Source organism: Candoia aspera, chromosome 3 (assembly GCF_035149785.1).
Source record: "Candoia aspera isolate rCanAsp1 chromosome 3, rCanAsp1.hap2, whole genome shotgun sequence".
In the NCBI taxonomy this organism is placed as follows: Eukaryota; Metazoa; Chordata; class Lepidosauria; order Squamata; family Boidae; genus Candoia; species Candoia aspera.
In genome coordinates this window covers 51,676,488-51,748,576 of record NC_086155.1, presented here as the reverse complement: position 1 = coordinate 51,748,576, position 72,089 = coordinate 51,676,488, and the positions used below count along the sequence as shown (strand labels likewise).

Genomic DNA, 72,089 nt, shown 5'->3' with positions numbered 1-72,089 from the left:
GCACTGATGTGTAGAAATTTTTTACTTTATTGATTTATATATCCACCTATCTCACAATTGTGCCTCTGGATGGCAAACATAGGATTGAAAAACCAACAGAATAAATTAAAAACAACTGCTGCATTCTGGACCAGCTGCAGTTTCCAGGTGATCTTCAAGGGTAACTCTGTGTAGAGTGTATTGCAGTAATCCATTGAGGAGATGATCAAGACATGAATGACTGTGAACCGTGCCTCACAATCCAGGGAAGAATATAATTGATGCATAAGACAAAGTAGTGCAGAGGTCTTCCTGACCATTACTGCCTCCTGTTCTTCAAACAGGAGCCATGAGTCCAGGAGAGCCCCCAAACTGTGCATGGGTTCTTTCCAGGGGTTGTATAACCCTCTCAAGAACTATAGGTAGAAAATCCCCAGATCCAGGAAGTCCAAAGCCATTCAGTCTTTTTAGGGTTCAGCTGAAACCTGTTCTTCCCTAGAGCCCAATGTTACAGAATCCCACAACCACAAGGCCACCCGAGAATCACAGCTGACCATAGCCATTCCACCACCACTACCCTGGAGTCCACCCCCCAAGATCAAAAGGCTCCATCCCTGCCATCACCCCCTCATCAAGGGGTGAATGATCTGATTTACTGGCCACTTCTGGACCAGAACTCAGTGACCTGGGTTTCAAGTTAACAACTCCCCTCAACCCAAACACACAAATACACACATACACCTTCAATTCCTGCCACCCACTTTCACTGAGCACTGAGTAGGGATGCAACCTTCCCCAACCTTCCTAGTTGGAAAACCTCTTACCACTCCCCTCCCCCCTCAGCTCTCATCCAGGGGGGACCCATGCAAATTGCTAGAGCCAGTTCCAGCTTCTTCCTCCAAGCCAAACACAATCCCATCAGTCCACAGATGAAAAGTCTGTCCATTATTACACTTCCAATAGAAGGGTTGAACTATGGAGTCCTTGGTGCTCTCTGAGCTTGGTTGTTTGATTGCAGACGTTTCATTACCCAACTAGGTAACATCATCAGTGATGATGATGACGTCGACGACGATGACAGCACTGATTATGTTACTTAGGTAATGAAATGTCTACAAGCAAACAAGCTCAGAGAGCACCAAGAACTCCACATTATTACATTGTCCTACTTTTAAGTTAAAGATGAAAAGTTTAGGAACTGATTCAACTGGATAATTCTCTGGGCTGATAGGCTTATTGGCAGAACTCATTGGCAAATTCAGTCATCTGGAAATGATACATTATGTGCTACTTACACAATAATTTGTGGGGAAAAATTAAGAAGTGTATGTTATCTGTACTGAGCATTTAGTACACTATGATATCAAGAAATAGCCTTTATAAAACACAGTTTAATGGCAAGCACTGTATCAGTTTTTCCAATGACTGAGACAGATTAAATACAGAAATTAACAAGAACTCTATCGCAGTAGTGACAAATAGTCTGAGAGGTAAGGAAGAATATAGATAAAAGGATATGGATTTGAGGAAAGGTAGAGGAACAGGGAAGAAAAACAAAATTTAAAAGTGCAGCTGAATAAATCTGAAAATCTCTTTCCTTTTCCCTCCAACCAAACATCTCTAAACACATTCTGTAAGAAGAGTAAGCCAAAACAGCAATACAGGCCTCCCCAACCACTCTGATAGCCAGAGTTTGTGATGTTACAAAATTCATTGGCTGGTTATATTGAGAGCTCACCACATGACATGCCCCCTCAGGCTTCATCATATATGGAAGAAAAGATAACAGTATTGTTTGAGAGCTTGTAAAGCCAGAAGCACCAGAAAGAACATTAAAAATCCAAATCACCTTCAACTGACTCAAGGGCCATTCCAAGGCACATGATTCAATTCAACACTTCAGGTTGTCTCATGAATTCACTTTGAGGCATCAAATTGAATCACCCTTTCAAGGCTTCACACAGTCTTAGAAAGGACATCTAGAAGTTCTGTGGCTTATAAAATTTACTGATGAGCAATAAAGTTGACTCAGAATGGATGAAAATATGTATGGTCATCTAGGGGAATCAGAGGGTTAACAAGGTTAACAGAAGCTGCACAATTTGAGGTTCTCACTGGGTGTCTTATGGTGCACAACTGGTCCAGAGGTTAACAAAGATGAGCCAGAAGTGAGTGGAACAACCAGTGTAGTGGAATCATTAGCTTTTACAATTGTAAGCCTCACCCAGGAAAGTAGCCTACTGGACAGAAAATAAATGGCTCCCATAGAATAGAAGAGAATATACTATGTAGCTCAGCTCAGGGTTGAACTGTGGAGTCCTTGGTGCTCTCTGAGCTTGGTTGTTTGCTTGCAGATGTTTCATTAATATATTAATTCATTAAAATAAATGTTTCTATCTAGCTACTCTCTCCATATCTACCTGTAGGAATCTATTGTACCAGAGTATATGTTTTCTTTTAAAACATAAGTTAGGTAAATATTTTCTGAGATGTTCTACCTTTCAAGATTCAGGGATATTTAATTATCCCTCAGTATCCATTCTCCTTAATCTTGTTTTTCCAACATATTCCCTTGGATTTATTTTCATGATAATGTGGTATTTTTCCAAACTGAGTTATTTATGGAACACAAAAATGGCAGCCCCCTATCACCAAAGGACCATCACACCCACAACAGGAGAAGCACTTCTACTTTGAACTTGGTGGCAGTGGTGAAAAAAAAGTGAATTAGGGGAGTTTTCCAACTAAACATTCTGAGTCAGAGAACATTTGGCTGGATTTATTAAGTGTTAGACAGATGAAAGATAAATAATGTCTGATCTTACTGTGCAGAGAGAAGGGAGGTGTAATTACGAAGAAATGCAGACTGCTCAAAGTGGAAGTCAAACTGTTAGGAGGAAATGGTATTCTGAGTGTTATAGAACAAACAGAAGGATTGCACTCAGAAGCTGCTTTTAGTGCAGTGACTGAGGGCTGATCCTAATGCCCTCTTAACCTGTGGCATGAAGATTCCCAACCAACCCTCTGTAGAGGACATGTCCTTGGGCCACAACCTTTCATCTCATCCCTAGCCCACAACAGAGGAGCTTACACTCAGCTTTAGCTGCTCTGGGTTTACAGTTGTGGGTTTTTATGTTTTCTCCAAACAAGCCTGCCATACAAACATTCTATGACTCATTATTGACAATGTTAGGGGACTGGGATCTGCTCAGTTCTGATTGGCTACTTTCAATTGCTCTGGCATGTTCCCTCCTCTCTGGTTGCTGGTCACTATCCTCTTTGGCCATTTTGGCTTGGGCTACAGGAAAGATCAGACACCAGGCTTCTGCAGAAGCTCCTGTCTACATAAATATGACCAATGCTTCATAAAATTTCCATCAGGCATGATAAGCTCCTTATATACATGGGAACACGTCTTTTAAAGACAGCAGTCTTTTGAAAGTGTAGTATTACTGTGCTTAAAAAACAGGACTAGAACTCTCTGCATGGAAGGTCAATTTTAAGTGAAAAAGAAAGTCAGGTTCTGCCAGCTGTGTGATCTGATTCTGTCCTATATGAGTGCCTTACGGCTTTTCAGCTTTTCTGCTACTTCTGCCAACAAGGGCTTTTGTGAGATTGTGCTTTCCATTGTTTTTATTACCTTGGAGGAGGGGTCAATGCTATTTGGCCTATCCCAATGTTATTTTGTGTTTCCATGAGATACTTCTGGGTACTGCAAGCCATGACTACTTATTGCTAGCATTGCTGTTCCCTTGTAGCACTTACAGATTTGGGATACTTGGGAGCCAGGGAGAAATTGACAAAAATTCTACTAAGTTTCCCCTTCTAGAATGAATGACCAGTTACAGGTGCAGAGGATGAACAGTTGAAAACCTGGTTTTGCCATTTTGCCTGGGGCAGGAAGGAAAGCAGTCACTCTTGGGGATGGCTAGCTCCCTAGAAGGACCCCATTTTACTTGAGGATTTATAGAGAACTTTTTGCCATCAGGTTTTTATTATATTCATTTCATTATGTATCTGCATTTATTGTATAATTTTATATTGTATTGTTTAATTATCGTAAACCACCCAGAGTCCCTCCTAGGGGGGAGATGGGCAGTTATAAATTTAATAAACAAACAAACAAACAAACACTGTAAAGGGCAGAAGAGAGTGCTCCAGATGATCCTTGCAGCCCCGCTGTGGTTCCTGTGACCTGAAATTTCAGCTATTTCCAGGTTTTTGGAAGACCAGTAAATCTGAGTCAGAAAATAGCTTGGCTGAGAGGGTTGTGGTGGGGGTCTGAGAATGGCCCTGGTAGAAAGTAGAAAGTTGCTTTCTCAAGGTGCCATGTGAGCTCCCTCGCATTTTTCCCACACCCATTCTTTGCAGATGGACTGTTTTGGATATAGATTTACCTGTTTTCCAGAAGACTGGAGTTCTGTTTTTAAAAATATTCTGAGGAATAGTTTATTGGTGCAGAGCAGTGACATGCCAACAACCTATCACTTGGGCAACTTGAAAAATGGCTAAAATATCTATCCCAGGTAGCCTGCCTATATTGCTTAAGCCCACCCACACATTACAGAGTGTGACTGGTAAAAGTTTTTCTCACCAGGTGGTGATGCTGGGTGGGAGGATAAACAAAGCCAGGGGAATCAACCAATCACTCTGGTTGCCCTTTGTTTGTTCTACAGTAGATCTGTAAGGACAGCACCACTCACAAGACTTGGTACAAAAGCAGATGATCTTGACCATTAGTGCAGTGCATATTTTGCCAGCATACTTTTCTGCCTGCTCAAGGACTAGAAGAATATACATTACTGTGGCTGTAAGGAAGAGGCCTGAATTGTTCAGCTGTCTAGCTGATTTCTGTTTATGGTGTCCATCATAAAGCCTAATGGGTTGTACCAGGAAATCCTGACCTAACACTCCCTAGAAGTCCTCAATTTTGTTTATGTATATAAAGAGAAGGGGCTTCCCCCTGAAAGCTCACTTTTTCTCCAATGCTTTTGGAGGTAACCATCTCAGCTGATGATAAATTCCCTCTATGTTCTTCTTTCCCCTTGAGTGTGCCAAGAGTGGTATAAACTTCAGTTCTTAGAACCTGGATCAAGGAATTGCAATAATCTTTCTTTGGTCTGCAGCAGTAATTGTTCCCTGGATTGTTATGCTGGAAGGAAAAAAAATGTTCACTAATCTGGAGCACTATCTAGCCCAAGTTTGCCCCATACGCTGAAGGTACTGAAAGAAGTAACACAGTGCCACCACTTGGTCTGAGGACACAGCCAGGAAAGAGCAAGAAAAGACCAAAAAACATACCTCAAGAACAGATCAAATTGAGTTCATATACAATGCATTAAAAAGTATACAAACACAACATCCAGATAAGACAGAGGTTTGCAGTAATATACACGGACCAAGAAGGGACAATAATAATAATTTTAAAATACTCACAACATTTTCAGATTTCAACTAATCTAAGTGGATGCATGTTCTTTCAAACTGAACTTTGAATCACTGAATTAACCCACATTGTCTTTGTGGGCTATGTAGGAGAATTCCCAGATGTTAAAAGCATTACCAGAGCTAAGTCTCACAATCACTTAAGGGGTTAATTCACCCCATACAAGTTTTCTGCATTTGTGGACAGAACATGCATATGGAAAATTGACTCTTTGCTCTAATTTGGACATGGGTTTTGCCCAGCTTGATGTGAGTATGATGGGAGTTTTTGCTTTTTGCATAGCATGCTAAACTAGGCTCAGGCTAAATAGTTAATGATCCAGCATGTTGAGGAAACCCAGTTATTATCTTGGACTGTGTGAATCATATTAAGCCATAATACAATGTATTTCTTTAGTACAAAATGTTATGTCAACGCAGTAATTCCATTATGTGGATATTGTTCTTCCTGCCATTTTCTTCTTCCGATCATGATGGATAGGTATGCAGATTGAATGGTGAACACTCTGAAACTAGTGCAGGAGTCAGTTCCATGTGCGTTGGGACTGACTTAGCATTGGCCTGAGGTGGAAAAGAAAGATCAAGGTCACATGCTTGTAAAAGCAACACAACAGATACACTTGCCCGGCTTGGATTTATGAATGGTAGGCGGATCCCACTTCCCCATTGTGACTCTGCCTCACGGAATATATTTGGGTCAATTTACAAGAAAAGGATGGTAGACATGAAGAGGACAGGAAGGAGGGGGATTCCAGTAAACAGCCTCTGGCCCTTCTCCCTTCTTAAAAATGGGAAGTCACTGAACTTCTCACCGGGGATTTCAGTTTCTGCTTCATGAGGAAAAAGATCCTTTTCTCTAACCTTTGCTTAATGTTAAGTCTTTGCAGCAGTTGCCAAACACTCACTCCTCTTCCTTATTCTGGCGCTGCCCTTTGTATCAGAGACATGAATTTTTCCCAGCTTCCTGGCAAGAAGAAAAGAACTTGGAATAAGACATTAAGAGATTAATATTTTTTCTGAAATCCGATCTCCCCGGCTACTCTGGACTTGGAGAACAAACAGGCCTTGGCCTAGACTGGAACAAGCAGCCTTGGCCACCAGTGCCCTTCCTGAGGTGGAACTCTCACTCCAGCTCATACTTCGCTTTCATCAGCATGTTGTGCTGACATTTGGGACTACCTGTGAAGCTGGGTAAGCCCCAGAATTATAGCTCAGGCTTCAGTTGCTACTTGAAAAAGGCCAGAGGAGCATTTGCAACTCCCATCATATCATGGCCAGTTGCCAAGTCTACTGATCAGTCTAGAAATGTGATGGAGAAGATGCTTGGACGCTGGAGTTCAGTCAGACATCAGGATGACTCAAGCCTTGCATTGGATGCATCATACATTCCTGCCCTTTCACCTACTGTTCACATTTGCTCATGATTCTAACAATCACATGAATCACCATGCCTAAGACTTGTTTTCCCATACACCTCCAAGTATATTTTAAAATAATAGATATCATCCATCTGTGAATTTGTTCAGTACTCTGACTGTACCTTCAAATGGAGGCTTGTTTCTGTGGAGTTGATAGGAATTTAAGCTCTAGAGCTTTTCTACTGTTTTTATTCTTTGCAGCGAAGCATTTCTTTTCTGCAGACTGGTGCAGATACCTTTTCTATAAAGCTAACAAATGAGGGATTATTTTGGCAATATCAGCTAAACACTAAATAGCCAAATAAACAATACAGCTTTAGGGACACCTACTTTCCAAAGGCTCATATCATAGCAAAAGAAGCAATATCCCCATCAGATATTAAATGAACATTTAAAGGCCTGTTTTTCTTAAGCAAAGCCAGAGAAATACAAGCCTCCAGACTCAGTAAAGCTTTTTAAAGGGCAATATTTATTCAGCTTTCCTCTGGATTCAGAAGCCATTTCTTTGAATCTCTTCCCTGTCCAGTGCTATAACTCAGGGCAATTTCAACAACAGATCTCACAGTGCCCTAAACAATCTTAGAAGTGGGCCTAAGCTTTGTTTTAAGTTTTATTTTGGTACATCATCAGCATACTGCTAACCTTTCCTTATTCATTTTTCAGACAACAAGGCTTCTGTGTAAGTCAGCATGTGACAAGAATCAAACCCTAATGTAAAGACCCAGAATGGCAATAAAAATAGAGACAGAGTGACCTTTGGCTGGGAAGCAATTTCTCAAGTTTATTAGCCTGATGAAAGCAGGAAGTCTATTACAAGGATCAGAGAACCTTTGGTAACTGGACTAATGACAGCATGGTCATGTGGCCTTGTTTTGTCCTGTTCTGTAACACAGATTGAAGCTTAATTGAAGAAACATTCTGCCCCCACATACCCAACCTGATGCCCTCTAGATGGACTTCCATATTTGCTAAAAAGTATGATCAGGAGTGCTGCCCTGGGATTATGGGAGTTGCAGCCCAACTCATCTGGAAAGCATTAAGTTGAAGAAGTCTGTTCTAAACTTTTTTGATGTGGGATGGGTGTTTCCCTGAGGCTTCTCTAGCTTTTAAAAAGTGTTAGGGTAACATACATTTGACTAATTTTGTAGGATAAGTCATTGGGGCAGAGAAATCAAATGAATCTGAGGAAAGCAGATAATAATATAGACCAGGAAAAAGAAAGGTGGAGCTACCATATGGCTTTAGAGATATTACTACTCTTCTTTAATATTTTTTTAATTTTATTTTTCAAATTTTATCACTGCCCATCTCCCCCAAAAAAAGATACTTACTGGGCATTGGAGTAGGCAGGGCATTAATCAGTTTATTTTTTTCTTAGTTATTGCAACAAGTGAAACCTGTGGGCAAAGAAAAGCTGTTTAACTGTGTACTCTTGAACAAAATGTATCATTTGGTTTCCATTTAATTTAAATATCTTATTCTCACTGAGCTTCAGAATATCATCCTGAGGAATAATTGTGCCATGAGATGAAATATAAATATATAGCCAATCAATAGTGATCAACAATGTCTACATTATCCCAAGGGATAGCTGAGAAGAGGCAAAAATTCCTATCACTATTTTACAGAACTAGAAAAAATGCTGTGAACTGAGGGCCTGCTGTGTCCCTCATGTTTGAATACTTCCTGTCCTCCCAAAGGTAATAACTCTATAAGCCTTTAGCAATTCCCAATTTTGTTTTTTTTAGGGCTAAGGGCAAAGGTTTGGATGCAAGTTTATTTTCTTTTCTTTTGCAATTATAACCCAGACTGATGCCAAACCTGTACATGTCCAATAGAGTTTTATCCTCACCTGTGATTACTACCTTTTTTTTCCTTTTTTTCTTTTTAGCAGAGTAGAAAGTTCTGGGGGAAAGAACAGAACTGAATGAGATTCTAGCAGGAGAAATTGCCCCAGGTCTTAATATATCACCAGATCTAACAGCAGTGAAAGACAGAAATGGAACTCTGGGCCAAAGTGAAGTCTGTCCCCATTTCAGATGGATTTCAGAACAATTTGACAAAACCCTCAAGGATCTGTATGCTTGTGTATTTTGGTAGGGCATATGTCTGAGGCCTTTACTAATCCTCCAAAAATGAAATGGAAAAGGCCAAAGGAAATTATGTTGTTGACATGAAATTTTTGAATGGATCATAAATGCGATACTGTACAGTGTAAGTTGAACATTTATGTTAAGAGCCAAAGCTGTGATGCTCAGAAATCTGCGTGAGCAAGAGCTTTCCCTAATCTGACATGCTCCATGTTAGGGTTCCCATCATTCCAGCCAGGGTGATCAGACTGAAAGTGGTTGCTTTTTTGTGTAGATATACATATATGGTAATTTTTAACCTCCTGCATTTCAGCCAGCTTCTTCTCCAGCAAAATCTTTATGGAATTTGGGCAAACATAGAAAGATGAGGAATCTTCTTTGACAAGCTCTGCCCTTTCAATCAGCACCAGCACTCAAGAATTTTCTGTGCCCCTCTCCTTATCCCCCTGTAACATTATAACATAAAATAACCTATTCACGTATATCCCAGCACATATTCTTCTCTGGGATTGCAGATTTGTCATTCCCCAAATTCATGACATTTGCTACTTTCAGCAAAAACAGAATGACACTTGCTTCTTCTGCCTGTTCTTCTGTATTTTGTAATTTAGAGTGCACCCTGGTGTACGAAATCTAAATTGCACAACCCATTCCACAAATCTGTTCATATTTCAGGTGCCACTGAGGGCCGTTTTTCTTCACAATTGCACAACTACCACTCTTAAAACTAGATCTCTGTTTCAAATAAGTGAACACAGAAACCTATTTTAAGGCATGGTAATACAGATTATGGTGTTTAATTCTTGGTTCTTAAACAAAAGTCATATTTTTGCAGCTATAAATGATGAATCGCAGATTATGCATTAAAAAGAAAGGTGTTTTAGAAAAAAAAAAGTAAAATGAGTTGTATTTTCAGAGGGAGTATGAAAATCCATTGCTTTATTAAGATCAGAAAGTCACAAAAAGGATGATAAGCAAAGAATAGGAGCATGCCCTTTTAATGCATGCTCACACATAGAGTACATAGTCAGCATGGGTGTCATTTTTTCCCTCCCAGAAGCTTTAAAATTGAGATTATCTGGTGGTCATTTTAGCAAAGAAATGTAATTTGTAAGATGTGCACTAACAGTCACTCAACCTTTTTCTTAGCCCCCCCCCCCCCTTTTATATTGAGCCTGGCCTCACTTGCATCAGACTATGGTGACACCAGTTGTTAAAAGTGCCAAAACCAGGGGTTCTTCCAGATAGACAGCACCAGGTGCTGCCCTTCCTCTTTAAGCTACAAGCACTCTCTGATTTAAGTAAACACAGAGTATCCTTCAAGTCAAGCTTGATTCCAATGACTTCACCAATGGTTCCAGGCCATTTTGTTGGCTGTAGCAGTTTGCCATTGCCTTCTTCCAAGACTTTTTTTTTTTAATTTCTTAGTCTAGCCTGCCGTTCTGGTATAACCTGGAGTCTTCTTTCCAAGCAGTAATGAAGCTCAACTCTGTTTAGGTTACAAACCCAGAAGAGGTCAGCCAGGTGCTACCCCTGTGGTCTTTCATATAGTGTGCATAGGTTCTAATTTTGGGGAAAAGCCTTCAAATAATATTATATAGCATACCAATTAAAGGGAAAAGGTAGTCATAAAATGATGCTAATTAGAAAAGCAATAGTTGAGATATGGCAAATGGTTGGCTTCTCATGCCAAAGCCCTCTCCTGGAAAAAAAAGAGATAAAACACACTGATATTTGTGAAGTTTTGCAACAGTTCCATTTCTTTCAAAAAGTCAGATTTATTTATTTATTGACCTTTCACTTTTTTTTTCACAGTGTCAAGAAAGACAAAAAAATCACTACAGGACAATTATATGATGACAACATCATTTTCTGCTTATAGTATGTCTTGAACAAGACAGGTAACCTTGCATGATACTTTACATACAGCCTGCATTATGTAGACTGATGTGTGCTATCATTCTAAAAGTTCACAAAGGGATTTCAACATTTCTTATTAAATTACTTGGACATGCAAAGTATCTAGCTTGCAAGTTTTTCTGGTGTTTATGCTGTACATCCACTGAAACTGTTGGAATACACATCTCAGAATTCCCAATCAGTATTTCTTACCTTGGAATTTTGGGAGCAGTAATCCAACCTATTTGGAAGACCCTAGATTGGGGAAGGCTGCTGTAGCATCATTTACTGATAGATATGGATAATAAGTGCTGATATGATAAGACATGCTTAAGGGCTGAGTTTGGAGGCAGAAGTTGTTTTAGAGCAGAGGATTCCAACATGTTGGAGATGGTGGAAATTTTGAAATTCTGAGAACATGTCATAGGTGTTCTCACAAGATTTGCCATGTGAGAGAGGCTACAATAGGGGAAGGTAACAAGTTAGAAAGCATTGACAGAACAGAAATTCCCTGCTCTTTCCTTTAACTTCCTCCTAGGATATTTCCTGCCAGTGCCAACCTGCTTATGTTTTTCTCTGGGTAACTAGGCATGCTTCCAAATAAAGCACTGAGCTGCACTCATGCCACCATGTTATCTTCTGAAAAAGCTTATAGATCACAAAATCATTCTTGTATTAAAAAAAAAAAAAGTTGGAAGTTTGTGCTTTCCTTTGCAGTATTTCAGTGCCTTTTTTAAAAAAGTAAGAAGATTTTCTAAAACCACAATAGTCAAGTGGGGCAGGCTTCTTGGGAGGGGTCAAGGAAGACATCTTCAAGTATATTAGTGGCCAAGGACACTATTCTGGAATGTTAGAAGGAGAAGGGAATCGAAGGGACCAGGAAATAGCAATTGGGCAAGGGGGAATCTTGTCAATCTGACCCTTGAGAAAAGGTGGAAGGTAGATGGAATTAGCAAAGGGAAACAGTTTCAACAATTACTGCTTTTAACTGTATTTATCCCCAGAGTTCAGCTTACTATAACAGTTCATCAGATAAACATTTATATCTTAATTCTGAATAAAATATACAGTACAGATAAATGGTTTGAAGACCATTCTAGATGGGTACTTCCATCAACATAATGGTAAGTCCAGTAAGACTGAGACATGAAGAAATAAACAGAGGTTTACTGACCTGAAAAGGAAAGGGATTGAAAGTAAAGAAAATAATCACCTAAAGAATATTATTATTATTTATTTATTTTCTATCCCGCCTTTATTATTTTTATAAATAATTCAGGCGGTGAACATACCTAATAGTCCTTCCTACTCCTGTTTTCCCCACAACAACAACCCTGTGAGATGAGTTGCGCTGAGAGAGAGTGACTGGCCCAAGGTCACCCAGCCAGCTTTCATGCCTAAGGCATTTATTTATTAAAATTAATATGTACTTAGAAGTGCCAGAAAATAGACTAAACAATCTGCAGTTATTACCATATAGTTGTTGAAATAAATTCAGATGGTTGAACTTTATTTCTGGTTTGGAACATTCAACATGTTCAGTTTCACCAACAGAACCTCACAGTATACCTTCAGGCTATTTCCTGGCCAATGTGAGCCATGTCTCCAGTCATGATCCTTCTGATATCTTCAGAAACTCACCAAAAAAAACCCTGACAGAAAAAGGTATCATCTGCTATTTTCTCTATATTTTTTTCCTGAACATGGAGATTTAATTTAGCTGTTATAGCAAAAGATCAAATGTAGGTCTAACTTCCATAAATATAGCTAAAATGTGTTAAAAGTAATCTAAATTAGCATCCTATGTACAGATTTCCCCTTGGGCCCAAAAGATTGGTTGACCATGTCCCAGATTATATTCTGTATATGCAATTGGGACAAGGATCCCATTCACCTTCTTTTTTTTTAAAATAGATGGAAGGAAGCACTTCTGGATTCTTCAGTGTCAGAATCTCCAATCAGAGAATAATTTTGCTGACTTGGCTGTGGATCAAAGAGGGTCTAGGCACAAACAGGAAGCATTATTTGTACCAGCATGTAATATGTATATGGGCAGGACAGCCTATCAGTATAAATTTGCTAATTTAAATGACAAATCAACAATTTACTATGATTTGAATAATTCACTGAGTATAGTCCCATTGGTAGGCTCATCGGTAAGTCCAGGAAATCTCAACTAGACAAAAATGCTATGATTTGAAACCATTGAAAAATAATAACCGAAGAATACGACTGCCTTTAAAACAAGGACTCAGTGCTCATTACAATGGCAGTTCAGAGCATGTAACAGCCTCACAAGGAACTTGAGTTATTCCAGTTCATCAAATGAATCTTCTTCCTCATCTCCCCTGGCTGACTGCTCAATGGCTTTCATCCACCGCTGCTTCAGTTCTTCAGTTTCAGCAACCAGTGTATAGATCTGTTTGGACTGTACCAACTGGAAGATGTGACGGGAATTATTCTGGTATGGCTCCTTGACATGGTAGCCCAGCAAGGGGATGGAGGTATAGGCCTTGACATCCTGGGTGAAGGGAAGGGTCAAAACACAATTCTTTTCAAAACTAATTTCATATCTCAACAAAGTGATCATCAGACTGGTATGATTCTGTACTACTAAAAGCCCAAACTAGTTTTGTCTGGTTTTTTTCCCCTTCTCATTCTGGTTTATTTTGTTTTGCCAAAAGCGGCCACAAGAGGGTGCTATTACTTAAGGAGGGAAAAGTTAAGTAAAACAATTGCTTAATTCATTCCTCTCTACTCTAGTTTTTCTGTTCAACATGAGGAGCTCCCAGAGCTAGAACTTGGAATTTTCAGTTCTCTTGGAAGTATATTTGGCTGCCAGAACTATATATTTAATTCCTTGGCTGAGCAGAATTATAGAAAGTCTTCTTGCTTGTGCTGGGATCTTGTGCATCCTGCCTCTGGCAGGAATATATTCTTATTTCTGATTTCTACCTTGGTTCCTCACCAATTACTTCCTGGCTCACCTCACAGCACATGGCTCAGCTTGGACTCTCCACCTCTTACTGTTTTTCTCCTCAGTGGAGTAAAGAAATTCAACCTTCCCTGCCCTGGTGACATTCCAATATTTTGGTCTTGCACATTAGGGATTATATATATTAAAATCTCACACAAGTGAAGACATCAGGTTGGGGTTGGCTGAAAAAGAATTGCACAGATTTCCCTCCAGAAATGGAAAACCACTGGAAAGGGTTAAGTTTGAACAAAAACACCTCTGAAAGAAGAAGAATTAAATAGTATTTAAGTTTGTGGAGACCCAGGCTCAAGTCTACCCTTAGCCATGGAAGCCCACGGAGTGACTTTGTACCAGTCATCATTTTTCAAGTCCAACGTACTACACAAGATTACTGTTATGGGGGAAAATGGTGAAAGAAGTGATATATGCATCACCCTGAGCATATTAGTCCATCAAATACATTTTCTGAGGTGATGCTGGTGGAAATGGTGGGGGAGGGGAGAAGTTGAAGAGAAGTTGAAAAATATTTACAACTACATCTTACATCTAGTTTGGAATGGAGAACTTTTCCTGTCACTAATTTCTATGCTCCTATAAACCCAAGCTTGGCATTATGAAAGAATTAATGATCAAAAGACAGGGCTTTAGAAGATGGGGAACAGCTCATCTGTAAGCATTACTAATTTCCATCATAATACATTCTATGCCAAAACATACCTGAGGTGCAGCATAAATATACAACACCAATGGATCATCTCGTGGGATCACAAACCAGCCACGCATGCTCCCCTTTCCATTCTTATCCATCAGCTGCAGAAAACTGCACATCAAGCTTTGTCCTGATATTTCTGCAGATTCTTTCTGCCAATTAAACAAACAGATCATATCATTATTAACAACTCCTACCCAAAAGGTTTCTGTCCTCTGAACATGGAGATTTCATTCAGCTGTTATAGCTAAAATCCTCTGTGGACTTAAATCTCCATGAATGTGTCTAAAACATTTTAAAAACCATCAACACTGATAACTAAATATCTTTCCTTAGTCCAGTAAGTAGCTTGGCCATATTTCTGCACTACCTTCTATAGACAGAATTGCCCCTCAAAAGCTAAACACATAATGTAGACAAAAGTTTGCTGATGGGTGTTAAACCTCTTCCACCTCCTCCTGTTTTGCCAGGATTCATAAAATGGTGGAGTTAGAAGGAATCTTATAGACCTTATAGAAATGAAGGTCTATTTGCCAGATCAGACTGGGGAACATAGCAAATCCCAAAACAGGAAATGTCAGTCATCCAAAATTTCCAGCCCATCCAGGCATTGGTCTTTGATAATGCATTGATGATGCAACTTCATAATGGCCTTACCATTCCAGAAATCAAAAGGCTGAGTGGAGCCAGCAGACACTTACATTGCCCGTTCCTGATCTAAATAAAATTTTAAAATTGTGTTTTTCAGTGAGTATATTATAATTCTTTCTATGAGGATCATTTTTTAGGTATAAGCTTCTCCAGTTGCATTCCTACAACAGCTCTGAGGCAAGCTAACCTAAGTGTCAGTGATTTGCCTAAAATCAGCTAAGAAGTTTATCTTGGAAGGATGGAACTGAAACTGGGCTTCCCATGTCCAAATCCAGCACATTAACCCAGAAGTTCTTAATATAACCGCTAATACAAGAGAATATCTGTAGCTCAGGGTTGAACTATGAAGTCCTTGGTGCTCTCTGAGCTTGGTTGTTTGCTTGCAGATGTTTCATTACCTGACTAGGTGTCATCATCAGTTCTAGCGAATGTGGGGTTTGCTCCCTGTTTATATACAATAGCTTGCCCTGCCAGTGTTGGTGGGGGTGTAGCTCAGAGAGCACCAAGGACTCCATAAGTATGCTAATATATACTAATTAGTCCCTTTTGCACTGCATTCAGAAACTGTTGTTTAATTCTTGAACCTCCACGTAGGTATGATGCAGTTAACAATGTATTGGCTTTCGAGTTAGTCTCTAGATCAGAGATTCCAGCTTTCATAGAATAGTGTGAGCATGCTCAGGATAAAACTAGGTTTTGGCTGCACTTGTAGCATATTGGCCAAAATGTGCCAAAACCAATTAGAACTGTCCTTAATTCAGCAAAGAAAGCTGCATGTGAAATGATTATAACTAAGGCTGGTAGTCTAGTTGACATCTTTTCTACATTATGTAAAACTTCAATCCATGACCAAATTCATAATGGGTAGCAGAGGTCAATTGGCAGCGATACCTATGCCATATAGAAGATTGAGACTTAGAATGTAAGAGGGGTAAATTATAAAGAACATGAATTAATGAATGAAATCAAATTAAAAAATAGATATATTACAGTACATGAAAGAGCTAAAATGTATGTCAGAAAGTATGAATTGGTGTTTAGGTTGTTGTGGATGTACATGGGCATTGGAATACATTGGTTGGTGATAGCTGCATGTTATGCTCCAGTGAATGGTGATAATGGAAGAAGATGAATCTTCTTGAAAAAGTATTAGAGAGTAGATTAATCTCTCAGTTGCAATAATGGAACGTGGATGTGGAAAAAGCGGGTATGGAAGCTACTTGATACAGAAAGAAAACAAGTATGTTACTGGGTGCCAAGGAAATCTGTAGAATATGCTAATGAAAATTATGAAAAATGATGTTTGATGGGAATGGAAAGTGAAAAAGGCCATGAATGAGGAAAAATGTATATAAAGGAATTAGTGCTGCAAGAAATGAAGATGAAAGATATTTGTATGATGTGTATATAGAGAAACAATAGTTGCACAGAATATAGTTAAAGAGAGCATAAAACCATTAAGATTAAAAGAGGCAAAGAAAATGCAGAGCAATTTTGATGGAAATAAAAAATTGTTCTGAAAGTGGTAAAAAGAGCTAAATAAGGAGTCTGCAGCAATTAACAGGGATGAAGTGATTTTGGATGAAACTGAAGTGAGAGAGTGTTGGAAAGAGTATTTTAGACGTTTATATGGGAATGATAGGGATTTGCTGAAGAGTGGAATTGAAAAGAATGTTATATATGTTACTGTCCAAGAAAAAACTGGTGAAAGAGAAGTTATAAAAGCTGTGATCCCATTGAAAAATTGTGAGGCTGTAGGTATAGATGGTGCAACTGGAAAATGTTATTTAGTTAAAATGTTAAAATACATGCGGGGTTTGTTTATGGCATGGCTGTGTGACTCGTTTAACATGTGGAAAGACTGCATCTATTTCTGATCATTAGAAGAATGCCATTGTTGTTCCCCCATAAAAAGGGGAAAGTATCAAGGGTGAATGCAAACACTATAGGGGGGTTGTTTGTTAGGCGTGCCTAGGAAGATAATTCTGACTGAAGGTTACAGTATAAGAGATGACAGTGAACAAAACTTGGGAGCTGGAGTGTGGCTTCATACCTGGCAAGATATGTACAGAACAGATTCTTGCTCTTCAGCAGGTCACTGAGAAATTTATGAGTGTGAGAAACAAAGTTTATTCTATATTTGTTAATGTAGAGAAAGCATATGATAGTCAATATGTTTGAATTATATGCTTTGTACAAATATCAAGTTGAAGTTTGGTTGACTGTAATTAGAGTGGCATATGATGGAAATAAAAAATGGGAATAAATGTAATGTATACAAATGTTCAACACTGAACAGAGGGGAAGGCAAGAATGTGTCATGTCCCTTTTGTTGCTTGAAGTATTTGTGGATAAATGCACAATGAATGTTTGTGGTGACATTAGAGGTGTTTTGGTAGAGACATGATGTGTATGTAGTTTTGTAGGCACACAATGCCATATTGTTAGCTGAGAGCTCAAATGATTTGTAGCAAATATTAGATAGAATGAATGATGCAAAAAGTAGTATGGATTTGAAAATCAATCTACTGAAAACTAAAGCGATTGAGTATGCTAAGGAAAATGGAGTGAACAATTGTGAATGATCTATAAATGGTGAAAAATAGAGCAAGTATATTTGTCTACCTTGGTAGAATGTTCACTACAAATGGGAAAATGGAGAATTCTGAAGACATGCAAATGTTGGTTAAAATGTAGTAGTAGTAGAAGTAGTGATAGACTGAATACAACAACGAGTGACGAGCATGAAAAAAATACCATATATACTTGTGGACAAGCCAAGAATTTTAGGTCCCAAAATACACCCAAAGAGTTGGGTCCAGCTTATCTGCAGATGGACTTAACCACAAGTATACAAAGTAATGCTTTCTTAAAGTACCAATATATACCCACAGATAAGCCTATCCACAGATAAGCCAACCTTTGAATTTTTCACCAAAATACCATAAAAAGTGTGCTACCTGAAGATAAGCCAATTGTGAAAATTTAAAACAGAATCTGTTCTGGAAAACAATATTTATTGATACAAAATTTGGAAACAAGCCCTTCAGAATATATTGGAAAAAACATGAAAATTTTGAGAGTCAGCTTATCCACGGGTGGCACATTTTTCATGGTATTTTGGTTAAAAAATTGAGGATCAGCTTATCTGCGAGTATATACGGTATGTTGAAGTGGTCAGGTCATAAAGAGGGAAAGAATTGGGAAACAAACCTATGAAAGAAGAGCGGTCAAGAGGAAGGGATAGTCTGAGAAAGTCATGGTTGGTTGGAACTGATGACAGAGAGGTGAGATGTTTAAAGAACAAAAGGCAATACAAACAAAATATAAACAATGAATAAATATACAATTATAAACAATATAAACAAAAGGCAGGGTATGGACCAGATGGAAGTCAAGATGATTTGAAAGGATAGAAATGTATGGAAACTTAGACTGAATGATCTAGGTGTAAAGTAGCTTTATCTATGTTCCCTTTTTATTTTCCCATTGTATCTCAGGCCTTTAATTTCTTTGGCCCTTTTGTATTTTACTCTTTCTATGTGGCATAATGTTGCTTGCTTGAACGGAAAGAACATGATGGGTTTGCATGCATGCATCTGTGTAGATAATGTTGATGAGACGTGTTTGCTAGATACGTAGTTTCAAAACGACAAAAGTGAAATAACTGCAGTAACAAAATGCCCACCCAGAAGGATAGTGGCCAAGTTATCAACAGATCAAGAAACAAGCATGAGAAGAAGATGCAGACTTCCAACTCTGCTTTTCCCTCACCTCCAGAATGCCTTTGTGCTTCCCATGCTGCTCGCCGGGCAGCAAATTCCCTGTTAGGAAGACATAGCATTCTACACAGACACGTTTGGGTCCGTTCTTGTCGTATTGCAATTCAGCCTTGTATTCAGAACACCGGGAGCACACCACCTGCCTCCAGGAGAAAAACCACAGGTTTGGAAAAGGTTAAATTTGGTGAGGAAATCTTAGACCCCTTTAAAAAAGACTTGGGTCAAAGCTGAAGGGTAGTTAGAGGAATTTGTCCAGTCTCCCCACTACCCAAATGTGGACTAACCATAATCACCCTTATGACCTATTCTCAGTACTAGCTCTTCAGATCAACAAGGACCTATCCAGTTATCTGTGCCTTGATTGAGCTACCCAAAAATAATTGGGGGGGGAGGGTGAGAACAAACAAGCTCACTCACATAGCCACAAGCTCGGCAGTGATGCCTTCTGCGTATGATAGCATTGAATGGCTCTTTGCAGCGCATGCACATGGTGACCAGCTTGTCTCTTACCCACTGAGGAGCCCGCTTGCCCAGCTCCTGTGACTGGCATTGCTGAAAGAAAAGAGAGCGTGAATCAAGCAACCATTTTGGCAAACCTCGGGCCACACAGAGGTTAATAGCCTCTATTCAAATGTAGCATGACCAGAGTAAATGTGAAACAGCTATCTACTTCTGACAGGTACAGCATATGGACAAAACTTCATTAGACGTGTTTTTCTGCACATTTCAACCTCCTTCTTTTATCAGAGACTTTCAAGTTCTTTGTAAATTTACATAGTTACAATCTTTGGAAAATGAGTTCATGGTCTTAAAAGAGGAAATGAATATCAGTGGCTCTAAAGTGCAAATGAGGTAGAGTCACAATAGCTGTGTATCTGGAGATTTACACTGAAGTCTTGAGTCTCTGCTTCTTGCCCTTGGCTTGCAGCTTTGAAGGTTTCACTCTTCTTTTCTTTCTTGTTGATGGCAGACTGGAAGGCCTGGGAGGGAGGAAGAAAACATTTTGAACAGAAGGATTTCGAAAAGAAGCTTAGGTTCAATTTACAAGTGTGAGTAGCAGCCCTGTCTGTTTAACCCAAGACGGCCCTAATCAGAGATGAAGCATGGGTGTATTTGTACATGGGTATATACGGGGAGGAAGTTCTAAATCCTCTCCCAGCCTTGGCTTAATTTCCTTGTAGATCTTCCTGCTCTCACCTCTTTATCACCCATTTTATATATGAGTGAAATTGACTTCCCTTTAAATGCATGGGGCTGTCCCTATCACATCATAGATGTGTTTGAGCCACTAAAGGTCTCCATGTGGGTTCCCAAAGGCCTTAATCTAGATGCCAAACTAAGAAATGACCAGTGTAAGTATTCTGCTACATTGAAGCACAGCACATTAATTGTGCTGTCTCCCCTTAAGGCACAGCTACATAGTAGCATCTAACTGACCTTATCTGATCTTGAAAAGGTAAGTAGGGATGGACCTGGTTAAGACTTGGATGAGAGATCACCCCAAAAATACCACAGCTGAGGAATCTTAAAAAAAAAAAAAACAGAAGAGGGCAATAATAAGTCTCTTCTGCATTGCTCCTAAGAAAACAAGGATATGTCCATGAAGTCACCATGGAGCCTGACTTAAAGAAGATTTTACTTCTTAAGAGCAACCTAGTGTCCTAACCCCAATCTCCTATTGGCTTATGGGGAAAAAAAGCCATTGCTGCAAACCTTTCCCAAAAACACTGCCATACTTTACTATTAATAAAACCAGTTAGGTGAAAAATGGACAGTACAAAGAGCAACAATGTGATCTGTGCCATAAACGGTTGGTGGAGGGAAGCTAGAGGAAGGTTTAAGTACAGAGAAGTCCAAAGGGATCCATCAACTCCTCAGCCCTGATCTAAGCTGAAATGTGTGGGGTAAATGAAGAGAATTGGTAACAGAAAGTGGCTCAGTTAGCTACATGGATACAGAGCTATTTCCATGGTTGGCAAAAAGGGCTCTGAAAGAGAAATGCCATTAAAGAATGGGCATTTCCAGGGGATACAGGAGACCTGAGAAGCAACTAGCCTATTGCCAGCCCTTCAAAATAGTCCAGACAGGTAACCGAAATCATGAGTACTTATACTACTTTGATTATAAGGTTACAGTAACAGAATCTTGCAAGTCTGAAAGCACTTCCCCCCTCCCCTGCCTTGACTTTCTAGAGAACTAGGGAGGGTCCCTTCTGAGATGTTTTCTCCACCCCCATTTGAGCTTTGGACTCAGATTTCTCTTATCAGACTGTTGACTAGGCTGTGGCTCTTCCTCCTGTCTCTCAAGGTTATTCTCACAGCCCATTACACCTATTGAGGGTATTCTGGCCAGGATGCTCCCCAATCTTTAAAAAAACAAACAAACAAAAAACTGCAGCAATGGCTACCTTAATCCAGTCATTCATCTCTTCCTGGGACCTGTAGAGAAAGAAATGTCACCTATTGGAGAGACAGAGTTTATATTCCTTTGCTAGAATCAGAAAAGGCTACATATCTTGCTTAATTACCTAGCTTGCAATTCTAGAGTTCGCTGCTTCCCTGACACAAGGAAAGCATGAGGAAATTGTACATCATTTAGTTCTCGAACCTAAAAGGAAAAAAAAAAGAGCACTGAAGTTAGAGTAAATATTAATTTCCTTCAGAGGGCTCATTCAGACATACACAATTTTAACTGTGGAAGTATGCTTACTGTGCTTTGGACAGAAATATATAACCTCCCTTGGCTTGAAGCTTTTTTCAGTTTGGAAAATTATTTTCTTCTGGTTGAAAGCTAAGTGGGATGGGCACAGAACTAACTCAACTTTGAGATAATCAGAATGTCTTTAATCTACCTCCCTGCCTTCTCCTTTGAAGCATGGTTGTATTTAAGGTTTTATAGTTCTCTGTTACTGATATTATATATTATGTTTTTATGTTTATAGCCTTAACTTTTGGAACAGATGGAATAAGAAAGAAATGCTTTTCTTACTTTCCTTTTCTTCTTGCTGGAGCAAGCCCACTAGGGCATGTGATTCAGCAGGTGTAATGGTATGTGGGAATGACCTTGGGAGACAGGAAGAAGAGCCACAGACTAGACAATGGTCAATTAAGTGGCAGCTGAGTCCACATTAGGAATGGAGTCATGGCAAACGTTTCAGAAGGGACTGTCCCTGGTTTCTTGGACAGCAAAGGCGAGTGGGAAGAGATGTACTTTGAGATTTGCAAGATTGTTGTCAACCTTGTGAGGTAGTCCAGACAAGAAGCACACCCAGAAGTACTAGCTCTAACTTTATTGTAAGGTTACATTTGCAAGTTTGAAAGTACATCTCTCCCCACTCGCCTTTACAGCACAAGAAACCAGGGATGCTCCCTTTTGAGACGTTTGCCATTCCCCCATTCCTTCTGCAGACTCAGCTGTCTCTTATCTGAAAGGTGTCTAGTCTACGGCTCTTCCTCCTGTCTCCCAATGTCATTCCCATATACCATTACAGCAGGAGAGCATCTTTTCCAGGGATCACACTGCAGAAAAGGTATAGGGTAGCTGAGTGATCCTAAGGAAAAGACTCCACTGCTCTAAAGAGTTGCAGAGAGGTGCTAGGCTAGCATCTCTGCATTTCTAAAGTAGGACTTTTCAAACTGTGTTCTCCATGACAACTTGATGGGTTATCATGAGAGACTAAGAAAAACGTCACTTGAACACAGCCAATTTTCTGTCGCTAGAGTTTTGTCTCTTGATCAGGGGCTCCTGGAAGTACTTTTAAACTAACAGGTTCTGCAGCTTGAAAAGTTTGAAAGCCTCTGCTCTAAAGCAGATTTTATCTTCAAAATCTGCATAGCTCTACCTAGCAGTTTACTTGTTTTGAGGTTTCTCTCTCTCCCTTCCCCTTTTTGAATTGTTCTGCCTACTTGAAACTCTATGCATGCTTACTCAGAATGAAGTTCCATGAAACTCAGTGGGGCTGCTTTCCAAACTGATTTGAATAAATAAATGAATAGACAATGAAATTTTCTGACCTTCATGCCTTTGACATCAATCCGGTGGCGCACTTGAAATTCAGCACCCACTTGAATGACTTTTGGTACACAGTACAACAGCAGGTTATTAAACTGTAGGTTGCAAACAAAACAAAACAAAACCACAAATACACACTGTGTGTGAAGAAAGCTGGACAAAACCAGAAGAAATGGCTAATAATAGATAGTCTGAATAAAAACATAATCCCTTCCTCGCTGAGAAATACAGACCTCAGGTCAGCCCTTCAGTGTAGGCCAGGTCAGGAAACAGACTCCACAACGACTACGGAAACTCTATTGTTGCAAGGTATAACAGCAGAATCTTGAAAGCCTGATAGGGTTTCTCTCTCCACCCTCTTATACACAAGAGAATCAATGTGGGACAATTTTAAGTTTCTTTCTTACTCCTTCCTGTCTTTCTGAGCTAAGCTGGTATTTACATAACTGCCCTTGCAATCTTTCTTCAGGCTATCTCTGTATACCTCAATATATGAACAAAAACAGAAAACAGAAAACAAAATATTTATCACCAGTGAGCCTAGCCAGTGCATCCCTTTATGCCCTCATTTTTTCCATATTCTTCTTTTCTTAATATTGTCCCATTCCAAATTATTTGGGGGTTGGGGAGATGTCCCCATCAGCAACTTGGTCAATCTTCCTGCTCCATCACTTTACAGCCTAATAAATATCTCACCAGGAACAGGTATCTCTCTGAGGTGCTGTTGAACCGGAAAGAGATTTTCTGAATAGGTCCTTCTTTAATAAACTCATTAGAAGGGTCAACAATGTCATCTTCAATGCCTAGCCTGTGATATACTTCCCATAAGTTCTGGAGTCGTTCCTGCAGAAGCAATGGAATAAAGATTTGCAAGATGGAAAACAGTAACTTAGCTACAAAGATATTTGTCTGTAGTGGAGAAGAATGAGATGATTCAGTTGGGCACTCACCATTTCAGCGATGGCAGCATTAGAATGTTTGGCTGCTGTGAAAATCATCTCCAAAGCTTCTACAAGGAGAAATGTTAATATTCTTATAACACTTTTACAGTTACTTCACGCCCAATGCACTATAGCAATTGTGACACCGAGCAAGAGGTCAGAGGGATAGGCTTGGACAAAGTATGGCACATTAGAAGGAGCACCAGTACCATGAAAATCTAAAATCGTTCAAGTAGGAAGCCAGAACTCATAACTCCTAAAGGAGAATTTGATCACTTTTCTCTCAATTATTTATTTTTTTTGCTGCCAGCCTAAAAGAAGTATGTAAAACTCTTACTCTGTGCATCCTCCCTGTCTGGTGATTTCAAAGGCAGCTTCTGAATGTAATCCTTCAGGAGGAGTTCATATCTAGGGATTCTCTGTATTGGTTCCAACATGTGATGCTGCAAGGTTAAATTAGCAGACACTTCCCGTTTCTGTGCACGATCATAACAATAACAGAAAAAGATAGCAAAACAAGGGCATTGAACATTTCATTAGTATGCATACATATACAAACAACTACACATATGTAATATCTCAACTGCAACATTGCAACTGAAGGCCCCAGTCTACCAAGGACTGATGATGTAACGTAGGGGTTGGAAATGTTCAGCCTACATACCAAATTCATAGCATTGGGCCTTCCTGTCTTGACTATGGACTTCTGCTAAGGCCCTGTCTTCATCCTGAAGCCTTGCCCCCTTTGATGAGTGGGACAGCAGCTCCTGGAGCAAGCTTCACTCGATCCTCACCTTTCCCAATAAGGAAGTCAAGGGCCAAACAGTACCAATCAAGGTAGAAGCCACCACTTCAAAATACTCTTCATGCCTATGAGGAGGCTCATAGAGGTGGAACATTTCTCAAAATTGATCCTAAATCTATTTCCTATAGCCCTGGGCCTACCTTCCATCTATTTTCAAGGGCAATTGTAGCTGGGGAAGTAAAATTAACTATCTGCTTCTTCTAGCCCAGTGTTTCTCAACCTCAGGAACTTGAAGATGTGTGGACTTCAACTCCCAGAATTCCCCAGCCAGCATGGGGCAAGGATGCCAAGGTTGAGAAACACTGCTCTAGCCTATCACTATCAAAGAAAAAAACTTCCATTAGTATATGTCAGCCAGGAGATTTATTTTTTTGGGAGAACACAACTGAAAAGGGAAGGCACAATTGGGGAAGGAAGGCTTAGTCATTCCTCCTGGTAAACAGTAATTCTCCCACATATGCATGCACACAATGCAACAATTACACTTACAAAAAAACAGTGAATTAGTGCCAATGAAAAGCTATTTTGAATTAAACTGTTTTGATGTTTAATTGAAGTGAAGGGAATTTATGGGTGAATCCTATTGAGTAGAAAAGGGTTAACACTTTCTGTATTCTCTGACCCTGTGCATCATACACACAGAGACAGAATAAGCTTAGAAAACTACTCTTAATGCCAACAGAAGTTTTCTTCCTAAGCCTAATTCCTAAGCCTAATTTCATGGAGGACAAAAAGAAAAAAATACTTATTATCTTCCTAAAAGATTAAATAATCTAGAGAGAAGGCCCTTTTCCAATTACCTTAGTAATCTTGGACATGGAAGAGTCAAAATAAATAGATTTTTCTTCATTTTTCTATGTATTCCTATCCTGCATTCAGGAGCATAGAAAAGGGTTACGAAGTATAGAAATTCTAAGCCTACCTATTTAAGCCTTCCTCTATGAAATGGTGTGGAAAAATCCAAAAATCCTTAATACACAAAGCAATATACCCAGAAATTTCAGATTATACACACACACACACACACACACACATACACACACACATACACACATGCACACACACAAACACCCCTAGATAGACACCTAACCAAATTTTAGGTTACCTTCTAATTGAAGCCAATCTGAATAAAAAACTAATTGCGTAATGAGCTCTGAAACCATTTCACCTGAATGTTTGAGATGAGTTCCTGGAATGGCAAGGCCTTTTCTGACCACATGGTGATCAGTTGTATCGCCTTGTCAAAGTTCTTCACATATTCACTATACATCTTCAGGAAAGGAGCCACTTTCTGGATGATATCCCCAATTCTGGGATTGGAATCCCTGTAGCAGGAATTGCAAGAGAACAAGTCTGTTGTTGGTATCTCTGCAAAAATGGCTAAAATAGACTAGGAAGCCTGGAGACATATCCAGCTGCCTCCATCACTGGTCTTATGAGTCATACCTGGATATAACCCACCTTTTAATAAATAATTACATTTTGAAGAATACATCACAGCAAAGCAATACGGTCTCTTAACATCTTCTGCAAACAATGACCATAGTAAACTGCAAAAACATATTCAGATGGAATTCATTTCAAACATGCAAACTGGCAATAAATGATCAATGTTGGCTTTTCCCTTTTGTTTAAAACAATTTATATTACCCACTATAGTATTTCACTTTTCAGAGTCTGTCGCAGAGTTTGAAGACTGCAGATACATCTCTGAAAATGTGCTCAGTTAAGAATAGAATCTTAGAGAGAAGCATGTCCTCATGCCTTGAAGGGTATTCAAAGGAAAATCATACCAAGATAAATAGGTAAGGATTGGAGTGTAGTGTAAATCAGTAAAATCTACATAGTGCCAGGGTAAATACTAAAAACAATTGCCCATTATATTCCGTTCTGAAGAAAATCTATATGGTCACTAAGGATTGACCCAAACTTAATGGCACATAATCAATCCTGTTACATTAAAGTAGCGTACATAAAAAGTGAATTCATTGTTATTGATGTTATTTTTATGGAAGAACTTTCTTAAGAATGAAAACTGATGAAATAAATCATTAAATAAATAAATAAATCAGCAATTACATAGCAACATTTTTGTCAATGATCTAAAAATGCTATTTGTCAAAATATCATCCTTTTCTCTGCCCACTGTGGAAGCAACACAAAGTCAGTTAGTTGGACTTCCAGGGAGGTATGGCAAACTGAAGATGTTTGCCATACCTTGGTCATTGGCTTTCGCCAAGCCAATGACCGCAGCAATCACCAAGGAGCCAGTGAGTAGGCTGGTTCCTTAGAACCTCTCCAGATAAGGAGAGAATGGGAGATGGTCCACATGTGCTCCGGGACACCTTGTGAGGAGACTGCAGGACAGCAGTTTTCCATAGGTTTGAGCACCAGGAGACAACACTATTAGCCATCTTGCTCATAACTGCAGTGGAGACCTTTAAACAACACTAAGTTTGCAAACCTCACTTTCTAATCACTTTCTGAAATTGTTCATTAACTACTTCTAAGCTATTAGAGACCTTTGAAAGGACGAGTTTGAAAACACTGGGTGAGTCTGCCTTCAATCCTGAATGAAAGAAGATTTTAATCATAAGCTTAAGAATTTAAAGAATCTGAAATAAACAGCAAAAAGCTAAGTAAGATTTTAATCTTAGAAAGTTATAAATGGACTAAGGGTCCAGATAAAAATGGAATATTGAAACTTTTACAATAAGATTTTGGAATTAATTATAAAGAACAAACAGCTTCTCATGGGAAATGGATTCTGTTTTGGTTTTTACAAGACATAACAAAGATAAGCAATTTCCTGATTTCAAAAACTGGACACTGGAGGGGACTAAAGTTTTTAGGTACAGGAAAGATTTACAAGCATAAATATAATGGGCAATTGTTTTTAGTATTTACCCTGGCACTATGTAGATTTTACTGATTTACACTACACTCCAATCCTTACCTATTTATCTTGTAAAACGTTGTGAAACATTATTATAATGAAAATAATGAAGAAGACTTTTGAAGAATGGAATCAGAAAATAGTAGCCACAATATCAACAATGTCAGTAATAATGTCTGCTTCCATGAATAGACTACGTCCAAAAGATGTTATTGAAGAAATGACAGATACAGAACAAATTTTATCTGACAAGATAGAGATGGTATCAAAAGTGGATTTACAACTGACAGGCCAAGATAATGACTTAAAAGGATGTTTCACTGGATCTACAAAAGAAACTGGCTGAGGTTTTAAAATTTAAAAGGGAAATACAAATGCCAAACCAAGAAAGTGACCTGGATAATTTTTTCCTATTGGATTTACAAAAGAGGTTTGTTAAAGCCTTGAAGAACTCTGTGCAATGGGACAAAGAAGAAATGAAGGAAAATCAAATCTTATGACAATATTCGAATGAACTAAAGATTAAGACTGTTAGAAGTAAAAGGAAGGAATATAATGTTGGCATTTGATCAAGGTTAAAACAAGATATGGTGTTACTTTTGGCAACCCTTTATGAACTTTCTGCTGACACCAGGACTGAAAAGATGATGTTTTATGGATTTGTTTATAGATAAGAGATGGGATATGGGATGATGAGGTAAATATTTGTAACCTTAGAGGGGGTGAATTTGTTTATACTTGTGATGAAGGTTGGAAGTCACTTCTTTATATATTTCTTTTCTCTTTATTATATTCTTTCTTTTCCCTTTCTTCTCTTTTTTTCTTGCACTTTTTATTCCTTCATGCTATTCTCTTTTCTTACTTTAAGTTTAGTTTGTATTATATTTTACTATTAAAATCAAAATTACACACACACACACACACACACATATACAAAGTCAGTCAATATATACCGTAATGCAACCTTCTACGTACAAAAGCTGTGTTTCAAGATTGGACAAAGTTTTCAAATAATAATTCTGAGTGACTCAAGCTTGGACTACTTGAATTTTTTCCAAGTCTAGCCTTCAACAAGCTTTTAGATTTGTTATATTTTTCCAGGAAAGTAGTGGGCAAAAAGAGAAGTGGGCTGACTTCATAACTTACCAGTCTTCCATACGTTTTTTCAGCTCTGGCAAGAAAAACTGGGAATGGAACTGGTAAATGGAGGAGATATTAGAGAAGATCATTTTTACTACATCTTCCGGGAATGTCTTTGTAGTTCTGGCTTCTTTCATTAGCTCTGAGAAAAACACCTGTAAAGGACATTCCCAGCCCATAAAGAAGCACAATTTTAGTTATGGCATTTTGCCCTACTTTTCAGCCCAAATGGCTCCTGCAGAAATTTCTGTAAGATCCATAAAATCAAGATGGTCTCTGCCTGCAGACGTAGATGCTAAAAAGCATAACATAAAAGAAAAAAAGGGATAAGCTGGGAAGAGAAAAATCAGGAAATTTGGGGACTATTCCCTAAACATATGGTAATTATAGTACTAAAATAAGTATTATATTATAATTATAATATAGTATTATAGCAATTATAATGACTATAATAGTAATTTTAGATCATCTGGAATAGAAACAAAATAAAAGAGATCAAAAGCTAAAGACCCTTGGAAGAGCTGAAGAAATGGCCCTGCTTCCATTTCTCATTCAGCTATAGCCAGGTAAATATTATAAGCTACAATGACAGAATTGGCTAAGGGGCAGGTAGGATTTCTGGGTGTCATATAATTTCCCAGATCTATGTAGTCCCATTAGGAGAAAAGTTGGGAGCTACTTTGGCAGTAGAATATCAGAAAGGTTCTGTTTTTACTATGTGAGAATTTTAAGATTTCCCAAATATTAACAATTGGTTGCTCACTACAGGAACCTGAGATTTATTGGATTAAAAAAAATGAGCTGTACAGGATGAAAATATCCAGAAGACAATTTTATTATATCTTCATGCATTGTTATTAAATAAAGTGATAATCAGATAAGTAGAACATTTTCAGCTTTTTGACAGTGGACATCAGAAAACTGAAATGCAGCTGCCAACCAACCTGGTCTAGAAGATGAAGGCGAACAACATAGGCCTGTTCTGTTTCCAGCAGCTCCAGAGCTATTTTTTTCTCCCCTGGCTCCTGTGAATGCAGAGTAAGGAGAAATGAACTTGGAAACCTCTGGTTCATAATCACTGAAAATCTTTTGGTTCAGAGTGAGGTACCATTAGTGCAAGAAAATATGTCTCCTGCACTTCTGGAAAGTGTTGATTCAGTGTCTGGAGGCTGTTGAGGTCTGGAGGGGATAAAACAGGCTGGAACTGAACTCTAGTAAGATGGAGTTGTTGTTGGTTCAGAAAGGTTTTCTAACAGCTCCAGGTGAAAGACTAGATAAAGTGGAAATCCCCCTGAAGCAGCATCTATAAAGCTCTACATGACTTGGCTTCTGTGAGAACATGAGACTGGGCTGTGTGAGAATGTGAGACTATTGTAGGCTGAAGTTGCCATTAGCTAAAAATGGAGCAGGCACATATGCAGAGGAGAAAAACCAGGAATCTTATCAAAAAGATCCCTTCAGAAGGTAGGTAAAAAGGAATTGTTAAGAATCAAAATAAAAATGTCACCAGAAGATGGGCAAAGGAGGTCAGGTGCTGTGCACATGGACCCCCCCCCATCCCATTGACAGCTATGAGATTTGTGAATCAACAAAGCAAGGGTTTTTAGGGATAAAAGGGGTCCTGAAGCCTGCCTACTCTTTGAATTATCCTGGACCCAGACTTGGTGGCTTCTATCCCTCTAGTTAGTGCCTGGCAGCCTAGTTGAGAAGAATGTGGATAAGTGAGGATGAGTGTGTGTGAGTGAGTGAGAGAGCAAGTGTATATTTTAGCCAATAAAGTTTTGTTGCCACTTTGAATTTATTGAGCCTCTATGTATTCCATCAGAACCTTGCACACTTCAGTGTTCGATTGAAAGTGACTGTGTATATTCCTAATTATTTCCCAGATGTTGACGAGGTCTGTGTCTCGTATGCTGTCTTCTTGAAGTAAAAGTGACCTATCTGGACATTTTGCTTTAGAGAGATTATTAATGGTGCCCTATTTTTGAGAGGTTCAATGGGATCAGGACTTGTAAACAATATTTATTGGATCTGGCCCATTTTATGGGATAGGCTCACCCCTAAGGTCAGGTTAACATGCAGTCTGACAATTTTCTGGAGGCTGGCTAACACTGGATTCTTCCAGAGAATGTTTGGAGAGTGATGGTTGGTACCATCAGAGCTTATACAGTATAACTGTGTTTTTCTCAGTTTCTTTGTTATTTTATTGTTGTTTAATGAGTTAACTCCTGGAAATCTTTGCTGACTACAGCAGTGTACTAAATAATTAATTAATAACATGAGCCCAATGGGAAGTGCTCTGTATCAGTAACGGCCTATCACAACAATGAAGCTGAGTTTGCTGATTAGGAATAAATCTGATGTATTTGTCTGCAAACCATATTCTATTTTTGGTGGAAACCAATCTACAGAATACTTCATGGGGGAAAAAAAGTATTTCACCAGAAGGTCTAGGGAGAAATTGGTTAAGTTCACTAATTTAGCATTTTTGAATCAATAGGTAAAGGGAAAGGTTTCCCTTGACATTAAGTCCAGTCATGTCCGACTCTAGGGGGCGGTGCTCATCTCCGTTTCAAAGCCGAAGAGCCGGGGTTTGTCCGTAGACACTTCCGTGGTCATGTGGCCGACATGACTAAATGGAACGCCGTTACATAAACCTAAACTTAATTACCTTTCAAAATTTACAGGTTAACAAAGTTTTCAATATAATTGTCCAGGAATAAAAACATACATATACTTTTTACATATATGTAAAAAGTCTGATAAAAATATAAATATTCATTAAAATAATTTAAAAATAGATTATATGAGACAAACCTGTTTGAAAATATGATGTACGTAAGGCAACATTGAAAAAAATCCGTATGTTTGGAGAAATATGCATCAAAATAGATACAAACTCTTGGGTCCAACAAAGCAAACTTGACATATTTGCAAAATTAAGAAAAATGACATTGAGAGATTTGCTAATCCCTACTCCAAACTGTAGAGCTAGGAACACAATGAGCATAAAATATCTGGCACTGGGTGCATTTCTGATATACAGCACATAATCTGGAGAATCAGAAGGCCTGGCATTCTGAGGTAGACAAATGTCAGTTCTAAATGATTAAAATATATGCTATATTGAAAAAACTAAGAAAATATTGTTTATATAACCTTTCAAAATACTGCATAATTCTACACTCTTCTTTTTTGTACCAGGTAAAATATACAAAGCCTACATTTTATTGCCTAACACAAATATAGTATTAAATAGTGAGACAAGCTCCTATCTCCTCTGCCTGACTTTTGCGACTGTATCACCAACAAAATAATTCAGTAGTAATGGTAGTTGCTTTCCTCCATGGAACAACTGAAATTTCTAGTGGATCTCAGTGAGCCATTTATAAATTATTGTTCTAGAAATCAGGACACCTACCATACATAACACATACTGTGGTATCATTTTTTTCTTAGTCAGCATCACCACTACAAATGTAAACCAGATCACTAATTTGATTTTGGTCAAAACTGCCCTGATCAATACCATCAAAATATTTCTAATTGTTCCACAGCCTTTCGACACACCACCCGAAGAATGTCTGTGGGCTATTCCTGACCACAGTATGAGAATCTGTACACAATATCTATAGTGCCTTGATAACTTATTACCTGGTTCTTGCTGCTTCCAGATTGCATCATGTAGTTTAGCTGAGAATCTGGGCCTTGTTTTGCCCTCCAGTTGCCTACAGTGATCTTGCCGTGAAAAGAGCTGAGGCATTTGACAGGGAGCATTTTAGGAGCTTGTGGTTGCTGTTCCATGGATTCTGTACTGCAGTGCACCCGGCTGGGCTGTACAAATGCAGCTTTCTTATTGTCTCTTATGGCACTTTCACCTGTCACAGATGGTAGCATGGAAGATACCATAGGACTTGGAGTTGTTAGTTGAAGCCTAGATTGGGGAAGGATCTGTTTTTTCTCAGGACTACAGCAGGGCCTGTCCACAGAAAAACAAAGGTTTCATAAATTTGTCCTGTTCCATCTACTTCTTCAAAATATAGTACAAACCACTCAAGAGGGGCGAGGCTCAAAACAAAAGTGTATCTCTTTACAAAAGTTAATGTGTGTATTCAGTGTAACAGCACTCATTTAAAGGCAGAATTAAGGTATATGGTTAGAATGATTTAAACATCAATAAAAACGAACAAGGAAATGTTATAGAGGCCAACATGGATAGAGTTACTAACTTAGAACATTCCACTAGAGTTATGATACGTCAACAGCATGGTACGCAGGAATGAGCAGATCATGCTAACTCTAAGATATGGAAAATACTGACTATTGGATATCAAAAGAGATCAAAGCAGAGAAGGCTATTGTTTCTTCTCAGCTGATAATCCTTGATAATTTTGCAACTACGCAAAGACTTTTTGGTCTGTTTGGGGATTAGATCTTTGGCTGCGGAAGTAGTCCAATCTGTTTCATAGTGATCCAAGGAGTAGCCCAATCCAGCCTGTTCTTGGTTCTAGAATATGAATTCAGAAAAACAGCTCCAATCTCCCTAGTTGGCATGGAAAACCTATAAATGCCTAATGTTGTCTATTTAATTATACAAAATAAAATTTGCAGAAACTGTAGAACATTATGAGTAAGTAAATTGCATCTAATATTGTACGATGTTGGTGCAATTGTTTTCAATTACATTGTCTTTTGACCATAGAAACTATTTGCTCAGATTACGTCACAGCTTCTCAAAATTCCCATTAAACCTTTGGCAGTGCAATTTGATTGTCCCTGTCCCTGCCAAACCCTGGACCATCCTCAGTCTCTTCAGTTACCTTGCCTGACATATCTATTACTAACACAGACCTATCATGAGAGCCATAATGTGATGGGACCATATGTAGACATTGCTTACAGTGAATCTTGTCATATCCAGCCTTTCTCTCAGGAGTTCAAGGTTTCATACATAGCATCACTTCCTTTCTTTTTTACCCCACAACAACCCTGTGAAGAAGGTTGGGCTGAGAGAGGATGACTGGCCCAAAGTCACCCAGCAAGCTTCCATTAATTAATTGGTTACTTTTATTTTGCCCCCACCCCCATCATGCACATCATACAGAGGGATCTATAATGCTTTAAGGCAAAAAATGTAGGGCATGATATGGAAATTTGTCATTCTTTATTACTGATATGTGCTGGTGGGATTGTATACGCAAAGGTAGGATATAAAGGATTGTAATGATGTAGACATGCATTTTAGCAGGTGTCATTTAAATGAAGGTGATATGTAGAACACCTCTTTAATATTGCTTCTGATGTTTATAGTTTTTATACATATCTGTATTTGTAATTATATCATTTTTGCAGTTACTAACATTGCTTTCTAATTCTAGGAAATGTTTATCTTGGTTTAAAGTACAAGTCTATATTCTGTACACAAAACTAAGTCTCATCAAGTTCAGTGAGGCATTATCCAATTTAGGACTAAGCTCTACTCAAGGCCATGTAACTTACTTCTGAATAATTGAAGGAATGCAGCTATATATATAAATGAATGAATGAATGAATGAATGAATGAATAAATAAATAAATAAATAAATAAATACACATACCATAACAGAAATGAATCTAACCAATTCCCACTGCAACCTTACAATATCAAATAATCATAGATATGGGGTGCAAGATCCTCGAAAATTTGTTCTGCTCTTTTTCTTCATTTTCATATAGCCATCAAATCTTCCGTTTATGTTGCTTACAGTTAAGATCAGCCTATGCAGAAATACAGCTGGGACAACAAAGAATCTTCTGCATTTCTTTTTCCAAACTGAGTGTTACTGTGAAGGACTACATCCTCTTTTCTGTTTCACAGTCTTCATAATGTCCCTAAGCTTCCTCAACTTTCCCAAAAATCAGCATTTATTTCCTCTTACCAAAGTTTCACTTTAAAAAGCAAACCACAGTTCATGATCAACAGAGAACTATTCAGAGGGTTCCAGAACAGCCAAACTAGATACATAAAAATGGGGGCTCCAAAGTCATAACATAAAATTTCAAAAATCAATTTGACCAGGGTTACCAGATCTAGTCTACAAAACTCCAGGCAACCAGTAGATGGTAGCAAAGGAATTAAGGTTGCTATCCCATCCTTCCTGCACATCATTACAGGAGTTGCTTTTGGACCTTGCCCCCATCTCTCTATATACCCCGAATATTCAAAGAGTTTGGGCAAGTATCTGAATAAAAAGACTAAATCCAGATAATTACTTGGCAAATTCTAGTTAGTTGAGAAATAAAAGTGCCTCAATGATCAAGTGTGATAAAAAGAGTTTCCAAATACCATGTTCTAATATAAGACAGCAGAAAAATTTAGGACAGATTTGAAAATCACACCATAAAAGATGAAGTACGCTGAATACACTTTTTTTCCATAGCAGAAAAGCCCAAGTCAAAAAGCAAACTTCTTGACTCTAACCTAGTTACTAAACAACATTTATGCAGGTCTATACTCCATGGCTCTGGACTGTTTTGAGGCACTGAGGATAAATTAATCCTTACTACTTTTCCAAAGAAGGGAGCTACATTTGCTATAGCCATAATCCTCTGACTTTACTCACTGGTAGAAATTCGAAAATGGTTTTAGATGCAAATAACTCTTACTGTAACTAGAAACCCTACCCAATCAAGGTTTCCAATTGCATACGTGCATATAAAATCAGAAGGTGATTTTTCAAACCTTCTGATGATAAGAGTGAGACTAGTGACCAAAATCTGGCTTTCCTTTCGTATATTTGCATGAAGGAGGTATAAAAAAGGCTATTGTTGCTAAACAGTTACAGCAATGTTGAATGATGTATAACATAGTTTGGAGGGTCATTAGAATGATCTAGACCAACCCCCAACTCAGTGCAGGATCAACCGGAGCATCTCTGATAAATGATCATTCAACCTTCTCCAGTGAAATAGACTCCACCATTTCATGTGACAGCCTGTTCCACATCTCATACAAACTTCCTCCATCTAGCCTGAACCTCCGTCCTTGTCATTTTAACTCATTGGTTCTAGTCTTGTCTTCTGGGGCAACAGAGAATAAATCCACTCCTTCTTCTGTGTAATAACCCTTCAGATATTTGAAGACTATCATATCATATCTCTTCTCAGTAATCTTTTCTGTAGGCTAAACATACCCAGATCCTTTAACTGTACCTCACAAGACTTGATTTCCAGACCTTCACCATCTTACTAGCCCTCCTCTGAACTTGTTTCAATTTCTCACTAGCCCTCATGTCCTTTCTGATGTCCAGAACTAGAGATAGAATTTACAGAGATTTCAAAGCGTTTTCCCCAAAATGATAATTTCATAAATAATTCCTGTATTTCAGTCCTCCACTACTTGAGCTCTTTCTTGGTCAACTGGTCTTCAACCCTGACATTACAATATCTCCCCAAATCCCTTGTACCTGAAGTTCTCAAATACATGCACTAGGGAGTCCACCGATGTTTGTGGAAGCCTCCGTTTCTCCTCCATCCGTCTTACTCTTCTTTACAATCTGAAACTGGATCTGCAATTCTTTAGCCAGGCAATTAGGAGAAGGGACAACTTGAAACCCATGAATTTCTTTATGGTCTTTTACATGGAACTTTTCTGAGAAATAGCTGCATTTAAAAAAAAAACCCTGATAGGACTATATAACCAAGCAAACAATGTGCAAATTGTCCCTTTCTCTGAGGCAAGAAAAGCCTCTTGTAACTATCACTTACTATAAATAGGAAACTTATGAGGAAGTACTGAGGGCAGAGCTGTGAGTAAAAGGATCAAAATGCAGAGCTTCAGAATTAGATATCTTATAAATTAAATTTATTTTATTCTAAGTTATTATAATGTATTTTAGTATTCTTTTCATTTACCACTGGCTCTGTCTTGATTCAAGGATCTGGTTCCATTATATCATTAAACTTTCATCCTCAACGCCACAGGAAGAGAGGGAAAAAAGAGCTTACCTGGGGCAAAACATTAGTTGCAGAATTATACATACATATATATTAATAAGTTTTACCAGGTTTTGCAGTTTATCTCTTAAATCCAGACATTGATTTGATACATGAAAATTCAACTATTTCAGACACAAGGAAGCACCATAAGACTTCTTCAATGTTTATACACTTTTTGCATGACAACTTCCACTTAAACCTTCTAGCTAGGCAATTCATTAACTACTCATTGAACTGTCTACTAACAGGACTGTCTGGATACTTTTGACACAACCAGTTTTCTTCTTTAGAGTGGAACTACTCATAAGGAACACTGAAAAAAAATTGAAATTGAAGTTAGTGACACGTCACAGTAAACATAGTACAAAATACACAGAGAAGGTCCTACACATTCTAATTCAAGTTGTGTTTCAAGTGGAAAATATGGGGAGAAGAGTTAAATCTTAACAATCTGAAAAGTAAAAGTGTAAATGCCTTCCTGCAGGAAGCTGAGAACTGTTTACAAAAAATTGCATGCTTATTCCCATTTTGCAGATTGGAATGGGGACAGGCTGATTGATGCAGAACTACCATGGGACAGCAATAGTCTGTAAGGTAAGCCAAAACTGAAATAGGGTAAGGAAATATGGTTTGGATGGCTAATGGTTTCTAACACCACTGTATATTGTGGGTTATTTATCAAATTTATATAACTGCCCACCTCATATGCCCACTAGGCAGCATACAATAAAACAATCAGTTGAAACAAATCTTAAATAACCATTAAAAGCAATAAAATGTAAAAAAAAGATCACAGGAGAATGCACCAAAATCTCCCATACAATACAACCATCTTGCGGGCTCCCTATTACCATGGGATCCCCAAGCCTGCTGGAAAAAACCATGTTTTAAGAGATTCCCGGAAGGACAAGAGGGTCAGGGCTAACCTCACCTCAGAGTGAATGACATTTCAAAGGGCGGGTGCCATGGCAGAAAAGTCTCCTGGGTCCCATCAGATGGGACCCGTAACATGCCCCTCCTGCTGGACCTATGGGACGGGCAGATATACCCAGGGAGAGGCGGTCCCTCAAATAACCTGGTCCAATGCCATGTAGGGTTTTAAAAGTTAAAAAGAGCACCTTGAATTGAATCTGGAAGCAAACTGGCAACCAATGCAGCTTGCAGAGCAGAGGTATAACATGTGCCATTCTAGGGGCACACATAACTGCCTGCACCGCCTCATTTTGCACCAGCTGAAGCTTCCCTCTTCAAGGGCAGCCCCATGTACAGCGTGTTACAGTAGTCTATTTGGAAGGTGACCAAGACATGTGTAACTGTAAGCAGAGTCTCCCAATCCAGGAATGGGCACAATTGGTGTGTGACACAAAGCTGTGCAAAGGCCTTCCTAGCCACAACTGCCACCTGCTCCTCAAGCAGGAGTTGTGAGTCCAAAAGGACCCCCAGACTGCTCAGCAGCTCTGTTTGGGGCAGTGCGACCCCATCCAGTACCAAAGATGATAAAGTCCCTGATCTGAAAGGCCCTAAAAGTCACTCAGTCTTGCCAGGGTTCAGTTGAAGCTTGTTGTTCCCCATCCAGACCCCCATAGACTCCAGGCACCAATACAAGGCTTCAACAGCATCACATAGTTTGCTAGATGCAGAGATGCATAATTATGATCTGCATACTCATGATACCTCACTTCATGGCAATGGATGATCTCACCCAACAGCTTCATGTAGATGTTAAACAGGAGTGGAGAGAATACCAAACCCTGTGGAACCCCACATAGTAGGCACTGTGGGTGGGACCTTTCACTCACTGTCAACACCAACTGGTATCAACCCCACAGAAAGGAAGAGAACCAGCACAGTACAGTGCCGCCCACTCTCTTCCTTTCCTGCACTTTTTACAGAAGTCCTTTCCTGGATCAGTCTAGGCTGTCTAGGTCAAAAATTAACATTTTGACCTACTGTCTTAATACTCTAAAACACTGTTTCTTAATTTTTTTGCTCTCAGGACCCCTTCCTGCTTTAAAAAATTATGGAGGACCCCAAAAGAGATTTTGTTTGTATGGGTTATATTTATCAATATTTGAGGTGAAAGGTCCCCTGTGCAAGCACCAGGTCATGTCTGACCCTTTGGGGGGATGCCGCTTTCGCAATGTTTTCTTGGCAGACTTAGCGGGGTGGTTTGCCATTGCCTTCCCCAGTCGTCACCTTCCCCAGCAAGCTGGGTACACATTTTACCAACCTTAGAAGGATGAAAGGCTGAGTCGACCTGAGCCGCCTACCCGAGAATCCAGCTTCCGCTGGGATCGAACTCAGGTTGTGGGGAGAGTTTTGGTTGCAATACTGCCACCTACCACTCCATATTAAAAATTAAAACTGATGCATTCATAGAATATTTATTTATGAATCATGTAAAAATAACAATATTAAACCCATTAGACATTAAATATTTTTCATGAAAAAAACTGTATTTATGTAACAAAAAAATAATGAGAAAAGTGACATTGGTTAAATTTTTTGCAAATATCTTCAATAGCTAGCAAATAATTTCAATTTTGCAGACCCCTGAGAGTCATTGGACCACACCTTAAAAAACACTAAAAGAGACTTCCAGTGGGGACAATGGCAGCTTGATCTGTTTTTTTCCGCTGTCTGTGGACCAACCTGTCAGAATGGCTTTTTTTGTTGGGCTCAGGCAGGCTTCCTTAGACCCCAGAAGCATTCTCCAGATTAAGGAGAACCCCTGGAATCACCCCATGTGTTCTCCAGACGGCTGGTCATAGTCAGAAGACCGCAAAATGGCATTTCAGGATTGACTGATAAGTGATCAGCTGGGAGGAGGGGCCGTCATCTTCTTCCCAAGCTGCTCTGAAGCCATAACGGACCTTAAAGCTGCCCACCCCATTTCTACAGCACTGGTTTTTTGTTTGTTTGTTTGAATTTTATGAAAGAGAAGCTTTCTACAACAAAGAATACAGAATTTCTTCGTGACTCTCATTATTTTTGAAAATTATTTACTTGGTAATTTGGCTTTTTATATATAGTTTGTTAAATTGAGATTTAAAGAATTTTGGTTTTTTAATTGTTTTTTATTAAAGTGATTTTTGAGGAATATAAAACTTTATCTTCTTCGTTGAACCTGTGGGTTGGAGGTCTGATCTATTTGCTTTCACTTTCCCATGGGAATGCTGTTTGTTATTACTTTTTATTTTCCTGATTGGTCACACGGGAGATAAAAAAGCTAGAGTGTGTGTTCAGTTACAGCTTTAATGACTTTACCTTCCTGAGGCACTAGAGGGTGCCGTAATCTATCTTACTGTTAAGAAATATGGAGGAAATTAATTTGATATTTAAAGATCTCTACAATGCTGTTGTTCAAATCTTGGAGCATTTCTCAGAATTTATGGAGTCCAAATTGTCACAAGAATGAGAGAAACTGATAAGGCTGAAAACTACCTTAAGAGTAAAGTGGTTTCTCCAAAGAAAAAGATGAGAATTGGTGACTTACATTTAAATAGTCAAAGGAAAATTGAGTTGTCAAAAGTTGAAGATAAGAAGACAGTGTTGCCACCACACCATGATCAAGAAAGAGAATTAAACTCTAGAGGCTGGAAGATTTCGGACAAATATTTGGGCTTTTTAAAGCAGGCTGTAGAATTTGAAATCGACAAGAAGAAAGCTCTGCACATAATACTGAGACATGTAAATGCCTTGGTTTATTTTGAAGTGGGTAATTGTCTAAATTGTTTATCAGGATGGTTTCTTAAAGGTTTGGATAAATGGTTATGCTGTTTTGAAAATTCTTACATTTTTGGTAAATGCCTAGGTTATTGTTTAAATGTGGTTATCAGGATGGTTTTTTAAGGGTTTAGATAAATGTTTATGCTGTTTGGATAATTGTTATATTTTTGGTTAATGTTTGTTTAGTTGGCAGATAGGAGCAAATTATAGTGAAGAAGGCTTGTTACTATATTAGGTTCCAAATTATGTTTGAAGGGTTTCATATGTTTTTCTTTAATTGGGAGGGTAATTTTGTTTTAGAAGGGAATGTAATAATGAGAATTTAAATGCTTTATAGAAATGTTTAATATGAATTCAAGTAAGTTTGATATTGATTTATGTATATCTTTGTTATATAAAGTCAGAAGTCACTTTATAGTCGTTTGTTTTGTGTTTTTCATACCTTTTTAGTTCTGTTTCTTTTTCTTTGTAGGCTTGTTTCAATCTTTTTAGTTTTTATGTATCTTTTGAAAATGCATTAATAAAGTTTTCTTTAAAAAAACACTAAAAGAAAGGGTGCTTGAGAGGGGTTTTTTTTTTTTTTGGTTCTTGCTAGTCTTCGCCTTTCTAGTCACAATGGTGTCGTCTAAAAGCTCCTCAGCAATGTGACACAGAAAAATGTAGGCAGTGGGCGGATACAGATTTCGCTGTATTATTTGGAGGACCACCAGGCGGCTACAGTTTCAGGGATTTTCGTCTCCCTGGCAGCGCAAAGAGGGCTCTTCCAAGCGTCGTAGCGAAGAACTTTAATTCAAGTGTTTAGAGCCAATGAACACAGTAAGACAAAATGCACTCAACATCCGGTGACCGTTTCAGGCAACTGTCCAGGCAAAAAATGATTTCCCATCGGCTCCTTATAATGGGTGTGGGGGTGTTTTGCTTTTCCAGTCCAGGGGAGGTGGGCTCCCTCGAGCCAGTCCTGACCACGCTCAGCTTCCGAGATCAGCCACTGCCGGGGAGCTGCCTGCTCAGGCTTGTTCGAACGTGGAAAGAGGTCAAGTGCGAGACTGGTTTTTGTTACAACCGACGGGGAATTTTGCATGCGTGACTGGGGCGCCACGCAACTCATTTTACACTCCTACGTGGCTTTAGTTTGCGAAGGAGGACATTAAAAAAATCATTTTCATTCAAAAAATAAGCACTCACCGGAGGAGTAAGGCCCAATACGCAAGATACTAAGCACGCATTCCTCTCTTTGATGCTGCCCTTTGAGGATAGATGCGGCAATCCTTTCAGACTTGCAAAAAATCCGGATAGTTTTTCCATTGTTTGCTATGGAGAGTTCCCAATCCGTGGGGGTGGGGGCTGGGGGGAAAGATAGGATGAGAACAAGATTGCTTTTCCTTTTCAACTGAGTAAAGACAGTCAGCTTCAGCAAAGGATCGTTACCTTGTCGTAGTGCTGGAGCTTGAGCACCTCAATGATGCCATGAGCTAAACGGTGAAGGGCCACCCAAGACGGGAAGGTCATGACAGAGAGGTCAGACTAAATGCAATCCCTGGGGAAGGTAATGGCAACCCACCCCAGTATTCTTGCCGTGAACACTAAATGGATCAGTACAACCAGAGATATGTCGGTATACCATCGGAAGATGAGACTCCCAGGTTGGAAGATGGTCAAAATGCTACTGGGGAGGAACAGAGGATGAGTTCAACTAGCCCCAGACGTGATGACGCAGCTAGCTCAAAGCCGAAAGGACGGCTAGCGGCCGACGGTGCTGGTGGTGAACAGCGAATCCGATGTTCTAAGGATCAAAACACCATTAGAATCTGGAATGTAAGATCTATGAGCCAGGGCAAATTGGATGTGGTTATTGGTGAGATGTCAAGATTAAAGATAGACATTTTGGGCGTCAGTGAACTGAAATGGACTGGAATGGGCCACTTCACATCAAATGACCACCAGATCTACTACTGTGGATAAGAGGACCACAGAAGAAATGGAGTAGCCTTCATAATTAATAGTAAAGTGGCTAAAGCAGTGCTTGGTTTAGAAAAGGCAGAGGAACTAGGGACCAAATTGCCAATATCCGATGGATAATGGAAAAAGCCAGGGAGTTTCAGAAAAACATCTATCTCTGTTTTATTGACTATTCTAAAGCCTTTGACTGTGTGGACCCTAACAAATTGTGGCAAGTTCTTAGTGGTATGGGGATACCAAGTCATCTTGTATGCCTCCTGAAGAATCTGTATAACGACCAAGCAGCAACAGTAAGAACAGACCACGGAACAACGGACTGGTCTAAGATTGGGAAAGGAGTACGGCAGGGCTGTATCCTCTCACCCTACCTATTCAACTTGTACGCAGAACACATCATGCGACATGCTGGGCTTGAGGAATCCAAGGCTGGAGTTAAAATCGCTGGAAGAAACATTAACAATCTCAGATATGCAGATGATACCACTTTGATGGCTGAAAGCAAAGAGGAACTGAGGAGCCTTATGATGAAGGTGAAAGAAAAAAGTGCAAAAGCTGGCTCGCAGCTATACCTCAAAAAAACCAAGATTATGGCAACCAGCTTGATTGATAACTGGCAAATAGAGGGAGAAAATGTAGAAGCAGTGAAAGACTTTGTATTTCTAGGTGCGAAGATTACTGCAGATGCAGACTGCAGTCAGGAAATCAGAAGATGTTTAATCCTTGGGAGAAGAGCAATGACAAATCTCAATAAAATAGTTAAGAGTAGAGACATCACACTGACAACAAAGGTCCGCATAGTTAAAGCAATGGTGTTCCCTGTAGTAACATATGGCTGCGAGAGCTGGACCATAAGGAAGGCTGAGAGAAGGAAGATAGATGCTTTTGAACTGTGGTGTTGGAGGAAAATTCTGAGAGTGCCTTGGACTGCAAGAAGATCGAACCAGTCCATCCTCCAGGAAATAAAGCCAGACTGCTCACTTGAGGGATAGATATTAAAGGCCAAACTGAAATACTTTGGCCACAGAATGAGAAGACAGGACACCCTGGAGAAGATGCTGATGCTAGGGAGAGTGGAGGGCAAAAGGAAGAGGGGCCGACCAAGGGCAAGATGGATGGATGATATTCTAGAGGTGACGGACTTGTCCCTGGGGGAGCTGGGGGTGTTGACGACCGACAGGAAGCTCTGGCGTGGGCTGGTCCATGAAGTCACGAAGAGTCGGAAGCGACTCAGTGAATAAACAACAAAGACAGTCAGAGACACCTCCTAGTCGAGCTCGCTTCTGCGAGATCACAAACACAACCTTCCAGTTCTCTTGGCAATAGGCTGGAAGTATGGTAGTGAACCTGCGTTTTGTATTCCGACCAGCCAGTTGTCTTTCTACATGTTTTTGTCTCTATGTACGAGGCCGGCCAAGTCAACCGCTCCATGCGATAGGCCATTGCCTTGCGAGACGTGATGACGCTAAGCGATCATGTGACCGCAGAAGAGCGCTTCCTGGTTGGATGCGGGCGGGGGGAATGGCTGCCATCCCTGTGAGTCCTGGGATTACTCCCGCCGGGCCAGGAATGCGACCCGGTCCGGCTGAGGGCGCGGACGCTCTTTTCGTGACATTGAGCGCTGGCTTCACGGTCCTCAGCCACCCGCTGCTCTACGTGAAGCTTCTGGTGCAGGTGCAGTTCGGGTCCAATTCTCCTCTGTCGGTTTCGGAGGGCAGGAGATGTTCGTTAGGTGTGGGGCGAACTGTGGGACAGCGGCCCTAGTAGGTTAGGGGCGGCCTGACCCTTAAGTTTAGCCGCTGAGGTGCGAGATGCCCCCACGATCTCTCAGTCCCAGCGAAGATAGTTCTTGATGGACGGTTAGCTCTTTGCTCCCAGGGTTTGTGGGTGATTCATTATGAAGGGATGGCTTTGCGAAAGAGGTGGCGATTTCTCTACAGCTCCTCTTTGGTGTTTTGACAGTTATCATAAAGAGTTTGGCTCCTCAGACAAGTTGCTTCAAACCAGTGATTTTCAAACTTGGCAGGTTTAAGATGTGTGGACTTCAACTCCCAGAATTCCCCAGCCAGCTGGGGGTTGAAGTCCACACATCTTAAAGGTGCCAAGTTTGAAAAACACTGCTTTGAAACGACAAAGAGGATTAAAAGAGGAGCTCACCTCCTAGAAACTACATAGATCTGTTAATGTAATTTGGCAGAGGTGCGGGGGTGGGTGATAATATAAAGTGGTTTTCCATGGCAGCCTTCTGGCATTTTATTTCCACTTTAACCTAGAACCCTATGATTTACTGCTGGTTTTCCTTCCAAGTAGTAGTATGATCCATTTGTATTTGATTAGGTGCTTCAAATAACAATGAGACAATTGCAGTAAGCATCCCTGCCTTTGGAAGGGCAGGAAAAATTCTTTTCTATGGTAGTTCATCTCAAGCATATTTTATAAAGTGTGTTTCAGTTCAGAAAAACTTAGTGCTATGCAAAGGAGAAAATGAGAATATGTCTGGTGTTCTTTTTTCCAAAGTGACTAGACACGAGTGTATCACTTAACAAACAAAACACAAAATGCTTTGGGCGTATAATTAATAAAAAAAAATAAAGAAACACATGCACACACACATGCCAGGCTAGAAACTGGGAGCATCTTAGTTCTAGTCCCGCCTTAGGCAAGGAGCTAACTTGGTGACTTCAGTCAGTCACTCTCTCTCAGCCCTGGGAAGAAGACCATGGCAAACCACTTCTGAAAATCTTGCAAGAAAACTACAGGGACTAGTACAGGCAGTTGCCAGGAGTCAAGACTGGCTCAAAGTAAAAAAAAAAAAAGTTGAAAAAAGTGAATAGAGTTGGAGTTGAGAGCAATAGGGAGTTGCTCCTATGTGAGCTGTAAACCTATGAATAAAATTCACTGGGATGGGGATATTTGTAAGAAACAGGTGTTAACTTTTTCATATTTCTTTTAAAGGTTGGGCATGAGCCTCTATCTCCAACTGTTGGGAGAAATTTACTGGGGAGAAAAGTATTCTACCTTCCTGGATTCTTTACATATGGTGAGCATGCCCTAATAAGTAAATTTGTCAGTGGGTCCAATGAGGATAATGTAATATTCCAAAATAATAATAGTAACATTTTGTAAGCTTCCAGCCCTATCATTGCATATCCACTGAATTCAGTCAGACTTGCTTCTAAATAGAAATCAGATCTTGTTATTATTGTTTAGATATATAAGATGCATAGGGAAATGTTTTGTTTATAATGCCAAAAGATTTTATGACACACAAAAACAATATGATAAAGAATATTTTTGGTTCTTCTTGATTTAGAAGAGTTTGTGCTTAGGGCAAAAGTCACAATTTGGCTCTTAATATGTAAAAAAAAATCTAGTGATGGTTAAGCCATTAAATACTTGTATTTCTACTTAGCTTTTTTTCTTTTTGAATAGGCAAACAAATTTAAATCTTTTAATCAAAAACATTAAAAAATTCATTCATTAAAAATCCTTTTCTGTAAAAGGTTTTGTTGTGGTAATTACAGTACCTGAGATTTGACTAACTTCTTTTTGTCATATCGCTTATCCTTAGAGAAAAGTACTTAGCACTTACTGAATAATATTGATTAGCAATCTGTTTTGGAAAAGACAGGGTATCAGTTAAAAATGGAAAGACACATTTACGACCAGTATAGCAACAGAAGATACACAAACTCATCCTAATTTGCTCTAGAGAAAAACCCAATGATTTGCGTTTATTGGTATTTGCTGTTGATATACTGTATAAAACTTTATCTGGTCCTGTAGCTCATAATCAAGATTCTTTGATAACGTAGTTTTTTGCTTGCTGATTGTATGACTGAGCTCTTAAATAATATTACTGTTTTATAATTATTTTGTAGATCTGTTGTTAATGAAACAGTCTGTCTCTCTCTTTTATAAACATAAAAGGTATATTTAGGGAACAAAATTTTCTTTCTAGTTAGCTAAATTTGGAATCAGTCTTACAAGCAATTGTAGTAAGCAACTATTGCATTATAACAGGGACTTTTTCCCCCTCTCTCTCCCCAGCCATCAGAAGTTTATAATAACTTAAGCTCTATAAAATTCCTTTCAAAAATTTTGCAGATTATAACCTGAACCCTTTTGGGTGGAAGGAGGCAACACAGCTAAACATGAGTTAAAGGAATCTTCACACTCTGACCTAGCACAATAAAATCCAATGTAACTCTTTAAGGTAGGCAGACCACAGCTGAAAGAATAGTTGAAAATGCAAAGGTTTTCTCAAAATTTTTGCCATCTTAGTGTCAGTGGATAGTTTAACACCTAAGATGTCTATTATTATGTATAGATATCCAGTCATCTATATGTTAGGGCTTTTGCAGAATCATGATGAAGTGACTTCAACATTGTTTATCCCTAGCCAGGCACATTGTAGAAGTGGATGGGAAAATGGGCCTTTTCCGTGGTCTTTCTCCTCGCATCATCTCCAGCATTTTAACTACCATAAACCGAGAACAAGTGAAGAAGGTACAGTATGTCACACATTTGTTCTCTAATCTCTTTGTACTGCAAAGGCTACTTATGAGGCTAAATTGTGTAATTTATTGTGTAATAAATGTCCAGGCCAACACTTTCTCACAGCTGAAGTATCAGCTTCTGCATTTGCCTAGTTTGGAAGGGATTGAAATTCAAAATCAGCAGCAGCAGCAACAGCAACAGCAGCAGTGACCCTTCTGGTTATAGAATAAAGCTGTTCCTTCCAAACAGAAGTAGTGAAATATTTTTTAGAACCTGAGGTGTTGAACTCAAAAAAAAAACAGTGGCAGCAGCTGGCCTCATAGGAGATGGAGCCCCTCAAAACATGTTACTGGATTTATTTTTTTTTAATGCTGTGCACCATTTCCTGAGTCCTCCAGGATTTTATGCCACAGTCACATACTGATAGCCCTCCTGGACCATAATTGATTATTAAGGCACCATCAAGTTGCTTTAGGACTGTCTGAAAACCTTTAACCTCGCAAGAATAATGAAGTGCTGGTCCTTTCTTAGTGACCTTTTATTTTCTGTGAAAGCCTGTTAGTTTGACAATCCTTGGCCTGCCTTTGACAGTGGGGCTGCTGATTTCACTTTTCTAATCTTTAGTGACAGCTCCTCATTAAGAATGGGAGAAGGGCTGCTCTGTCTCCTGCCAAGACAAGTTGGCCGCCATCCACTCCTGCTGCGCACAGGAAAGCTCCAAAACCTCAGCACTGTCTCATTCAACTATGCAGACTATCATATCCCTCCATTCTGTGCATTGCTTGGAAGAGAAACTCATTCATCTTTCTTCAGCTTAGGTGTAGGCTCACCCATGCTGTGGTTGATGGGCAGGAAGCACCAGCATGCTTTTGAGTTTGACATTTTCAGAACAGGCAGAAACATATGTTTCCATCAGCGTATTCTTGCAGCAGTGGCGTGGCTCAAGGGAAGGAAAGTGTGGGGGGGGCTGGAAGGTGGAAGCAAAGATGAATGGTTCTCTGGGTTACAGTCCTCACTCCATACTATGTTAGAGGTTCTTAGTCCAGTTACTGGTTTTCAGCAAAGATATAATAGAATAATCACCCCACATATGCTATTCTGAATTCCTTGGAGGACAAGTAGGGTACAGATGTGATAACCTCTCTTTTCCCCAGGTCTTGGGAGTATCACTGTTAGAAAGACCTCATACGTCAAGTAGTATTTCTTATCATAATTGGGCCTCTTGAGAATTGATTTACTTTCTCTTTTGTACCTCAGGCCTTCCCTCTAGAAGATATGGAGCATGTTTCCAATAAGGATGATGTGAGGACATCTCTCAGGAAAGTGGCAAAAGAGGTGGAACCCTTAAGCAACTTCTCATTGCTTAAATATTTTGTATTTCAAACGACTATATATTTTAATGAATAATTCAGGAACTTCAATATGAATGTTGTATCCCCAAATCTTCTCTTTTCTAGCGTGGTTAAACCTAGTTTGAAAAAATGCCTTAGACCCTTGTGAGGTGGGAAAGATTATATGAATAGTATAAAATTAAGGATGCTAAGATTTCACCTACTAAACTATTCAACTAAATAAATACTAGTATGTTTTTCTCTAATTATTTTTAATGGAGATAATCTTGAGACTGCTAAAAGTGGGGTCAATCTTTTTGCCTTCAGGAAGTTTAAAAGTGAAATAACACTTTAAAAAATTCCTGTAATACACAGAGTAAAGCTGAAACGTTTCCTCAAACTTGTATAGTTTGAGCAATATATTTTTTCTCTTTCAGCTTAACCCATCATACGTTTGCTGCCTGGGTACCTTGGGGTTGTCCTTGGCATGTTTGCAACCTCTTTTACAGGTAGTCCTCAAGTTATGATCATTCATTCAGCAACTGTTTTGAAGTTACAGTGCTGAATTAATGGTACTTATGCCTGGTCCCCGAAGTTATGGCCGTTGCAGCACCCCTGCGGTCACGTGACCGAATTCGGGCGCTTGGCAGCCCACTTGCACTTGTGACAACAGGGGCGGTTCAATTCCCTTCACTCACCTATCTACCACCCATCTGTGCCCTTTTGGCCCCCTGCACTCTGTGGCCCCTGCCACCCTGTGCTCTGCTGCCCAGCTGACCTTCACTATCTCGTTGCTCCCGCTGATGACCAAGCACGCCCAGTCTGGCCCTCACGAAGCAGCTGCTGACCACATAAGGCTTTCTCCAGGAGGTTGTGTGCGGCAGTTTCCTCAGAAGACCTGGGGAAGAAGGCCTCACGTGGTCAGCAGCTGTCTCGCAAGGGCCAGGCCGGGCACACCTTGTCAGCAGTGGGAGCAAGACAACAGCAAAAGTCACTGGGGTGGTGAAGCACAGGGCAGCAGGGGCCTCAGAATGAAGGGTGATGAGGGCAGCTGCGGTTTCCTGGGGCTGCAGTGGCTTCACGCTGTGCTGCTGGGCTGGGGCAGCTGCAGCTTCCTGGCGCAGCTGCGGCTTTGCACTATGCTACTGGGCCAGGCTACAGTGCTGGGCCAGGCTACGGTGCTGGGCCAGGCTGGGGAGGCTGTGGCTTCCCGGGGTGGCTGCAGCTTTGCACTGCGCTGCAGCTCAGAGGCTTCTTGCAGCCTCAGAGCCACGGTGCCCCAAGAAACCCCTGAGCCGCAGCATGGCAAGCAGCAGTCCCAGAGCCGTGCGTTTCTGAGGTTGCTTGCCTCCCCACAAGGCAGGGTGCAGGGCAGCCAAAAGAGCAGAGATGGGGAGGAATAGGCAATTTGGAGGAGTTGAAGGGGAGGCAGTCCCTTACCTTGGAAGAACCGAGGCTCAGGGCTGAGAGGGACCAAGCCGGGAATGGCTTAGATCAGGATGGGTCCTCGACTAACGACTGGTGGAATTTGGTTAATGATGGCAACAGGGAGTGCTGGGATTGCTGTTGCTAAGTGGTGTGTTCATGTGATGTTAAGCTTTATGAGCTCATTACTTACCAATGGACATTTTGGTCCCAATTGCTGTCTTAGCTCGAGGACTACCTGTATCTGGATAATACAGGACAGGGCTCCGTTATAGCAACAGTGTAAGACCCAGAGAATGACTTAGGATAGCACAGAGACTGTTACTGCATTCTGTGTAGTCCGTCAAATACTTTTTTCAAATAACAAAACTAAGATATTTAAAATAACAAGTTTCTCGTCATAGTCTACTGATTATGAGATCGTTTGATGAAGATAAAGAAGTGCTCTATCTTCATATTTTATCAGACTTGCCATGAGATGGTGATGCAGTGTGTATCCCGAATTATTTCTCATCCACTTCATGGTGAGTTGTGCAATCTGCTCTTGTCAAGTCCCATCTCTGCTTAAATATTCATTTTGTTAACAGAAAAGTCAGTTCAGTTCTGATTTACTCTCTTAATGGTATTTTTTTCTTATGAAATTGGAAGTAATTTATAATTCGAATTTTATTTATTTACATAAGTATTTACATACTATCCCACTTTACTGTGACTAATATTCAGTTGATTCTGAGCTAGAATCAGTGGTTACCTGTCATGGTTAGTGGTGTGCAAAATGTTTCAGCTTGAAACATTGTATTCAATCTCAGCATAAATGATCTGGACATGAAATGGACTTAGCCTACCTCTGCTTCTCATTCAGAATGGTCTAGTTTGAGGTGGGATCACTTCTGATGAAGTCAGAATGAGGTGTTTGGGCATCAGAAACTTTTGCTCTCAAAAGGTTTTGCACATCCCTGGTTATGTTGGCCATATATTACCATATATACCTAATAAGATGACACCACACCCCACCCCACACCACTAATCAACTATTGCTGAGTAGAATTGAAGACACTATTGAAAACAAAGGAATTGGCAGGACATACAAATAACTATAGATATTTTGTCTAAAAGTGTATTTGCCTTTAAAATCAGTCTGATGATTAGTCCCTGCTTGCAAAAAGGTGTTTGCCTGATATATTTAACTCTGTTTTTAATACTTTGCCCTCTCTTCTTCCCTTCTCTGTCCACTTAACTCTTCTGCCTTCCCAGTGCTATTCCCTTTCCCTTTTCTTCTTCTCCATCTCCCTCCTTTTTTTGCTGTTTCTACTGGAAGTAGGGAGGTATGTGTGTTTGTAGGTGTGTGAAAGGAGTTTGAGAGTATAAGAGAGAATGGTTTTATATGCAGATGGGAAACTTAGTGATTTTATAATTTTATAATTGGGTGTCCTGTTTTACAGACATTGATAAATTATTCAAAATTGTTTCTTTGGGCCCTGGCCTACTTTGGAGTGTGGTTTCTAGCAGGTATATATATAAGCATATGCATATGTGCACAAAAGTGTTTTATTGGCACACATTTACTGAGCAGGACATCTTCAGACTGGTTTCAACTGGAGTTGGCAATTCTAGATTGGCAAAATGAGGAAGCTAGACGTTTCACAGGATTTTTGTCTTGTTGGTATATATTTTGTTCCTATCTACTTTTCCTATGGGAAATGTCCTTAAATTCAGAGTCATCTTCATATCTATAAATATTATACTATAAATATTATATAATATCAGAGGCAGTAAGGCTCTGAATTCATTGGGGATTCAAGCCATTGTTACTACTTTTGTAGATAATCTTTTTTAGGCTTCCCATAGGCAACTGGTAGATCACTGTGGGAAGAGAATTCTGAATTCCAGAGGCCTGTAGAATATTTCAGTTAGACTTTTTTTGCTGTTACGAATCAGTCAATTCTGAGATATTTTCTCAGTGTAAAATCATTGTCCTTGCTCAGACATTGAATCAGTAAGAAGTATTATTTACTAATGGCTCTTGTTGTATGGACCAGGTTGTGGACAGATCTTTCTAGAGAAAACCTATATATGTGGTCACTAAGACTTGATGGTATATAATTAATCATTCTGGCTGTATGGAGCCAGTCTATTCAAATTAAACATGCAGAAGAGCCACAGCTACCTTTTCCATTTCATAGACTTTTAATCCTCCTGTTTATAGATGGATGCATCTGCAAATATCTTTTAATGAAATTATACATGCATGTATGTGATTCATAACTTTCATTCATTCAATTCATAAAACTTTACGATTAATTTGCTAGGTTTTTTTTTAGTATGGTACTCAGGTACATATTTTTATATGTTATTAGACATAAGAAGTGAAGGGTTGTGGCTGATAGAATACTAGAAATTTACAGATTGAGTTCTTATTTCATATTTGGCTTAGTTTGCATCAAACTTATAAATGAACTACTACTGTACTCATGTCTCTTTCCTTTCTTCTGAAGTTATATCTATGCGCTGCATGGTCCAGTTCGTAGGACGAGAAGTTAAGTACAGGTAAGATCTTCTTAACATTCTATAGTTCAATCTGAGAATAATGACAAGGAGTTTTATAGTATTACAATGGCTAGTAGTAATAAAATTATTTGTTTAATATCACTAATTATTTCCAGGAAATAAAGACATTTCCTTTTTCTGTTGTTGAAGAATACTGGCAGCAGGTCAGTAATTTACTGTAGGCTTAAGAGGTGTGAGAAGGCATTTCTGCCCACATCTAATGGTTTTCCTTTGTCAACAGCAATATGTTTAGCTCAGTCAGGACAATTTGGAAAGAAGAAGGACTCTTGGGATTCTTCGTGTACGTGAGTCTGTCCCAATTGCCAGCAAATTTAGTTAAATAGCGGAACTTGCTATGTTGCTTTTTCTTAACAGTAATTTTATTAAAAATTATGGTTAAAAAGATAAAAACTAATACAAACTAAAAAAAAGAATAAAAATAGAAACTGCCGAAAAGGAAAAAAATAGAAAGAAAAATAGAAAAGAAAGAAAAATAATAATATAGTAAAGAAAAAGAAAAGACATATATAAATGACTTCCCCTTTTATCACAGCAAGAAAAAATAATTTTAGTCACTTATTGCCTTCTCTTAAAATACAGCAAATAAACTCTTCTTCCCATATCCCATCTCTTATCTATAAACAAATCCTTAAAACCTCATCATTCAGTCCTGATCAGCAAAAGTCCATTACCAGAGATAATAGCATATCTATTTTAACCTTGATCAAATAAACCAACTTTATATTCTTTCCTTTTACTTTTAGCAATCTTGGTCTTTAGTCCCTTCAAATAATGTCCTAGAACCTGATTTCTTTTCATTTTTTATTTGTGCCTTCTCCCAAAATTCTTCAAAGCTTTAACAAGTCTCTTTTGTAAATCCAATATAGGAAAAATATCCAGGTCACTGTCTTGGTTTGTTATTTGTACATCCTTTTTAATTATTAAGACATCAGCCGCTTCTTTTGTATGTCCAATGTAGCATCTTTTTCCATATCATTCTTGTAGCCTGCCATTTTAAATCCATTTTCAGATCAATCTCAGTCTTTTCCAGTAAAACCTGCTCCTCTTCCATAACATCTTTTAAGCACAGTCTATCTATAGAAGCAGACACTCTTAAAATTAACTTCTGGGTCTATTGTTTAAAATATCCTTCAATATGTCCAATGTTAAAATATTTTGCTCCATTCTGTAATTGTAAGTTGAGTTTGGGTGTTCTTCTCCTTTAATTGTAATCTTTAGCTCCTTCTGGTTCCCCCTAGTATCCAGCCTTTAAAGTCTCATCCTATCATTTTTTTTAAAGAGAATTCAAAACAAAAGCATTTTCCCATGGGAAGGATTCTTATAATTAATTCCAAAGTCTTATTTCAAATCCATCTGGACTCTTAGTCCATTTATAACTTTCCAAAATCAAAGTTCTAATTATCCCTTTGCTGTTTATTCCAAAAGAAAAAAAATTAAGTCCTTAAACTTGTATTTAATTTTTTTTTCACTAAGGATTGAAGAAAACTCACCAGTGCTGTAAAACTTGTTGATCCAAGGTTCCTAATAGCTGAAAGGCAGTTAACAAGCAACTTCTGAAAGTGATTAGAAAAGGAAGTATGTGAACTCAGTGTCCTTTTGAAAGCGCTGACTGCGGTTTCTGCAAGATGGCTGTTCCCTCATCTCCCAGAGCTCTAAACCCGCCGGAGACGGCTGTCTTGCAGTCTCCTTACAAGGAGCAACTGTCTGAAGCACTTGTGGGAAATCTCAAGTCCTCTCCTTGTCCAGAGAAGAATTACAAAGAGCTGGTATACTCGCCAGCCCTTCATTCCACCGCAGTCATCAGCTCTACTTTTAGGGGATCTGTCTTCAGATCACCGTTTCTTCCCTGGAAGTTGCTGTGTTGCTTTTGAGGATCAAGTCTCACACCACTGAGAAGAATCAGCTCCTGTTCAGAATAATCAACTTCTCTTGAGCTTGTAATTCAGCTCAAAGTTCAGAATTGTTTATTAGAAACTGTTACATGTGCTAATGCCTTCTGGCATGTATATAAAAGAGAGAAAGAGATAATACTTGACAATTTCCTATCTTTCATGGTCAGTCAGTCACAATTTATGTTTCACATAAAAATAACAAGTTCTCATAAACAAGTTCTCTAAAATATTTAGACCTGGAACTTTTCCCTTCATAAAGTTCTGGATATATATTCAAAGAATTGCAAGACTTATTTAAGCACAATGACTTATTAGGACTGATTCAAACTAGCATATTATTAATCTTTTTCTGCACTTACATTTTAATCAGTGCTAAATTTCATATAGAATGAATTAGTGAAGTTCTTTTGAACTGAAAAATGGACATCACTGTATTAAATTAAGGATACAATCAGGCTACACCTTTCCTGGTCACATGGTAAGATTTTCATCTTATTTGATTGGCTTTTTTTAAAGTCTTGAAATGATCAGTGGAGATTCTACTTTAAATTTTCTCAGTGGACCAAATCCTTTTTCTAGCAGGAGAAAAATGTTAAAATATTGTATGAGTACATTAAAAAATGCTATATGAAATGATAGAGCCAGGCTGGTGTAGAGGTTAAGGCCCAGGCTAGGAACCAGGAGACCATGAGTTCTGGTCCCACCTTAGGCACAAAACCAGCTGGGTGACCTTGGGCCAGTCACGCTCTCTCAGCCCTAGGAAGGAGGCAATGGCAAACCACTTCCGTAATCTTGCAAAGAAAACTGCAGGGACCTATCCAGGCAGTTGCTAGGAGTGAAAAACTGACTCAAAGGAACAAAAAAAAAGTGAAGTGATGCTTGGTATAAACCCAAGTAAGCAACTTAGTTTGAGCTAACAGATACACTTTGCTTTTAAACGGTAGCCTCCCTCCAAAAAGCAGATGGAACCAGAGGAAAACAGTATATAGAACCAAGGCAAACATTAGATATTTAATTTATAAGGAATTAAAATATTAAAAGATGACATTGCTATTACTTACTTACTTACTTACTTACTTAATAATTCCCCTTCTATTCACTTCCTGTCACATTACCATTGTTGGAAACTCTTTTAAGAGGCTCCAGAGTTAGCATATCCCTGATGTAAACACTCAGGAATATGGAAACCTAAGTGGTAACACATATTCCATAAAAACTAGGCCACTTTAACCAGCAAAAGATTTCCATGCCTGGAAGCTAACTGGGAAAGATAGATAAACGACATAGAGAAGGTAATAATCCATCTGAATAGCTGAAAGATGACTAGTGAGTTTTTACATTGACACAATGTAGCAAGAAACAAAACCATGGATGTTTTCATCCACCGTATCCTACCTGGTACCCTCTAGCACAGGGGCAACATCTAAAGTACTATATATGTACTAGTATCAGCAGTTAATTAGAAGATAGGGTTGGATGTAGCAAGGATATGGCTTTCAGTCAGTAAGGGTTAGTAAAATGTTTCCATTTCCATTGCGGTTAAATATAGGCACATACATAATAAGTGGTTGTATTCTCACTCTATGGATAGATAAAATACTAATTGGCTCTCCCTCACCCTCATTGCTTTCTGCATGCTCTAAGTTACTTACTGTTGCTGAATTAATTAAATTAGTACATTCATATTTATGATTAGTTTTCCAAAGAATGTTGCTGTTCATTCTTTCTTTTCTTTCCTCAGTGTGCATTAGAACATTTATGGAGTTCTAAGATCTTGTATCTTTCATTGAATTAATACATGCCTTAGGATTTGATTTGGTTCCTAAGCTCCAAACAATCGCTCTAGTTTTTTGTATTCCAAGTACAAATTTCATATATATAGTCTTTAAGGCTTTACTATTCTTATTCTCCAAACTGTATGAGGTTAATTTAAGAGTCTTTAATATTTTCTCTTATTCTCCTTTTTTCCCCCAGAGGTTTAATTCCTCATGTCCTAGGTGATCTTATTTTTCTGTGGTGTTGCAACCTTCTGGCTCATATGATCAATACTTATGCCGTGGATGACAATGTGAGTGATGACCTTCCTAATCTTATTGGGCTCTAAAATTTCTTCCCTGAAGATCCAGTGTGGTGTAGTGGGTAAGACTTCAGGCTACTCCCAGCTGAGGTGCACATTCATACCTCAGCCATGAAAATTCATTTTGAACCAGTCATACACTCTCAGTCCAGCCCACCTCATGTGGTGGTTTTGAGGATAAATGGACATCCCCATGTAGACTTCCATGCGATCCTGGAAGAAAGAGGAATATAAATCTAATAAATAACCCTTGATGGTATCAGGGAAGAAGGTGGATTGGAACAAACCAGAATTTCACAAGCTTGAGTCTTATCGTACAACAACCATTTCCTATGGAAATGACCTTCACCACTTCTGGCCAATTCTTTTTGTTTTATGCTGGTAGTTTCCACACATTCACTTACTGTCTTTTTTGCAGGAAGTAAACTAAGTCCAAGGAAAAACAAAATCTATTGAAAACCATTTCCTAACTAATAATAAGACTCGGCATTTCTGGTTATTAATAAGATTTAAATATTAAACATGGTCCAGTGTGACTAAAGTTTATTATTGTCAGGGTGTTCTAATTGATCTCTTGGCGTTTTTCCTAATACAATTGTAATTGGAATGTCTTTTGTTCACCTCTTATCAGTTTAAAATAGTGCCATTCCTTCTGGGGCTCAGTTACTGATGAGGTTGCTGTTGTGCTAAGGCTTCTGCCATGTTCTTTGCACATTCCCTAGCAAGAGTGTACTGTCAAGTGTTTTCCCGTATTCACTTAACATGTGTGTTGCCCTGGACCCCAGGATACCTTTGGATTATTGTTGCTGTTTTTTCCTTATAGTTCAACCAAGCTTCTGTCATCCGGAGCTACACTAAGTTTGTGATGGGGGTATGTAAGCTTTGTGTCTGTTGAAATGTGTATAGCTGAATGTTCCTGTTTCATTGCTCTTGTTGCTCTTCCCAGGCTTGATCACTTCCCAATGTCTTGGGAATGCAGCTTCCGGCCAGTATGGCCAAAGGCAGTTCCACTCTCTGAACTGGGGAAAAACCAGAAGTCTCGCAGCACCTTTTCCAACTAACAAATTCTATTGAGGCATAAGCTTTTGTGACCTGTAGTTCACTTCATCAGTTGCCTAGAGTTGCTTGACTGACGTAGATTTTAAACTGGGATGTTGGGGAAGAGAGAGGGGAAGACAGGTTGATTACACAGATGCAGGTTTACATGTGAGACAGATTACAAATACCTTATCAACTGACAATTGTAATGTGTTAAAAACCAATTGTGTTTGTTGAGCTCTTTTGAGGCAGTCTGAAAACCTTTTGATCTATGTGAGTTCAGCAATCTCAGAAAGTCTCAGCAAACACAAATGAATACAAGGAGCCAAGCTTTTTCCTGACAGGTCTTCAGCTGGATGGTTCAGTTCTGTGTGATTGGAGATCCGACAATAGAAAAATTGACTTCTTTCCCACTCCCCTGTTACCCTATCCAGCCCTGTTAGTCTTGGTATCAGCTGCCACTGCTGAGCAAGCAGGGTAGGGAGCAGCTCCATGTAATTGGAGACCTGGTAGCAAAAGAGTCAGCTCCCCAGTCATGCTTCTCTTCTTGCCCTTCCAAGTCCCAGCCCTGCCTCCGTCATGAACCCCATCATCAATGAGGTATTAACGATCATTTGTATGGCAGGATTTGTCAGGAGAAAACGGGAAACACCACTTCAACCCTGGAATGACTAAAGACAGATATCAACTTCCTCCACAGTTGGCTGGGGATGAGACAAAAGCAACGTCATGAAGGTCTATCTTTTCAGAACAGTTAGTGGGAAATCTTTGTGTTGCAATTAGTGGGATGTGAAGATGAGTCCTGTTTTCCAGATGTACATGTCAACAGAAAAGTGTAGCTGTGATGTTAAGTAGTGACAACTCTTAAGTGTAGGAGTTTTTGTCAGTTGCAATTGTTTCCATGGCCTGCTAAGTTGGTTAGTTATATTACTAACATGTAACCCAGTTCTGGTAAAAATAGTTTATATCTGGTCCTTTCCAATTTCTTTTGCACAAAGTCTTCTTCCACTTAACAGTAATTTTTTGCTTAACTGTGAAGAACAGAAGGATTGCCTCAGATATTTCTTTGTTACAGATTGCTGTGAGCATGTTGACATACCCTTTTCTTCTCGTGGGTGATCTCATGGCAGTGAACAACTGTGGGTATGTGATATTAACCCCACCCCCCAGCAAATACAGTTTAATCTCTCCAGTGAAAATTTAGTGGGCTTCCTGTTTGGCAGAATTACTCAATAGTCTCAGTTTCCTAAATAAAAGACTTTAAGTCTTGTATGCATAAAGAAAACCAACACTACTTTCCTTTCATCTTTGTCAAGAAAGGAAAAAACTAGAGAGAGTGAATAGACTTTGTTTTATATGGATAGATTTGGAAGGGATATAGGAAGAAAATAACTGGTTTGGCTGTATATGTCTGGTTTGTGTTTGGGGGAAAAACACCATTATTTTTGTCAACCACATGCATTTTTAGCTTAATAAACATGAAGCAAACAGCCTCTTTCTTTATTTGTGTGTTTCAAGTTTATAAACGTCCACAGTTATCAAATGACAGAAAGCCTGATGAAGGGTTTCTTATTCTATAAATTTGTACATTATCTAACTCAAATAATGTATTGTGCAGTTGCATATAACTTCCATTCTTTTTTATTATAATTTATTTTAGAAGTGTAATCAGAAAAAATGTAAGGAAATAATAAAAAACGGAAAAGAGAAAAAGGAAGAAATGATAGAAAGGGGATTTGCAAGCATTATAAAACCAGCTGTAGCATTTCAAAATAACGTGATACAAATTTTTGTGCCTTAGATCAATTTAAAATATTTAGTGTTTTAAGTCAGTACTAAAATAAATCAATATTAAACTTTGGTCAGTACATAATAATTGACAACTGTACTCAGTATGAGTCAAATTATAAGATACAGCCTGAGATTTTAAAAATTGCAATAATTTCTGCCTAATCCAGAAAATTGGCATATTTAGCAGATCGTAGAAAAGTTAAGTATTATAATCTTATAATTATAATCCTTTTTGGGAGAGATGGGCGGTGATGGAAATCTGAAATATAAATATATATATAATGTTAGGAAAAACCTAAACCAATTTCTTTCTAGGGCAAAGCATGCTGCTGCTCCAATAAATACACCTGTTGCTATGTATGCCTTGCTTGTTACTTTCTCCCTCCCAGTGCTGGGGTCTCTATATGTTCTGCTCTGTGACCACTTTCTTTGCTGTGTAGGTTACTTGCTGGCCTCCCTCCATATGCCCCTGTGTTTTCCTCTTGGATTCATTGTTGGAGACACCTGAGTGCTCAGGTGAGCATCATTCTTTCTCTGAAGTGGATATTGGCCTGTGTAGATAATTCCATCATCTTTTTTTTCTTTTTTTTCTTTTTTTTACTGTTCCTTATCTTATCCTGAATTGCAAGCACATAAAATCAAGCTGCAGATAAACTGGTCCTCTTGTTGGCTGTGAAAAAGATTGCCTTCCCCCATCTTTGATTTTTACATTTGCCTCCTTTAGTTTTTAAAAGCTACTTCAGTCTTTTACTTTCCCAGTGGAGGGTGTTTATAGTAGATTGTGCTCTTTATACTGCATTATATTAAGTAGGGATTTCCTAGACATGTATAGATAAGAGATACAACTAGAAATCTGGCAGGAGAAGGTGGGAATCCAGTTTTATACTTTGCTTTGCTTGTTCTTTTGCTGTATCAAGCACTACTGTTTATTGAAAATCAAGTCTCTTTTTAAATTCTCCTGCTAATTTCATTATCTGCATTAAAATATTTTTATAACTTTTTACATATTAATTGCTGTTCCTGTTTTCCTTCTCTCCTTAAAATCTTACGTGCTTGAGGTTGTTAGTTGCATTTTTCTAATTGTATACATCTCTTGCTTTATTTTAATCCAAAGCATCATATCATTATTTGCCTTTATATGCATATTTTTTATTTCTCTCCTATAATGTTAGCACTGTCACTTCAATGTTTTTTGGCATGTATTGAGAAGTGCAAACATGAACATTCCATGCTGTTATTAATACTCTTTTCTAAAAAAAATCTACAAAATCTTCAGATTATATTATCAAATCACAACTTGATTCTTGCAGGCTTTGAATTCTGCTCATTCTTTTCTCTCCCCCATCATTTGCACACACATACCCTAATTATATATTGTGCCTAAATAGGGCCTTCCAGTCTACCATTTTTCTATGTCTTGACAGTAGTGTTCCCCATACAATAATAATTCATTCTTGTTTCCTCTCAGAAGAAGTTTATACACACTTCATTCATGTGCAGAGAAAAAATAGAAATACTTTGAGAATTAAGGTTGTTCATTGAAAGGAAGAGTGTTTCATTTTCATTCTTGTAATCTTGGACAGATTTTTGCAAATGAAAACATTCTGTGTTGCCTATGACATTGCAGAGTATAATAAAACCTACATAACTACATCACATTATTTTTCTCCTCAGCTCAATCCTCAGACTAAATTAATCATTTCTATTGCATGTTGGAGAATATTCTTTGGGTATTTCTTGAGAGTTGTAAGCATTTATTGGTACAGTATATTTGTTCAAAAAACAAAAACGTTGGCACTTTTTTTATAAACTTAAATCAGTGATCGTACCTCAGTCAGTGTCCCAGGTTTTGGATTTCTATTCATCAGACATAGCAAGAACTTAAAACTGATTTTACATTCAGTATAAATTGACAAATACAAGCATCATGGTACATTTTAGAAGGTTCCCATTCCAGTGCTCCAGCCCTCATAACAAAGATGCTGTATATTTTTTAAACAGAATTTCTGCAAAACCTTTTAAAAACCACTGTTCAGATCTGAATGCAGTTCTTGATTCCTTGTCACTGTATCTTACTAGCTTAATGTTTTACTATATTGCTACCTAAAAGGAAAATAGTGTCTGAAAAGCTTCTAAATAGCTAGTGATAAGAATTGTTTTGCCTCCATGAAGGCCTTGGGAAGCTTTCATTTGAAATCCTACTAGGAATAGAGAAGAAATAGATCAGACACTAAGACCCTAAAACATTAAAAAAAAAATTGTTGCCACTGATGGTAAATTTGTGTTCCTCTGGGCAACTGTTGTGTTTGCCTTTTAAATTCCTTTTCTCTAGCTGACATCATCCTATAATAACATTATATCTGCTTTTCTCCATCAGTGCTCAGAAAGTTGCAGTCTTTGTCCCCACTCCTCCACACATATCTTTACACATTTATATTTCCATGATTGCTGCGCCTGAAGTTTCGCTGCCAAGTATTGTAGTGTCTCTGTCCCCGTGATTATTGCAGCACTTGGTTGAGCAGCAAGAAGGTTGCTAGAGATCTTAATGAACAATTCCCCATAACATTTTCCTCTTCTTTCTCCAGGGGCAGCTCTTCAGAGGTTCCAGCCTACTTTTTCGTAGAGCATCCACACCAACTTTTCTCACTGACTAATTTCATTTGGGAGAAAGAAGCAAACCTAGATCCTTGTAGAAGATACCCTAAAATAGCTTGTTTTTACCATTATTTTTCATTTTTAAATGAAAGGTTTTCAGCAGTAAGAATAGTTCATCTCAGCAAACTTGACAACAAAAGGGTCAGATATTTCTGACCAGATCTTGCCTGCCAGAAAAGGGGACAGTGCTGATCAGGCCTTAGATCAAAAGGGGCAACCCGACTGATGATAGCTTTGCAGGCTTGGCATGCTCATGGCTTTGCAGGATACAAATTAGAAGCCGGTTTACACCTTTCCCTAAATAAGATCTAAGTTGGAGGGCAGATTCCCCCACTTAATACCATTAGAGAAAACAGCTTAAGCTCAATCGCTTTGTCAGCTTTGGTTTTTGCCATATTGCTAGCCTATATATTAAATCTAACTAATGCTGGAATACCTTTCATTCCTAACATTTAGCAAGACCACAGAAACTTAAGGAACTCTGTTACTGAGTTTCTAATCATGACATATATAAACCTGATTGTTCACTTATCAAAATATCTCTAGGCAGCTTATTTTGCATCATCTGTTTTTTAAGTTAAATATTTGACAAATGCACTAAACCATTTCATCTCGGTTTTGAGTCCTTAAGTAGAACCTTAAACACTAGGGTAGAATGGGTTATTTTCATGGACATATCTAGAAGCTTTTTATTTAGTATTGTTTACAAATTTAAGCTTGATATGTTGTGTTTTATGAAGAATTTTGTGATATTGAAGACTGGGTTATAGAGCCCCTACAACAAGAAATGTCACATACTGTATGTATGGTGGTAGAGTGGTGGTGGTTCTCATGTCAGGCCAGAGACATTCCAAACTTCAGGAGGATCTTCTGGTATTAAGATTCAGTACAGCTGCAAAGATTATACATCTGACAGTGAGAACTATCACCCTTATAAGCCTGCATGTTGGGATGATTTCTGACCAAAGTAAGGTAGTATATTAGAAGTTTTCTCTGTAATTAAGAAAAGTACTTTGCTGAATACCGTGAAAGTATTTCTCCAGTAATGTTATATAAATATGAGATAATGTTGCACCACATTTGCCACCATAAAGTACTGATTTTTTGGATAAAAGCTTGATTGTATAAGGATGTCTACTGCAGATCACCTATCCTCGCTAAGTAATGTGAATTCTTAACTCATTAGATCATGGTTAGCTTTTCTAATATCTACTTTAGGCTGTAAATTATATCCACTTATCTGATTCAAGATTCACTGAATTCAGCTGGAATGACTTCTGAACAAACCTGTACAGGATTGTGCTGTTAAGATTGTTTTACTACTGAGCTTTTCCTAATGTTTAAACAACTTAGCCTTAAGGATCAGTTCCTATAATCAAATTACTCATTATCATATTACACTTCACCACAAGCAGAGCTGCCAATTAATGTGACTCCCACTTTTAGCAACTTTGCAAATGGCATCGTGAATTTATATTCCTAGTGAAGTAGTATTGCTTTTACCAATTAAATATTGTCTGCTGAAATATTGTCATATTCAAATTACTTACTCATGTGAATAGTCCTAAATAGAGCCAAAGGAAGACCAAGTACTGTAAATAAAATTGAGAATTCATATGGCTTCAGCACTAAATTTTATACAGCTAAATCATGCATATCAGAAGGATAAGAAAAAGCTATTTTCAAGTTGCAGTCATGCAGCAGATATCAATAAGGGAGTATGTGAAATATGCTGCCTTGTCTTTTTGGTGCTGCTATTAAATTACGTGAAACTTGATATTTCTCATCAGGAAGCTTGAGTAAAGAAAGTGAAAATGCAACATTGGGATTCTGAAGTACACTAATTCATTGTGCAGTATGAATATTGAAAGACATTGCTTAGCAGGCTGTGTTCCAGCTTTATCTATACACACAAGAAAATATTGTTTCCATCTAGTAAATAGATCAGTGACTCCATCCCACTCACTGTGGTGATAGGTTTTATGTCTTCTGCATGTGTGTATGTATTACTCAGTAATTCCCAAATGGATCTGTGTTGGCTTCAGCAAAGCCTTGAAGTGCTTTCTGGGTCAGGAGCCAAGTGCATTAATTTTGTAACTTTCATACAATGAAGTGTGGTATTTCTATTTTGCCATTTTCTTTCTTGTATTCTTTTTTAACCCAGAAAGGAACCTGTTCTCAATCTCTTGCTTCAGTTGTAGGAATTCTTTAAAGGGATTAAATTTGTCTTCCAAATGTAGTGCCCCAGAACTTTCATTTTATTGTCATAGTCTTTTGAACAGATAAATTTGTCCTGATGATTTGGAGAGTACATCTGAAGAACATATTTTGTAAGCATTTGACACAATTTATTGGGGGACAGTTCTTGTGGAATCTAGAAAAGCAGGAGCTTCCATACCCCCCACCCTTTGCCAAAACTTTAATGTGGTTAATGTCAAAGTAAATGCATGGTTACAGTAAGTTAACTCAAAGCTTACTTGACATCTGTTTGAAAAATAAAATGTGACAATGACCTCAACTATGTTAATGTTGCTTGTTAATCTAAGTAAGTTTGTAGTTTTTATTTTTAAATATAGCTAGGGATATTCAAGAAAAAGTTTGCTCCTTTGAATCTAGTTTCTTAATTCTGCCTCTGATATCAAGCTGAGAATATAAAATCCAGGTCCAGTCAGATGAATGAATCTCAAATATTCACTTTGTTTCATAGTATTGTCCAAAAATGAGCAAAATACTGTATTTTTAACTTTCCACTCTATTCAAGCCATCTTAAGGTGGCTCCTGTCTCTTGTCCTGAGTTAGATAGCTGATGGGTAGTGTTTTAAGATAACAATAGTGAATACAGTACCCAGGGCAAGAAAGAAGTGAAATTTTGAAGGCAGGGTGTTTTGTTTTGTTTTAAGTGATGGGGTTTTGTTTTGTTTTTTTGGTCAAATTCTTTAACAAGTAACTTCTAGGATATAGATTATTTTGAAGAGAACTATGATATTTGGCATCTTGATTTTATTGCAATATTCTTTTAAAATATGGACTATTTACTTAAACTAGTAGGTCCTCATTCTTATTTAATCTATGCTATTTTTGGACAAAATTTTAAATCCAGGTTGTCCCTTCCATGTAGTTTTAAAATTCTCTTAGCATGTTTTTAGTTTTGTAAGAGTTGTTAATCATAAAATGTGCAAATTGTGGTCAGCCACGATGAAGAGTCAAGGCTAACTACATGGACTACAGTACACATTTTTTAAAAGATACTAGTTTTTGACATCACTACATAGATAAAATGCTTTTATAACTAGGAGCACAATTCTATATATATTTACTCTGAATTAAATTCTGTTGACTACAGTATGAGTTGCCCCTGTAAAAGCACATACTATTATAATCTGAGTATGAGCTGATAAAACTCCAGTGGAGGTCTTACCCATTTCATGTAATGACTCATTAACATTAGGCAAATTATTGTCTCTTAGCCTCAGTCACTATCCATTTTTTGAGTAAGGGGAGAAAAGTGTCCTATATTAAATGTACAAGGTCACAGTAAGAATGACTAAATAGGGATTACTAATGCTTTATATTGATATTCTAGAGGTGACGGACTCGTCCCTGGGGGAGCTGGGGGTGTTGATGACCGACAGGAAGCTCTGGAGTGGGCTGGTCCATGAAGTCATGAAGAGTCGGAAGCGACTAAACGAATAAACAACAAACAATGCTTTATATATGGAAGGCTTTGAATAATAGTATTCCATAAGTAGTCATTTTTTATAAATCTGTTGGTGGTATTACCCTTATTTAACTGGATGATGATGATCTAAGCAATAACTATAAAAGCCATATTGGTTTTTAAATTAAACTGTACAGGTGGTATTTCTTTTTCCTGTACACCTTGAGATTTCTTACCAGACTGCCACCTTCTGTTCTTAATTTATCCTCTTAATCTAAAGGGCAATAATGAGTTTTGTTAGTAGTTGCCTTTTGAAAATAGTCTACTGTACTCCCCATCTTTAGGGACAACTTCCTCAACCCTGATACACTCCATATACATTGAGTCTACAATTCCCAACATGTCCATTATTCATGAATATGAAAGTTAGTAATAGACAATGGAAATGAATGACAGACTATGACTAGGTACAAGAAGTTTCATATGGTTAGTCTGAATGTTCCCTTCTCATAATTCTCTCAGTAGCATTTGATAGGTTCTACAGTTTGCCTTCAGAGATGATGCATTTGCTTTTTGCCAGATCCTATTCTTCTTTGGTTGGGAGGAGAGAAATCTATCAATTTCTGTATTTTTGTGTTCAATCAGCTGGCAAATTGCTGACTGTGGTTTGGTTGTACAACTGAGTAGAGTATTACTAGGACACCAGAGGACAGAAGGTGTTGTCATTCATTTTTTTTATATATTCAGCAAAAGGTACAGAGTTGTCTGCTCTCATACACGAAGCGGATTTAATTTTTGCTATGGGTATGGGAAGAAAGCAAAATCTACATGAACATTTGAAGAACACTGTGGTGGTGACAGCAGGTCTTTTTCAGATTCATTCATTCTAAAGCCATCAAAAGCTTGTATTATTATTATTAAATTTATATAGCTGATCAGTCTGTTCCCCAGGCAGCTTGCAAGCAAGTACAGGACAGTATTTAAAATGCAATTTAAAACAGTATAGACTCTTACAACTTTTAATTTTTAAAATATGAAATCTTAAACTGAGAAGCTGAAGCTAAAATATATAAATTATTTAATAAATAAAGATGAATTAAAAGGTGGCTCTGCAAAGGGATAAATATTGGATTCACACAATCTACTACACCAGGGTTTGTTCATAGTTAGCTAGGTTTGCATAATATGCTGAGCCAAAAACCAACCACATTTTGGCTTAGCATGATATGTGAATCCAACAAAGATGGCATCAAAAGAGCTGCTCTGGGAAGGCTGTACCATAACTGGGATGCCACTGCCCAGAGGTTATTTCCTTTTGTGGTCACCCATCTCTGATTTGGTAAGGAAACGCTATGAAGAATTTCTGAATATCTTAAAACCGAGGAATACATGAGTGGCAGGAGGTAGCCTTCTAGGTAACTTGGATCTTAAACCATTGTTATTCCATTGGGCTCCACCAAGAACTTGGAAAGCAACCTGGGATGGAGTGGTTCTTTCTAAAAACCCAGCTGTGTGTGTGGCAAGCCCAGTGCTGTCTTTGCTGGGTTGAGGAGCCACCAGTACTAAAACAGTACATCAAATCTGCTGAAAGAAGACGCAGGCAGCTGAGGGCTCATTTCCTTCTTCTGATCATTTCCTATTTTTAGCATAACGTAGCTGTGTTTTGAATTTTAAGACCAATTTCCTTAAGCAAAGTCACTAAGTACCTCCCTTTTTGTTATTCCTCAGCCCTTCTCAGTAACAAACTGGCAAGTGGTGCACTTGGGTTAGTTTAATATGCTTGGTGTATGATTGTCTCTTTCTCTGTATCTCACATCTATCTTGAGGAAGAGCATATGCTCTTTTCTCCTTTTATTGGCTTCCTCTGAATTTTATATTTGCTTCCATTTGGTGACTTTGGCATCATCTTGAACAGCAAATAATTCCCACTTCAACTCCTCCTCCCCCCAAATTATGATGCGACCTGCTATTTTTCAGAAAATTGCAGCTAAGATGTGTTGAACTTTCAGTTTTTTGCTGTATTTTTTACATTTTGCAGGGGGTTTTCTTAACAAAAATCAAAGCCCAAAGAAAAGTTTAAGACAACCATGGTTTTAATTCTCAGAGATGAAGTTGCAAAAGCATGTAAAGTGGAAGAAAATTGTTTAGTTGCTCACCCCCCCCCCAAAAAAAATTGACCAGCACAATCATTTAAACTGTTCGAGACACTTGAGCATCCATAATGGGGCAGACCTAGGTAGATTTATCTTTCTGAAGCTTGGTACTCATGCAAAAGCTGAGATACAAGTTTGAACTTCGCTCATATTGCAAGATTTGATACCAAGGTTTTGAATGTGAGAATTTTAAAGTTAAGTTTTCAATGTCAGCTGTTTAGTCTAAAAATTCAGTTATTTCTGGCATGCTTCATTATATTGTGACTTGATTTTTTTTTTTTTAATTAAATCTAAAAGCTGTTTAGCTGCTACCATTGCCCCTCATTGTTAGAAAATGTCAGTTATCAAATTCTGTTGTAAGCTAATTGGGTGCATTGCAGAAGGTAAAACCCATCTTCACAGACTTGCAATTTAAAGTCAGGTCAACTCTGCTTCTGTGGGTCAGGGTTTTGGCTACATGTACTCATCTGTAAAATCATGCTGAACCCTTTAAGATAAAATCTCACAATTTTGCGTGATTGTCATGCCTTTACTATAGCTCTGAAGCTTCAGCAGTTAATGATATCCTGGATTTTTTTATACTGAAGACAGTTTCATTTTCATGAGGTTACTATAATAGTTAACAAATGAATCATCCATACACGTTCATACACACAGCTAATCTGTAGCAAAAATAATTCCATACAAGCCAGCTAGAGTGAGGCAATTCAAAATGTACAGAGCTTCAACAACGTAACCAAAGCAACAACAACAAACCTACACAAAAGGAAGAAGATGGGCCAGTGAGTTTTGGAGCAAAGCTGAAAGGCCACAGAGCATTGCCACTGGAGCAGGAGTGGGGAAATCAAACCTTGAGGGAGAACACTGAGCAGCCACTGTAACTGCCTGATACCTAGGGCTCCTTCTAGCAATGTTGCTCTTTCAGACAGACCACACAAAACTTCTTTGGGACTTACTTTTGCATTAACGAACCTTCTCTCATAACCTTCTGCAATGTATCCACTATGGTTAATGGAAACTTCTGCCCTGCTTTTGGTGCTGCCTGTTACTCTGATTTGTGACATATCAGAGAAACCATGGACTTACAGGATAAAAGATCCATGAGCAATCAAGGGGAAATAGTATTAAGTAACCTTATTTCAAAATATGGATATTTATATATAAAAATAAAAGTATTTGGGAAAGAGCATTATTGGCTGAATACAGACAGTCCTCTACTTACAAACTTCTGAGTTACAAATTTTCACTGATACAAACAAGCCAGTCCGCAACTCCAAAGTAGAAGGTCCCGGAAGGCGAGACAAGGCAGGAAAGGGTTAGTTCATGGCACACTGCATATGTACGCTTGGCAGCACAGTTTTTTATACTTGGTTGGACTTACGAACAAAATGACCTGAAGAACAGCCTCTGGGAACTTAACATGTTCATAACTAGAGGACTGTAGCTAAAGAGAGACTTTACCACAGGCCCCGCTTACTAAACACTAAATGTCACTGGCATGTCACTATCAAAATTGTGAAATCAAATGTTGATACTGATCTTGGGTAGCTGGCAAGCATTTGAGTAATCGCAATATTTGGCCCATGAGTTTAAAAGCAAACATGTTTCAGGTCTATCTTGATTGTCTAAAGCTTCATTCTGAAGGAGATTAAAACTTCCCAGGCATCATGCTCAGGTAGCTTCTCTGCTGGGTTAGAGTGGCCTACTATGCAGTGAAGGTGCTTTCCAGCCAGCACAAGAGTGTGTGGAACATGACTGAAGATGACGCAGTGCTGCTTGCTAAACAGAGGAGCCATTATTGATGCTGTGGAGCACGCCCTTGGCCTAGAGCGATAGGAATGTTTGCTTTCCTCTGCTCCTGTTGTACAGTGCCAGAGCAGGCAGCACGTAGACAAGAATATAGCCAATCCCAACGGGAGGGGGAGAGGGGAGCAGGCTTCCCATGAAGAGCATGACTGGATTTTGGCATGCAAGCAAGTCTGCAGTGAATAGTTTGCTACCTGTTAATCCCTTGCCTCCTTTTCTGGTGTTTCATTAGAACATTAGAAAGCCAATAATCCAAATCCAGGAATGCTGAATCCAGAGTGAAAGTGGCATGCATTGAAATCATGTACACATTTAGTCAGAAGCAAGCCAAATGACGTATAGCTTGTAGAGAGATTTTTTAGAAATTAAGATCTCATAAAAATTATAAAATGGTGATACCAAGCAAAAAGAATAATTATGTACAAAATGTATTTAGCTCTGGAATATTCCGTTTATTCCTAGAATTAGCCGATCCATTCTGGAATGGTTCATGCATTTCCAGAAGTATATTCCAGAACAGGGAATAGTTCACTGTAAAGCAGTGCTACTAGTTATTTCTTATTATGGACTGTGCACTTCTGGAAATGCATGAACCACATCCAGAATGTGCCAGTCAGCCCATTCCAGAGGAAAAAATGGCATGTTCTGGAGCCAACCATTCTATTTTGCACACTTTTTTTTTAACAACAAAAAAAAGCTATCAACCAGGAATAATCTGGTCTAAATAAAATCCTAGTCATTAAGCTGTTAGAGTGCCACTATAGAGACCTAAGCTGAAGTTTCTACATGACCATGGATCTCACTGGTGACTTTGGGCCATTAATATAGCCCAGACTACCTTACAGGGTTTTGTGAGGATAAAATGAGGAGGAATCCCAATATAAATACAAAAATGTAAATTGTAATAGCAGTTCTAGGAATGAGTTAACATAGCTGAGACGAACTGTTCTAAGGACAGCAAGAATTAGGAAAAAAAAGTTTGAAGTATGTTCTTAATAGAAGGGTACAGTCACAGCGGCAGAAGGGAACATTATGGTAATCTCTTCCCAAGTTTTAAAATTGCTCTATACATTAAGGCCTAATCACAAACCTACCTGCTATATTTTATATTAACAGCCAGATGCATGAATACTTTAAAGCAAGTGACAGTATCTAAAACCTATGAAATAAATAGCAGCATAAGTAAGAATATTTTCCTGCCTCTGTTATTATCTAAATCAGAAAAAGCCCCTCTAGTCTGTTAGAACCTGGACCACCCTTTATTGGCTAAGCTGTCTGAAGATGATGGAAACTGAAGGTTTGCACTTTTATGAAGGTATAATTCAGTGTTTGAAATTATCTATATTCTTCATTCAAAACAGTAGAACTATTCAATTTAATATAATGCCAAGAATTATTTCAGCTTTCTTATGCATTCCAGATGGGGTGGGGTGGAGAAAGTGCTCAAATATTCTTTCTCTCAGCCATGCAAATCTTAAAAATGGTTGGTGCATTTCTTACTGTTATTTCTTATTCCTTATATAGAGGAAATTGCACTTATCTTGACTTTTGTGAAAGTAGTTATTATAAGCAATATTGAGCATTATATCAGTATTTTTTTAAATGATTAAACCATATATGGTAGGCTGAATTTGAGGTACAGAGTACAAGATGTGGACAAGAGTACAAGGTGCTGTCTAAATTAGGGAACCACCAGTTCTGACAATTTGTCATGGTCAGGTGTGAGAGTTTGTTTTTACACAATCATAGCAAAACAATTTCATATCAGATCTGACCATTACCAAAATAATGCATGGAAACTAGGCTTCCTGCCCAAAAGAGAGGGTTGTCCAGTCTAGTCCATAGGTGACACAGGATAAAGAGGTGCAAAATGTGAATATTGGGTCTACTATATACTGTAGGATTTGCTTTTGATAAACAACAGTCATTGGAATTTTTTCATAATGGCTTCTTAGGTCTACTGCAGCCTTTCTCAATCTTTTGACCCTGGAGGAACCCTTGAAATATTTTTCAGGTCTCAGGGAACCCCTGCTCATTCAGGCTCAAATATAGGCCAGAAGTTACAAAATTATTATATTTGTTTCATGTGTAGGCCTGTATATATGCATTAACTGTGTTCTTAAACTGAAAATAAAGAATGAGACTTACCTCTTTAATGTGAAGTTGCCTGAATTCGAAATATTTTTTTAAATAAATCATGATCTCCCAGGGAACCCCTAGAGACCTCTTGCGGAACCCTAGGATTCCACGGACCCCTGGTTGAGAAACCCTGGTCTACTGCAATAAAAGATATTTATCAGATGTTCTGGATCCTTGTGTGCTTGATAACTGTTCCTAGTCTAGCCTGTCAGGGAGAACTTTGATACCAGATGATTGCTCTAGTAACCTTGTTGGATAGTGTGGAGCATTTGCAGGATTGCAGCCATTTGCTGGGACCTCTAAGCATGGAAACTTGGGAAAGCGTCTTACGGGAACAGCTCAGAGATACTCGTAGGGCATGCTGTTCCTAGTGGGGCATGATCTTCCAGCTGGAATGTCAGGGAAACACCACCACATGGCTGACTGTTTTTTTGCCAGGCATACATCCTAGACCATTCCTTGGAGTGACAGCAGAGGGAAGCAAATTGCTCAGTAGGCTAGTGAGTCCCTCAATGGGTCCCTCTTTGGTTTGCAAAGAAAAGAGGGAGCAGCTGTTCAACTTTGCAATGAAAAGTTGCTCTTTCATTTGGTCATCATCCCCACCTGGAGATTCTTTCATACTTCTGCTTTGGGCATCCTCCTGGTCATAGG

The 72,089-nt window shown here is 38.7% G+C and overlaps 2 protein-coding genes across 2 annotated transcripts; one reads left to right on the top strand and one right to left on the bottom strand.

Annotated features, from left to right (window-relative positions):
- Positions 1-12,258: 12,258 nt before the first annotated feature.
- Positions 12,259-36,422, bottom strand: FGD2 (FYVE, RhoGEF and PH domain containing 2). The gene is given in 16 exon segments (XM_063297664.1): positions 12,259-13,352; positions 14,526-14,669; positions 18,943-19,089; positions 19,368-19,502; positions 19,838-19,930; positions 21,358-21,409; positions 21,478-21,557; positions 22,964-23,056; positions 23,658-23,804; positions 23,912-23,970; positions 24,240-24,378; positions 25,876-26,032; positions 28,750-28,898; positions 29,688-29,768; positions 32,398-32,722; positions 36,189-36,422. Coding segments are annotated over 16 exon segments (2,082 nt in total). The 5' UTR covers positions 36,257-36,422; the 3' UTR covers positions 12,259-13,139.
- A 7,438-nt stretch (positions 36,423-43,860) lies between these two features.
- Positions 43,861-61,821, top strand: MTCH1 (mitochondrial carrier 1; the record flags this gene model as incomplete). Its single annotated transcript, XM_063299832.1, has 12 exons — positions 43,861-44,079; positions 45,361-45,445; positions 46,808-46,914; positions 48,163-48,240; positions 50,128-50,185; positions 52,157-52,208; positions 52,450-52,509; positions 56,096-56,189; positions 57,022-57,069; positions 58,312-58,379; positions 59,468-59,543; positions 61,613-61,821. Coding segments are annotated over 12 exons (1,014 nt in total), but the record flags the coding sequence as incomplete, so codon positions are not given.
- Between the last annotated feature and the right edge of the window lie 10,268 nt (positions 61,822-72,089).